At 32.0% G+C, this 67,459-nt stretch overlaps 15 protein-coding genes across 15 annotated transcripts in view; 5 read left to right on the top strand and 10 right to left on the bottom strand.

The window, feature by feature from the left end:
• Tsp_10255 (glycosyl hydrolase family 47) overlaps positions 1-3,646 on the bottom strand; it is a 4,138-nt gene extending 492 nt beyond the window's left edge. The window contains exons 1-12 of the mRNA XM_003372448.1: positions 3,536-3,646; positions 3,333-3,444; positions 2,994-3,001; positions 2,655-2,795; positions 2,483-2,563; positions 2,320-2,414; positions 2,143-2,266; positions 1,965-2,058; positions 1,766-1,893; positions 1,198-1,306; positions 455-562; positions 44-219 (exon numbers count right to left, since the gene is read on the bottom strand). Coding sequence (XP_003372496.1) covers positions 44-219; positions 455-562; positions 1,198-1,306; positions 1,766-1,893; positions 1,965-2,058; positions 2,143-2,266; positions 2,320-2,414; positions 2,483-2,563; positions 2,655-2,795; positions 2,994-3,001; positions 3,333-3,444; positions 3,536-3,646 — 1,287 coding nt within the window. The remainder of the gene's footprint in view (positions 1-43; positions 220-454; positions 563-1,197; positions 1,307-1,765; positions 1,894-1,964; positions 2,059-2,142; positions 2,267-2,319; positions 2,415-2,482; positions 2,564-2,654; positions 2,796-2,993; positions 3,002-3,332; positions 3,445-3,535) is intronic.
• Positions 3,647-7,565: 3,919 nt separating this feature from the next.
• On the top strand, positions 7,566-7,906 carry Tsp_10254 (conserved hypothetical protein). The gene is made up of 2 exons (XM_003372447.1): positions 7,566-7,725; positions 7,797-7,906. Exons 1-2 carry the CDS (start codon positions 7,566-7,568, stop codon positions 7,904-7,906), a joined length of 270 nt encoding a protein of 89 aa, XP_003372495.1.
• A 703-nt stretch (positions 7,907-8,609) lies between these two features.
• Positions 8,610-10,428, top strand: Tsp_10253 (putative tudor domain protein). Its single transcript, XM_003372446.1, has 5 exons — positions 8,610-8,668; positions 9,021-9,135; positions 9,429-9,865; positions 9,944-10,108; positions 10,227-10,428. Exons 1-5 carry the CDS (start codon positions 8,610-8,612, stop codon positions 10,426-10,428), a joined length of 978 nt encoding a protein of 325 aa, XP_003372494.1.
• A 1,793-nt stretch (positions 10,429-12,221) lies between these two features.
• On the top strand, positions 12,222-14,625 carry Tsp_10252 (putative histone deacetylase family protein). Its single transcript, XM_003372445.1, has 14 exons — positions 12,222-12,261; positions 12,431-12,543; positions 12,772-12,889; positions 12,944-13,018; positions 13,081-13,219; positions 13,276-13,417; positions 13,479-13,571; positions 13,639-13,756; positions 13,802-13,942; positions 14,021-14,129; positions 14,179-14,237; positions 14,299-14,385; positions 14,451-14,498; positions 14,582-14,625. The coding sequence occupies exons 1-14, from the start codon at positions 12,222-12,224 to the stop codon at positions 14,623-14,625; spliced, it is 1,326 nt and encodes a 441-aa protein (XP_003372493.1).
• Positions 14,626-14,905: 280 nt separating this feature from the next.
• On the bottom strand, positions 14,906-15,578 carry Tsp_10251 (hypothetical protein). The gene is made up of 2 exons (XM_003372444.1): positions 15,501-15,578; positions 14,906-15,139 (listed from the first exon to the last, which is right to left on the bottom strand). Exons 1-2 carry the CDS (start codon positions 15,576-15,578, stop codon positions 14,906-14,908), a joined length of 312 nt encoding a protein of 103 aa, XP_003372492.1.
• Positions 15,579-15,673: 95 nt separating this feature from the next.
• On the bottom strand, positions 15,674-24,359 carry Tsp_10250 (putative tetratricopeptide protein). The gene is made up of 16 exons (XM_003372443.1): positions 24,224-24,359; positions 23,908-24,092; positions 23,727-23,780; positions 23,047-23,268; positions 22,825-22,996; positions 22,670-22,739; positions 22,432-22,579; positions 20,587-20,779; positions 19,807-20,012; positions 19,154-19,345; positions 18,760-19,092; positions 17,006-17,160; positions 16,694-16,907; positions 16,377-16,630; positions 15,954-16,227; positions 15,674-15,880 (listed from the first exon to the last, which is right to left on the bottom strand). Exons 1-16 carry the CDS (start codon positions 24,357-24,359, stop codon positions 15,674-15,676), a joined length of 3,015 nt encoding a protein of 1,004 aa, XP_003372491.1.
• A 1,866-nt stretch (positions 24,360-26,225) lies between these two features.
• Tsp_10249 (putative serine/threonine-protein phosphatase 4 regulatory subunit 1) lies at positions 26,226-29,899 on the bottom strand. Its single transcript, XM_003372442.1, has 15 exons — positions 29,824-29,899; positions 29,444-29,754; positions 29,300-29,360; positions 29,146-29,234; positions 28,957-29,049; positions 28,646-28,885; positions 28,488-28,606; positions 28,365-28,425; positions 28,010-28,271; positions 27,611-27,750; positions 27,372-27,536; positions 27,201-27,301; positions 27,009-27,105; positions 26,774-26,904; positions 26,226-26,700 (listed from the first exon to the last, which is right to left on the bottom strand). The coding sequence occupies exons 1-15, from the start codon at positions 29,897-29,899 to the stop codon at positions 26,226-26,228; spliced, it is 2,421 nt and encodes an 806-aa protein (XP_003372490.1).
• An 809-nt stretch (positions 29,900-30,708) lies between these two features.
• Positions 30,709-32,860, bottom strand: Tsp_10248 (hypothetical protein). Its single transcript, XM_003372441.1, has 5 exons — positions 32,854-32,860; positions 32,060-32,110; positions 31,772-31,849; positions 31,245-31,337; positions 30,709-30,782 (listed from the first exon to the last, which is right to left on the bottom strand). The coding sequence occupies exons 1-5, from the start codon at positions 32,858-32,860 to the stop codon at positions 30,709-30,711; spliced, it is 303 nt and encodes a 100-aa protein (XP_003372489.1).
• A 4,573-nt stretch (positions 32,861-37,433) lies between these two features.
• Tsp_10247 (putative serine/arginine repetitive matrix protein 1) lies at positions 37,434-42,616 on the bottom strand. Its single transcript, XM_003372440.1, has 15 exons — positions 42,500-42,616; positions 40,770-40,934; positions 40,496-40,709; positions 40,250-40,342; positions 39,999-40,070; positions 39,356-39,409; positions 39,123-39,233; positions 38,856-38,927; positions 38,729-38,821; positions 38,588-38,644; positions 38,458-38,525; positions 38,332-38,376; positions 38,206-38,280; positions 38,013-38,125; positions 37,434-37,533 (listed from the first exon to the last, which is right to left on the bottom strand). The coding sequence occupies exons 1-15, from the start codon at positions 42,614-42,616 to the stop codon at positions 37,434-37,436; spliced, it is 1,449 nt and encodes a 482-aa protein (XP_003372488.1).
• A 2,886-nt stretch (positions 42,617-45,502) lies between these two features.
• Positions 45,503-46,223, bottom strand: Tsp_10246 (putative PX domain protein). The gene is made up of 4 exons (XM_003372439.1): positions 46,209-46,223; positions 46,054-46,149; positions 45,751-45,875; positions 45,503-45,608 (listed from the first exon to the last, which is right to left on the bottom strand). The coding sequence occupies exons 1-4, from the start codon at positions 46,221-46,223 to the stop codon at positions 45,503-45,505; spliced, it is 342 nt and encodes a 113-aa protein (XP_003372487.1).
• Positions 46,224-48,537: 2,314 nt separating this feature from the next.
• On the bottom strand, positions 48,538-49,244 carry Tsp_10245 (hypothetical protein). Its single transcript, XM_003372438.1, has 2 exons — positions 49,202-49,244; positions 48,538-48,962 (listed from the first exon to the last, which is right to left on the bottom strand). Exons 1-2 carry the CDS (start codon positions 49,242-49,244, stop codon positions 48,538-48,540), a joined length of 468 nt encoding a protein of 155 aa, XP_003372486.1.
• Positions 49,245-49,387: 143 nt separating this feature from the next.
• Tsp_10244 (hypothetical protein) lies at positions 49,388-49,798 on the bottom strand. The gene is made up of 3 exons (XM_003372437.1): positions 49,745-49,798; positions 49,556-49,715; positions 49,388-49,485 (listed from the first exon to the last, which is right to left on the bottom strand). The coding sequence occupies exons 1-3, from the start codon at positions 49,796-49,798 to the stop codon at positions 49,388-49,390; spliced, it is 312 nt and encodes a 103-aa protein (XP_003372485.1).
• Positions 49,799-50,083: 285 nt separating this feature from the next.
• Tsp_10243 (hypothetical protein) lies at positions 50,084-50,602 on the top strand. Its single transcript, XM_003372436.1, has 2 exons — positions 50,084-50,220; positions 50,329-50,602. The coding sequence occupies exons 1-2, from the start codon at positions 50,084-50,086 to the stop codon at positions 50,600-50,602; spliced, it is 411 nt and encodes a 136-aa protein (XP_003372484.1).
• Positions 50,603-51,345: 743 nt separating this feature from the next.
• Tsp_10242 (hypothetical protein) lies at positions 51,346-55,905 on the top strand. The gene is given in 15 exon segments (XM_003372435.1): positions 51,346-51,396; positions 52,256-52,378; positions 52,458-52,626; positions 53,022-53,116; positions 53,176-53,259; positions 53,279-53,292; positions 53,762-53,846; positions 53,898-54,107; positions 54,169-54,458; positions 54,650-54,749; positions 54,826-54,944; positions 55,032-55,239; positions 55,300-55,365; positions 55,533-55,643; positions 55,714-55,905. 15 exon segments carry the CDS (start codon positions 51,346-51,348, stop codon positions 55,903-55,905), a joined length of 1,917 nt encoding a protein of 638 aa, XP_003372483.1.
• Positions 55,906-60,544: 4,639 nt separating this feature from the next.
• On the bottom strand, positions 60,545-63,690 carry Tsp_10241 (hypothetical protein). The gene is made up of 7 exons (XM_003372434.1): positions 63,609-63,690; positions 62,370-62,465; positions 62,067-62,201; positions 61,723-61,856; positions 61,580-61,661; positions 60,914-61,314; positions 60,545-60,757 (listed from the first exon to the last, which is right to left on the bottom strand). The coding sequence occupies exons 1-7, from the start codon at positions 63,688-63,690 to the stop codon at positions 60,545-60,547; spliced, it is 1,143 nt and encodes a 380-aa protein (XP_003372482.1).
• Between the last annotated feature and the right edge of the window lie 3,769 nt (positions 63,691-67,459).

Raw genomic sequence — 67,459 nt, 5'->3', positions numbered from 1 at the left:
ACGTCATGCTTGATGAAAAATTTCAACAACATCCGAAACATACCACAGCAAAATCCCAAGCCCATTCTCGGTATATCGGTTCTTTCGTCGTCCTCCAGAGGTAGAAGTAAGACTCGACCACTTCGGGTCGTAAAATGTAAACAGATTCTGCTCCGACTAAAGCCACTGCTTCTTTATCGGGATTTTTAAAACTGAATCCTTCAGGACCCAAATGCGTACCTAAAATTACATTTTTTTAAATATACCACCTAAATATGCAAATAAACTGTACAGTCAGTTGCGTGCGTTTGTATCTCTTCTAAAGTGCAACTCGAATTCAATAAGCTATTTTTAAAATAAGCAGCATCCGTCGTTCAAAAAATTAAATACATGATCATACTTGAAAAATGGACATTCCGAAAAACAAATACAAAATTTCTCAGAAAACTAATTTCACTAAAAGAAAATCCCTTACTACTTCGGACGTAAGATTCGTGGCACGTCGTGGTTATCTGCTTCGCGAGTGGCATGTATTTATTATACGCCTCTTCCTCGTTAACACTGTGTAAAGCAAAAAGTCCTCCTGCAAAACATCTGATTAAAGCAAAATTACAAAAAAGTAAAACTTTAATTGATTAAAACTGCTCCACAATTAAAAAATTCCATAATAACACTTTCACTTAGAAAACAAACGGGAGTATGATGTAAAACTGACAAAAATAAGCACAGCAATAGCCTAAAAGTGCAGTGTCTTTGCACTCTCACTTCTTTTTTAATTCGACAAAAAAAACATTTCAACCGCCTTTCGTAAAACTTTGTTTCCATTAATATTTCAGTTAAAATTTTTAATGCTCAAAAATACTTTCCCAAAAATTTGAAAAAAAATAATAAAAGCCTTAGCATGAGCAATTCCTCCACGAATTTTCAAAAGTCGTGCGTGCAATTTTGCAAATCTGTGATGAAAAATAAAAATCATACGATTACTGATTTGAAATGCAATTTTATTTAAAAATTTCTAAAATAACTTGAAAAATACAACTATTTTATGAATAAAAAAGAAATCAATTTATTCCTGTAATACAACCGTAAAATGTAAAATTGAATATAGATTGGATGAAATAACAATTTAGAAATTTTCTTGAACATCATACTACAATTGCAAAGTACACCACCATGCATATAAAAATATACGAATATGTACAGACATACAGTACTTACCGATAAAACATGCTAAATGATCCATTTTGTGATTAATGTATGAAGACTTCAATTCACCAAAATAAGTCAGTCCACCTTTAGAGACAAACAGCATATGTTCAATGATTGCCTAAAACAAGCATTAATAATTGCAAAATCCATTCAACATCATCGCTTTTTATTGAAGAAAACTCATTAATTTGTTCTTCTTTACTTGAAATATAGAGTAAACAGAACGGATTTCTTTCAAAACCATTGGAAATCATGATGAAAGAATAAACTTGAAACTAAACTGATATCATTACTAATACGTACGTCACCTCCTGATCGTGTTTCATAAAAAGCTATGTAAAATAATCATTAAAATAAAAAATAAAAAACAACTGAATATGAATGAAAGCACTACAATTAAGAAATTCTCTAAAATTAAGAAAGAAAATTATTCTTCGAAGTGAATGGATATCAGGCATTTCACATCACTGTTAACAATAATAATAATAATAATAATAATCACTTTAGCTAATAAAATAACTATTCATCCCCATAATATACATTAAAATATATGGTTCGAAAAAAGCAAAATAATAACATGAACTCTCACCGCCATGGCCTCATCATACATTTGCTTGGCAACGAGATCAGCTTTATCCGAAATAAGCCACGCTTTGAGCAAATATTCATAGAAGCTGTCTCCCAGTGCACCGACAGAAACAAACCCTGCATATTGGATAAAATAACGACAAATTGAAATCCAGAAGAATAAATTTCAAAAGAAAAAAAAAGCTCACTTGAACCCCATTCTCCACTTTTTGGATTCAAATAATTGTAATATAATTTTGCCGGCTTGACAATCTGTTGAAGATAATCACGAATTCGACTAACCTGAAAAAGAACAAAAAATAATACGAAAAATATTAAAATAAGTTCCACCATTGGATATATTCATTTTTACATTTATATTTCTACCTTTTCCAAATAGATTGGCTTTCCAGTAACAATGGAAAGATATTCGAATTCAAGTTGAAGAGTTCCGAATTCTGAAAGAATAGATGCACCGTCTGGTGCCCAGGGCCAATTTTGACTAGTTCCTCTAAAAATACAGTTTTCATCATTTAAAGCGGAAAAAATTGAATAATGCCAAACCTGGAAATGTCTACCAGTGCCAATGGTATTCCAGTGGGAGTGTTAAATGCTGGGAGAAGAAAATCTGCCACTTCTGCAGCTTTGGTAACAAACATCTGCAAAGTTCTACGGTGAAAACTTCATCCGGACAATTGCAACTGACAAAACCAAGCATCAAATTTACCGTATCATTTGTCAATGCATAAACGGATAACAATCCGCCAATATAACGTATTGTGGTTTCAAATACTGACAATGTCCCATGCTGAAAAACAAAGAAACAAAAAGAAAAATAAAAGCCTTTGCAAAATATATTTCATTAAAAGATTTTATTAAAAATGCAAATGTTCAATTACCGCTTTGCTAAAATCCAGGCTGTCCTTCACCCACTGCTTGCCGACTTCAAATCTATCCATAAGACCCATAATGTACAACGTATCCAACGCATCCACAATGCTCAGTCCTATGAACAAAGAAACATCGATTTTGGCAAACGTCTAAAGAATTAACACAATATTTTTTCGGTTAATTCAAACATCACTTATCCTGATGTATATTGCAATTGCAAAAATGTATTATTTCAACAAATTTCCGCTCATTTACAAATTCCATTACAAACTTTACATTTTTTTCTTCATTTTACCATAAATAATTACAATGCATGTGTTTTTGAAAATTTTGAAATAACAAAATACCGCATGCGCTTAGATAAATAAAGTTAAATAAATAAAACTTTAAAAATTGAATGTACGAGTTCAGTGAACATCTTCATCATATTTATATATATTGAATAATATTATAATAGTTTTCAATAAAATTCATCCAATTTATGAAATGCAAATAAACCATCGTAGATTGGTTGGCAAACAATAATAATAATAATAATAATAATGACGAGTGAATTTTCAAATCAGGCATCAGTCAATGAAGCATCGTCGATGATAAGAAAAGAATAGATATACATGAATAAATAGATAAATGATATAATATGAATTGAACAAATGAACTTTGAATGAAAAATCCTAAACACTTACCCAGAGGTGATCTGCCAAACACAGAACCGAGATGAGACTTGTTGGTCAACGGTTTCAATTCATTGGCACCCCAAGAATAGTTGGCATATCCATCCCAAGCATGAATCATCATCTTAATCAAACAATCGATAGAGTTATTTTTGAAAAAAAAACTCGTTCATGAAACAGACTGAAAACAGAAAATCCTGAATTTGCGAAAATACCTGAACAATTTTTTGCCTTCGAAATTCATAACAATTGTGCTCTTCAAGCAGAACGCTTTTGTTGTAGTCTAAAGTGGTCTGGCCAGGACGATCACCGCCCTGAACAACCATGCATATGTCGACCGAACGTAACGGTTTGAACCTGAGGCGAGGGGCATTCTTTCGCACTTCATATTCAGTAAAATTTTCCCCTACAACAAACAAACAAACAAACAAACAAACATGAACTTTTCTATTGGTAAAATATACAAGAAGAATCATTTACAAAATGCCTGTTGAAAATTCAATTCAAAAGGCAAGTTCGTATCGTAAGGATTCATCACGATGAACATGCAAGTTATGATCGTAACGGCACAAATTACAAGTAATATTGGTTTCCACACGTTTCTGGCATGAAGCAGACGACGTCGGCCAATAAAACGGTCGCAGAAACGCATTTCAGTATTGAATATATTTAATAATTAAATTATAATCAAGGCAGTAATACCTGAAAGAAAACAACAACGGATTATTATTATTATTATTCAATTTTGCAACAACACAACAGAAGCTATGGATTAGTCAACAGAAGCTGACGTTGGCAGTTGAAATAATTTTTTGAAAATCACTACCCAACACAAATTATGTCAATTCTATTTTTATTATGATTCACATATTTGCCCACCATTCCAGTACACGTGATTCGAACGCGCGTAAAGAGAATTTCCAAAAAAAAATTACATCTGAAATCAGACTTTGCTTATTTCAATCGACAAACAAAAAGCTAACTTTCATCACACAATCAACTAAGTGGATGTTGATTTAAAAAGAAAAATATATATACATATACATATAATGGATTTATTAGTTTTATTATTATTTTCTAATGTTCGATGTGGAATTGAAAAATTACGTTCAACAAAAGCAACGCTGATGTGATTGTAAAATCATTTCGCCAAATACAAATGCAATACAACAATGATAAGTTGAACAATGTACAGCAGCAGAACGTCAGAATTGGAAAATCAGCTTATTCTGAAGTCGCTTTACAATTTCAACAATCGACCAACTTGCACAAGTGATGGGCATTGCAAATTTTTAAATAAATTTAAAAAAAAAAGAAAGAGAAATAAATAAATTCACAAAGTCATTTGCATCCCCAGACGAGCAAAAATTGTTATATGTCTTGTTATCTGATGATGACGCATATGAAAACAGAAAAAAATCAAACGCAATCAGTGGCGTAATCTGATCCGCATGTTCAACGCAAAATGGTCGAATCGAAAAAAACAAATTTTACAAAATGTGCGTCGAAAAAAAGTAAGCAATAAATAATAATAATAATAATAATTGCTACCATTTTTTGCTTCAGTTGAACATTTGTACAAACAACCAGTCGATCATAATTTCCAAATGACAATACTGTATGTAATATGACAATCAAAAATGAGAAACGTCGTCTTTTTTTGAAAAAATTTCTCCAAAAGTCGATCCACTCTGACACCAATATTCCCATCTCTCCATTCTCGACTTTCAATCGATAATTTCAAATAATTCTGCTTCCGTTTGGAAAAGGTGGAAAATATGATATTTGTTTTTCTTTTCATATTTCTTTCCTACAGCATCAGTTCGTCATCCACTCACTGCTTGAATTGAATGGAATCTACTGCTTATTTTTCATCAAAAAATTATCAATAATTCAATTTCACCAACTTAACCAAAAAAGAAAAACAATATCAAGTTGAATCAAACAGTAAATAACACGTATTCTTAACTAGACAAGGATTTTTCAAATATTTAACAGTTAATCTAAAACTAATTTTAAAAATTATATTCCCAAAAATGAAAAAAAATCTTCAACAATTTACAAATTTAAATGTGATTTGTCACTGCCAAATAAGTGACATCATATTATCCAATCTATTCACAGTGTATCGACTTATACCCACATCTGAATAAACACTGCTGCACGCTTGTTGAAAATAAAAGCATGAAAAACCGCATCATCTGTTTATTTAAATAGAAGTCCAAATGCATCATAATTACAACAAACTGTACAAATAACACCAACAGGCTAATGGAAAATTACATATGATGATTTAAACTAATTGAAATTTTCAAATCATTAGCACTGAAATCACTGTTAATTTTGATTTCTGATGTGTCTAATTGCTGATTATCAAACAATATTTCAGAAACATATTGCTTCAATTCATGCATTAGCATTCACCTTATACAATTACACATTGGTCAAGTACAACTAACTGAATTCCAAATTAAAACAAAATATTATTGAAATCCATGTAAAACCATCAGAAAAACTAATATTTATATTAAGTATTCAAACACAACTCTCAAATACATTTAATTGAAAAAAGTTAACTACAATTTGAAATGAGTTGTCCTATTAAATAATGTGAAAATGCTGATTAAATTTTTTTTTCCACATAACAAGAATATAACAAAAAAGAACTTTTCAAAAGAAGAAAGTGTTCATTTCTTACTTGACAGGCAGCATTTAGGGCTGTAGATGCATTATTGAGCACTAACGCTCACCTTGAATAAAACAAAACATGAAGTAAACCCGTCGACCTACAAAAAAATAACTTTAAACAGTGACGCAGATTAAAATATAAGTGTCATGGGCTGTCAAACATAAATCGTGTCAGAATCAACATTATACAACTTCATAACTAAATATGTACTTATGAGATTAAATTTTAACTGATACATATAGCGTTTCATGATGAAACCAAAGATAACAGCTGAAATTTACAAAGTATCATCTCAAAACTTATCACGAAAGTATCAAAATGAATAAGATAAAAATAAATCTATCAAATAACGTGAAATACGTAAAAACAAACTGTAAAAAGAAGTTTATAAAATAGACTCAAATTTACAAAAAAATAAACTAAAATTCGTGAAACATACAAAAATTCAGTTATAAAAATAATTTCCCAAAAAACAGCATTTTAAAGGAAATTTTCACCCCAAACTTTTTTCTACACATCCTTAAAATAGAACGAAAATGGATATACTATCATTAAAAAAATATTTTACTATAATTGTTATATAAAATAAACAGATCATAAATTTAGTCTCACCTTAATACAGCAAACTTTAACACTGCTTTCATACATAGCAAATGATGCAGCCATAAACGAGTCATCTTGAAGATACAGTAATCTTGACGACAATAAGGTATCTTATGTTTTGCATTTTCCCAAAATAATTGAGCATTCAAAAGGTAGTTATTCTTATTAAACTTATAATTTTGAGTTTTTTTCAATAGATACAATTATATTCATTGACAATAATTAATAGCAGAACACTTGCTTGTTAACTTACGCAGCATGCATAAGTTATTCAAATACAAATCAATAACTCATATCATTGTATCAATAAATAAAATGATTAAACTATCATCAATAATATGTTATTCAGTGTGAAGCAAAGAAATTTTTTGTTAAACAAAATAATTACAGCTGAATTAATAATTATTTAAAATTTTCATTACAATAACATTATTTTTGATACAAAAACTTACAAATATGTCATCATGCGTTAATTCAACTTGTTGTTCAAAATTTTAAAATTATAGAACATAAAATTGAAAAAAATAGTGCAAAATAATATCAGTTTTTTATTTGCAATATCTAATTAATACTTGCAATATATTTACCGTACTCTTGTGTAATATTGTTATTCTTTAAATGTAGTACTATTTTATTAAAACTTGTGTTATTTTTATATTATGTAAGCATTAATATATATTTTTTTAAGTAAATATTAGGGCGAAACTGATAATTTGACTTCTTCAATATTTAAATTTATAGTTTTTTAATAAATGATTAACATACAATGTAAACACAAAACTTCTTCATTACTTAAATTTATGCATAAATTTTAGAACAATTTTCATGCTAATATTTTTTTTCTATTTTAACGTATTGTTAACGAACTTTTTTTATAAAAAAAATAATCATAGCATTTTTTTTGATAAAAAATTTTTCTATAAACTTATACTTTTTAGATACTGAAATTGATGATGACTTCCCAAAATTCTGTTCAATCGAATCGTTCAATATTTGCAGTTTTTGATGACAAACGTATTGAATTTCTGTTCAGCGAATATTCAGATTCTTGCAGTTTGTGGATTGGCAAAGATGGTACAATGGGCGATTTAGCGTTGGCTATTCCTGCACCAGGTTATAATACTTGTTATTCAGCGAAATTAATAACTCGTACAACGTCTGCTGTAACGTTAACGTTGGCTCAGATTATGGCCTTGAAAATGCAAAAACAAGTATTCGTTTCAACTGCACTGGATACAAGCAATTCAAAATTAGTCCAATTTGTAATCAAATATGTGCTGGAAAATTTGGTTGATAGGAGAAACTCGTAAGTTGTTGTGGAATAAAAAAAATTCAATATTGGACTGAGAAGCATGAACAAACATTTTTTTCAAAAATACTTTCAGCAGTGTTATATTTTAGAAAATCTCAATTGTCACTTTTTGAACGGTTTTATTTTCAACGTTCAAACATTCGAATCATCATCAATCAGTACTAATCACTGTGAAGCACATTGATGATTTTGTCTGATTAAAGATGATTATTAGGACCGGTGATTAAAATTAAAATTTCATTCGTCATCTGCGTTGTATTGTTTGACTTTAAAAATTTTTTGTATTGAAATTGTTTATTTTTGTTATTGATAAAAAATTTACACAAACAATATACTGGCAGTAGAAGTAAATATGCCGTCAAATGTATGTTCGATATTTCACACTGCAATTAGATGAATTTGTTAATTTTTCATCCGTCATATAAATTAGTGCGTCATTTCAATGCATGATTGTCACTCTAAGATAGCCAAAGCATATTTGTTGAAAAAAAACAACGCTGACATTTCGTACATTTGTTCATGCTGTTTCGAAACATTAAAAACAATTATCATTGTAATAAAAACTTCAATTTTATCAACCGAGATATACACTCTCCGTCAGAACTGCTCGTGCATGCAAGCAGCGAATTTTTCTTGAATCATATTTAAATTGTACAATAAACTTTCTTCAATACACAAATTGAAAATGAAAGACATTTTTTCAGTTGATGTTTCGCAAAGAAAACCTACTGTAAATTATGATATGTACTTGCGTTTCATTTTTAATATTACAGAAATGAAATGTTGAAATTACATATTGGAATTGTTAGTCAAAATTTTAAAGTTTTGACATTTGAAGAATTGGTAGAAGTATGCTAATCGCATTAATGCTTTTCAATGGACAATAATATCGTTTTTTTGCATTAACCCTATCATCATCGCTGTCGTGAGCTATATATTTATATTATTGGAATAAATTTAAAATATTTTTCAATGAAAATGAAGCAATTCTGTTTTGAATTTCAGGTGTACTGTTTTACGCGAACAGAAAAGACGACAAATTTCAGAGAATTTTGGTAATATTATTAGCAAAAAAAATTTTTTTTTATCTTTCCAGAATGTCTTTCGAAACTGTGCAACAACAAGATGATGATGTGCAAAAATCCAACCATGGAACCGAATTAGAGAATACGAAGAATGGATCTTTCATTGATGTTGAGAATTTTGATGTTGTAAGTTGTGTGCAGCAATCAATTTCTCCATTGATTTATTTAAATTTCTACTGTTTAATAATTGTTTTCCAATTTTACTAATAAATTTTAATTACACAATTAAATGCACAATAAGCTTGTTTTTCTGTGTTACGAATCGCTTAACTTTGTTTCTGTACATTCAATGATAATTATGTATGCTTCATTATTATTCTTATTAATCATATTCTGAAACAGAAATTCAAAATTAGAATTTTCAATTTTGTTTTTTCTATTTTTCAACTAGATAGAACTTTAATTTTCTTTTTATTTAGTCTCGTGCTGCATGCGAATTCAGTCCTGACTTTACAGTTCCTAAATTAGATATTCACGATGAAATTGAATATGGCAAAACAACCGCTTTCGATGTTATATATGTGGAAACAATTGAACAATTTTACATTCAGCCGATAACTGCGAAAAATAAATACTTTATTGGGCTTCAGGAGCTTTTGCAAAAAATGTATTCATCAGCAGAAAACCTAATTCCGCTGCCAGTAGAAATTTCGGCATTTGAACAAACTGTTTATGGTGTGGTGAAATATTTCAACAGTGTTAACAATACTGGTACGTTCATGCGTTGCCAGGTGCTGAACATCGTTGATATGGAATTTGGTAGTACAATTGAACCGAAAACCGTGCGCGTCAAACTTATTGATTATGGAAAAAATTACGTTACCAGTGTTACAGAACTTTATCAAATTGAAAAGAGGTTTGCATGCACACACACACACACATATATATAGTGTAAATTACGTCCTGATCATTTTATTTATTTGTATATTTTTAGAATATCTGACATACCATGCTTTACTTATAAGTGTTATTTGGATGGAGTCGTTCGCGTTCAGAGAAAAGACCCGGAGGGCAAAAAATTTTTTGCAGAAAATTTGCAGTGGTTTCGCAGTTTGTGCACTTCTGCGGATGTTTTGAAGGGCTTTATAGACTATGATATGTAAATGAACATTCCCTTTCTGTTTTGTTGATTTATTTATGCACTTATATATTTTTAATTTATGTTGGAAGCGACAGTTTTCATCTAAAATAACTGTAAATCATGTTTATAATTTTAGCCGTTTTCAGTCATTAAAAGTTTTGATGTTCGCGAAAAAAGGCACTTGGCAATGTATCAATGAACTGTTACTGCAAAGGGGATATGGACGTCCGGTTGAAAATTCTGTTTTGTTATCTTGGAATATGCTGCTGAATAAAGAAGCTAAGGATGATCATCCACCCAATCGTAATACTTACTCTGAAGAAGGAATGTACACTTAACCGTGCCTGCTGCCACTAATCGTATATATTTATCTCAGTAATGTACAACAATTATTGAAATGCAGTACAGTGAAAGTTTTCAAGCAGTTATTTTGCAACTTTTTTTGAATACGTAGCATTTTTTATTTTTAATTTACTTTTTAGGGTTTTAGACATTTTACATTTTTATAAAATGTGCTTACTGATTGTTGTGGTATTATATGTGGTCATTTTATTATTGAAATAAACATTAAACCGATTATTATGTTGATGTATATCAGATGTAATTTGAATTTATTTATTTTTTTTGTTTTTAATAATAAATGTGACAACTTTTCATAATTGCAGCATTATTAGCATAGGAAGGGAATTTGTCCTAACCATCGAAGAAGCTATGAATAAGTTAGAAGCGCAATATTTGAGTGCTGGCTTTGATTTTAAGAATTTTGAAAATAACGTTAAAAATAATAAAAATTGAATCATTTTAAAATTAAATATTAAAAAAAGTTTTGCTACAGTTAACAAACAATTCAAGATTTGGCATGAAAGAAATGCACATTGCTAGCCTGTTGCAAATTATTTCATTTATTTTCTTCTGTATGATTAATAAGTAAAATAAATTTCTTTTTTTAAATTAATTAATAAAACACTTTTAAAAAAACATGAACACATAACAACAGTTAACACTGTGACGAATGGACAAAAGTGAAGTGTTTAATTAAAGCAAAGAATAACAGTATTAGTTAATAAAAATTTCGGTAATATTGAAGTGCATCACAAATCACTATTAATTATTAAGAACGATAAAGATGCTATGATGTGTGTAGAAAATTTTATAAATATTTTTACTGCACGACAAAAGTACAGAAGCTGTTGAAAATTCCGAGTTTTTTTGACACCTTGAAGTGTAGACGTGCTTGGATAACACCCTCAGATATATACAGATCGCATACACAGTGCGAAGCTCGATTCGGATAATCCGTCTGGTGACTGATGCAACAGGGCATCGCAGGACCGTGTGTGTGAAAACACAGCAAGTGATATCGGACCACTGTTTCTGTCCATCAAGACCCACAGTGGTAGAAGAACAGGCGCCTCGGAGACCGAGAGTTTGGGCCGTGTTGTGGTGATAGTCGCGCGTCAAATGGTTGGCACCAGAACAATGGCAGTGAAATTATTATGGTCAGAAAACTGAGCCGCTGACTGCCCCCTGGATCTGTTGTATAAGCGAGCCGAACTTGAGGAAGAGCAAGATCGAGGTAGATGGACCAATCTTGGACATTTGGCAATGGAACACACGGACCAGTGAAGAGAACGTTTTTTCGTTGAATTCCAATTGTTTGTTGGTCCCCGTTTTCGGGATTATACTTGTTGTTGTCGGTTGAATAAAATCTCAATTCATCTGTACTGTTTTGTTGTTGTGTTCGAGCAAACAAACATCAGTTGACCATGAAAGAGGCCGGCCACGTTGCTTAGAACTCCCACCGAAGTCTACACTGGGAGAGAAAACTTGAAAATCAAATAATGGATTTCAACTGCAGCCTTAAAAATTGACTGCTTAGCTGGAGAAAAACCACATTGTTGACAATACAATTTTTTGCGAATATTTTAATGTTTTATCGTATTTAAAAAATTTTATTATATTATAATTACCACTATTTTTTCGTTATTTTGCAGATTTAATATTTTTTTTATCTTTTGGTATACTGTACTATTACTGTACTATTCTATATGGTTTACAAGTATTAGTTTTACTGTAGTGTTCTATTCTGCTAAATCTAGCTTTGAAGTTGTTCGTTTTCATCGTACAACGAATGGACGGCAGTCGTAAACGTGTCGCTTACTATTACGATGGTAATGAATATGCTTTTGTTAATTCGGTTCACTTTTAATGCATAATTGATAAGAGTAACATAGTTAATCCTACTGGTGATTGTTATGTTATGTGGTTTTCAAAAATTCAAGTGCAGTTTTGAAATAAATTAATGTTCTGAACAATATTAATGAAATTTTCATTTTATAGCAGAAATTGGCTGTTATCATTATGGCCGTGGACATCCAATGAGGCCGTTCAGAATTACGTTGACCCATAACTTAATTTGCAGCTACGGTTTAAATGAGCGTATGAAAATATACGTGCGTATCTTAAATTTATTTCTTTATTGAACGGCGCGCATTTCATTTTTCATTGTCGGCCTTGTTATGCGTGTGTGGCATTTAGGTTTTCAGACGTTTTGTTTTGCATTTGATTAACATCGATATAAGTTGTCTTCAGTTTTTTTAGATTTGAAATTAGAACTGTTTTATTGCTTATTATTTTTTTGAAGAAGTATATGAATTTGAAAACGGAAAATAACTGTTTAGCGCCCTCTTCGAGCTACGGCTGATCAGATGAAGCAGTTCCATAGCGATGATTACATTGAATTTTTGAAGTCGAAGGATGGAATGGAGGAACTTATATTTACTAAATCCATGCATCGCTGTAAGCATGACATAATTTTTCAATAAAATTACAGTTTAATTGATGTGATTTTAGACAACGTCGGTGACGATTGCCCACTTTTCAACGGGATGTTCAGCTTTTGTCAAATATCTGCTGGCGGTTCATTGGGTATGATCGCATAAGTTATATTTTTCTTTCAAATAAAAACACTTTTCGATATCAACTTCTAGCATGTGCTCAGAAAATTACATCTGAAGAAGCTGACATTGTTATCAATTGGGGCGGTGGATTGCATCATGCTAGAAGTCGCGAAGCTTCCGGTTTTTGTTATGTCAACGACATTGTGCTTGCAATTCTTCATTTATTAGAGTAATAGCTTATTTTTACATTTTTTAGTTTAATTGTAAATTAATGGTATTTCTTAGATATTACCAGCGCGTGTTGTATATTGACATAGATTGTCATCATGGAGACGGAGTAGAGGAAGCGTTTTACGCCACTAATCGAGTGCTAACAATGTCATTTCATAAATTTGGAGAATTTTTTCCTGGAAGCGGCGATATTAATGTATGTTGAACGAGGCTATCTATTCTGATCAGTTCTGTTTCTGATTGTTTTTTTTATTTAGGATATCGGTGCAGATGAAGGGCGTTATTATGCGGTGAATGTTCCTCTTCGAGATGGTATTACTGATGAATATTATCAACAACTCTTTGAACCAGTATATTTTGGTTTTTTGAATTCTTATTTAATGGTTTATAATATCTTTTTTTGCTTAATTTATTAAGATTGTCCATATGGCTGTGCAGTACTTCCAACCGAATGTAATTGTCATGCAGTGCGGTTCAGATTCTTTGTCGGGTGATCGGCTAGGTGTTCTAAATTTAACTGCCAAAGGTATCGCAAGTTTTTCATTTTTCAATTTTAAAAATAAAATTTTTCTTATCGCAGGACATGGGAATTGTGTAGAATATGTCAGATCATTGAATATTCCACTGATGTTGGTTGGTGGCGGTGGTTATACAATTAAGAATGTGGCGCGTTGTTGGACTTATGAAACAGCTTTAGCGATTGGTGCTGAATTGGACAACAGTATGTGAATTTTTCAGAAAACAGTGCTTTTTTTCTGTTTAAACTTATTAATGTGTGTTACCTTGTTTAACAATTCAGATCTGCCAGTCCATGAATATATTGGGTTTTATGCACCGGATTTTTTGCTTCATTTTGCACCAACTAATATAGAAAATCGAAATACATCTACTTATCTTGAAGAAACACGGTAAGATGGTATTTAGAAAAGTGCAAACTTTTCATATCAGTTGTTGCAGAAACACTATACTGCGAAACTTGCGCTTGATGCCCGTTGCTCCATCCGTGCAAATGGAACGTCAGTTTTGTAGTTTTAAGATAGTTTTATTTTCTTTTTTTAATAAAACATATATTTTAAGCTTATCGACCACGACGTATTCCAAACCAAATCAATTATGCTGAGTTGCTCGATTTGGAAGTGGCTACAAGTGACGAACGAATGCCTCGTATGTTTTTCTTTACAGTTGTTCACTTGCCCAAAGCTGATATCATTTTAAACATATAATTTCAGTTCATGTCGCTGATTCGCAAGTTCGACATGCTGGAGAAATGGACGTCGGTGATTGAAATTGTACACCATTTGTGAATTAATGACAAAAATAAATAACAGCTTATTTTGTATGATTTCTTTTTTATCTTTAGGCTGTAAACGATGCGACGCGACATCAGCACAACTTTTACAATAGATGAATTATTATTATCTTTATCAATGGAAACATTTTAACTGTCATTTCTTCTTTTCAAACAATTTACACGATTCATTTTTTCAGTTTTATAGTAAAACGCACAAGCACTCTTTTCTGCATGATGTCTACTAGTGTCTTTAAGCGATCTGTCACGCCGTTGTCAATCGCTCGTGTGAATGCATGCATCATCATGTTCACGGAAATATAGAGGTGATCTGTGGCAAATTGCAGCAGTTATTGCTCAACGATGACGAAGAAAATACGTGCTTTGCGTTAAATTTTATTTTAACTTTAATTTTGTATGCGTCATGGAAGGATAATAAATTCTTCCAAGAATGATCTTGTCTTTGAAAACTTTAAACAACAATACGTAATTGGCAAACATCAGTAGTACCAACGTGAGGACGTGCTGCCACTCGGTTGAATGCACAAGCAACAAAAACTGGGATAAAATCAAAAATCCGCTAGCTAAGCATAGAATGTTGATCACGCGTAACGGATCACCGAACATTATCTAAAAAATTGCACACTTTTTTAAAAAATGATCATATTTTGTGAAAATTTTTAAAAGCAAATTACAAATTTTATAATAAATTAATTATACAGGCGCACAAGGCGAGAATTTTTATTTCACTATGACAATTATGATCGAAATTACAAAGCCGACTCTACATACAAACTGCTTGCTGAAACAACATTTAGAAATTTAAGATTCACAAAAATATGAAAATAATTGAAACATAAACTACTGTGACGAGAAAAAAATAGATTAGAAAATTGTCATTTCAAATATAGTATACAAATAAAGATAATCAAGACTGAAACATTACAGAAAAAAAAGTTTTCGTAAATTTGAAGAAATAAAAAAATCTCACATGATATCGACGATGGTCGTCATTGTCAGGCTGAGCAGCGATGGACAGGCCAACGCCACGATAAACATGTCGATTCATTCTCACCATCGATCCGTCAGGCCACAAAGACGTCTCTGACCAACTGATGAGAAGAAAGAATGTGCAAAGAATTAATTTTGTGTAAAAAACAACAATTAATATGGATTGAAGTACATTTTTTGGTTGGTTTGTGGAAATCGATAACTCTTTGTATACACCCATTTACCAAGATGCATCGCAGCTCGGTGAAGCTGATCGCACAGCTGAATGGGGAACAAGTATGTCAAATACAAAGTTCCGGATGTCAAGAATACAATAAATGACATCTCGGCTACCCAGACGTAGTCGATATATAAATATGCCTGAAAAAGCAGACAACTTTCATTTTAGAGTTAAAATAATACTGATATAATATTTTTAAAAAAAGAATAGAACCGGTGCAAAACCACAAGGAATGAACACCGCATAATATGCGGTTGTGAAGGCGGCGAATAGGCACTGTTTTAAACGATTGTAAACATCTGAAATGAAAACATCCACTTCTTCTCTTATTTGACTGGGTACAACTGAACACGCGTGGATCAAAGATTTGTAATCGGCATGTCCACTATCGCTCAAACAATTGAAAAGTCTCGCAAACAATGGTTGGTCATACTGTGAAAACATTTGTACAATTTCATTGTAAAACAGCAGAATATAAAAGACACACCTAAAAATTAACATAATTTGACATGCAATTCCACAATCGGATACATTCAATTATTGATTCGAAGAGAATAAGATAAAAATGAGAAGAACGAATCAAGAAATTTGCTTAATTATCAGTTTTATTTTAATGAAAATGTAAATTTTGCTTACGGATAGATGAGATGCGTGAGTGTAAGTCTTGAATAAAAAGCGAGTACGTGTATAAAACTGAAAGAGAATGAAGTCAAAACGGCTCCAGTAGCAGGAATTTTCAAGCTCCATTCAACAAGCAACAACCAAAATGCCGCCCGTTTATTACAGTCGGGAGTGATGAACGTGAGTCGTTTCAAAAAGCACCATATAACACGACGGCCGAGAATCAAGCCGACGCAAGACAAAACGTACAAATCGATCAAGTGAAATTTCTGTACCAAAATACTGTTGAAATAAATAAATGGGTAATTTCATAAAAAATTTTTTTCTCATACTAGAGCATGCTGGGTGTATGAGTTTGGCAACCACCAAAGAGATTTGTACAAATTCAGATACTGTAAAAACAATACAAGCACGGAATATAAAAATAAAGTGCATTCGAAAAACAACTCTCCCTGAACCATACTAATGTCCGGAAATACGGGATGTTGAGGCAATAATACATTCTCTTGCTCGTTTTCGAGTCCGTCTGAGGCGACAACAAAGTTTCTGAAAATGACGGCAATCAAAAGCCGAATCAATCAAAAGTTAACATCACAATTATGCAACAACAAGTTCAATTTTAATAAACGAACAGACCACTTTACTTCGCATTCAGACGATTCGCTTCGTCCGAAATATTCCTTGTCACTGTACGATTGGAATGCTTTCTTACATTTGAAATAACCACACGACGTCCTCCGCTCGAACGTGCTTGGTCAAATTCCGCATCCTTTGATAAATAGCTGCTTACATCGGAAGACTGAAAAATCCATTTGTCAATTTTATGTCTTTTATTTCAAAAATTATATCCTACTAATACTACTACTACTACTAATAATAATAAGAATAAACATAATAATAAGAAATCTTCTTAAATTGAATTTAAACAACAACATAACAAATTATGATAAAAAGCTTCCTTACAAAACGTTGAAACTGCATGACGTTGCAAGCTATTTAATGTTAACGCTGTCATACAATACAAAGTTTCTGAATAAAAATAAGTCACTTTTACCGTAAACGCTGTAACATCAGGAATTCCTGTTGACCCATTTTACCTATTTCATCTCATTATATATATGGTTGTTTATATTGCTTTGAATCAAAATTTATTTTTGTTGAAAATTATTAACGTAAAAAAATTACGTTTTTCTGACATGTGCCGGAATTCTTATGGTTGAAGATGCGAGATTTTACATTCGACAATTTCCCACTATTTCGATCATTCTGAGCAACATTTTCAATTCGCTTCCTCTTTCTCATATTCCAACAGACTAACAACTACTCGATGAAATCATGGCGTCTAATTAAACCTGCAAAACCACCACCAACTAATAGAGTGCAATAAAACATTTAGCCCATTACTCCTCAACACTCGCTACAGTAGTCGTAATTGTAACAATCAAGTGTAGTTCTAAAAATAAATTACAGTAACGTGTGGAAAATGTTTTCTTGTTTGGTAGTGGAAGGCAAAGTGGGAAAACGTACTTGTGGAACAGATCTTTGCAGTTTTTTTGGTCGTTTATAATTCATTTATAAATGTTACTGAGTATTCAGTTGAATGTTGCATTGCTGTAGATGCACTGCTTACAGTTGTTGAATGAATGAACATAATAATTGTGTGTGCTTGGCATTTTCGATCGAGTAAAATGTTAAATTTGAGAGCAGTTGAAAATTGTTCAGAAATATTATCAAGTCAGTCATTATCTTGTAGCCTCATTATTTCGATCATGTTCGACGCAATATTTGCATATTTAAAAGGATTGTAATTTGACTTGCATGAACATTTTGTGCGCAAGAATTTGATTTCATTGCTAGGTGTATAAATTGGAATGAAGGCGCCCGAATTGCAAATTAATTCTTTAATATCAAATGTAAAAATAAACACGTTCAAAGTGATTTTTTGTATTTTCAACAAAGAGAAAGTAGAGTGATGATGGAATATTTCCATTAATTACAAAATTGACATTGTATCGATCAAAAGCAGAATTTCAATATTGACCAGTTTTTTCGGTTAAGTGTGGGTCAACAGAATTTAGCATCGGTCACTGGCGTTTCGTCTCATTTTGGAAAACAGGTAGACGCTGATGAATAATTCAGCAGAAATGTGTCAACTTTTGCAAAAGTGTCATTGCGTGATGGTCAAGTTTGAAATTTTAATATGCAAATCCACTTATTACACACACACATATTGAGAATGTTCGCTTTATATTTTCTCTTATTGTCAATGATTGTTCATAAAGAAAACAATAACCAAATATTGTTGTTTGTTTTGCATAAAATTTATTCGTTTTTATTCTATTCGATATCAGAACAAAATTTGGCATATCAATGCAGCTAAAAATCAATTCAAAGTTACGTGATCAGTGAATGGATGATTTGATTCATCATTGTTGAACGATCGGTCGTCTTTTCGACCATGCCAATAAAACGCTGAAGAAGTAAAGAATTGCATTGGCCATCGCGAATGACTGAACAAAGTTGAATGAATAAAAATAATGAAGAATAAAATTTGCATAATTTCGGCAAAACCGCTTACCGCAGCCACGGCCCACGTGATGTGAAAATTGCCGCAGTTGGATTTGGACGAACAGCCGATTTCTTCGTAATTCCAGCTAACATGCGCGTACCAAATTTCAATACTGCCGGCGATGAAATAGCACAAAACAGCCAAAATGCATATGCATATATCCTGTACGATAGTTGTGCAATGTAAAAAAAAACACAAAGTTGGTCATTTGTCTTCTATTTACCATCACTCTCCATGGTATTGAATTCAGAATTGCTTTATGCAAATTGAGAAAGAATATAACCAAAAATGTAAATGTGACAGTGATGAACACGCTGGCGACGATCAGTACAAAATGTTGACCGCTCAGTGGTCGTATAATTGGACCTGGACCTAATCCCGAAGTGACACATCCGACGATGACAAAACCAAAAATCTAAAATATCATTGCAAATGGGATGAATGATTTTTGCATGCCAAATTTGAAAACTGATTAAAATAAATATATGGAAAATATTTGTTATTAATCAACGTACAAATTATTCAGATGAGTTGGCAATTCAAACAGCACTGATTAATGAAAAAGATTTTTTATAAATTTTCAACGTTATTAATTTCAAAGAAATTTATCATTGCCTGTAATATGTCACTTCAGATATGTCAAATAATAGAAATGTCCTTTAATTGTATCTGTTGCTCTGTATATAGCAGCAGATTCAAAACACACTGTGCCAATAGTTTTGGAGACATTTTTTGAATATTTGTTTATAAAATCAAAATAAATTTCAAATCCATCTGCAATTTATGCAAATATCCACCAGTGTAAATTATTCACAGTGGAATTGAAAGTGAATTAGATTTTTGATTAGATAAGAATAAAGTGGAATAAATACGTACGATTTCTAAAATTCGCAATAAAGCAATTGCAGAGCAACAATATTCACTGTTGAGTGACAAAGATCTGATCGGCTTCAGTTCATAATCGACAAGTTCAGTAACTACTGTGGTGCCGGATTTTTGAGTAGCCATTGTGTCCATGGTTTGGGGTAGTTGTAATTTGTTGACCATTTCAGAAAGAATTAAATCGTTTTGACTTCCACAATCTGAAAAAAATTAATCATAAATAAATAGATGGATTATTTATTTATTAGAAATGAAAAAGCAACAATAATGAAAATTAATTTAAGTAAATAATGATTTGCAACGTTATTAGCTTGTTGACGTATAATGCATTCGATGACCATGATGATGATGATGATGATGACATTGTTGCCTGTATCTTCTGATCACCCAACATATTCATTCTAAGAACCAGTAATCAATGAGTGATGCATTTCAATTATTTCTTGTCGATTAGCTCGTCTGTCAAATGACATGCAAACTTTTTGAATCATCACATACTTTTGACATTTTACAATTTCGTTCATTCAACCTGGTCTATAATAGACGCATGTGCATTTCACTTTTTCCACATAATTCCAAATAATCATATGAAAAATGCATGCACAAATTCTGTTAACAAAACTAAAATCATGTGTTATTACAAATAATAAATAAATAAATAAATAAATAAATATTTGTTTTAATTAAAGTTTTAAAATGGGGGGAAAAGAAGTCAACGTTGAAATGCTTTGAGCAAATAATTGCATTGATTTGCAACCAGTTATTACAACTTACCGATGTGAGAAAAAAATAAGCAACGTTCAATAGGTGGCTTGGTGTGGCAAAGTAATATTCTTAATGCATACAATGCATATGTTGAAAAAGCTCTTTTCAGGTCAACCAAGTACAAATCAAAATATGCACAGTGAAAAGAATGGCCGTTTGCACACTTGATCAACGTTGCAAAGTAACACGCGACCCTGGTCGACTAACCTTGACTTTGGTATATTTAAATGTGAACAACATTTTCATTTTTCTTATTCATAAAATTACACTTCATCAGAATAGAAAAATTAATACACCTACATAGAAATAATAATGCAAAATATTCTACTCGTCATTTTACAATCTCCAATTAATTAACATATTAAATAAGATATGTGAATTGAAAATCATCACAATTGCATTGCAGTGGTAACAAATTGTATTTGAAATAAATTTTCATTTGCAAAATTTATTCAAATTTTCAATTCTTCCCAGTCTCTCTGCATGCTAATAAGTGAGCAGACTATTAATTACTATGCTGAATATGCAATATGCAAAAACAAAAAATTACCAACTAGAATTGTACTTTATTTTTTTCATTTTTCCTCTCAAAATATGAAATTATGATGAATTGAGAAAAAAAAGCAAAATTAAAAAAAGCTGCTTTGTGAAACGAAGTGAATGGAAGAAGGTGAAATTGAAGAAACAAGTTTATTCAAAAATAGTTCCTACGGTCGTTTCGAAATACTCGAAAAGCTGAACAAGAGTACAAAATCAAATTTGCATCGAATTAAAAAAAATAAAAACAATAATGCTAAATTAAAAAAGCATTTTTCCACTTTTTACCAACAGCAGCAAATCTGACATGAGAATATGTTCGAAGGGGGAAAAGAAAACATTTTCAACTTTCAACACTATTCATCAAATAAATCACTTACTTTTATGCGATTTTCATATTTCAAAAAATGAATAAATAAATCAACTTACCTATGATAATTTTTCTCTTTTTTTGCGGCATTATTGTAATAGGTTGTGCAAAAAATTATTCTTCTTATTTATGCAATAAATAAATCTTTTATGATGATTTTATTTTTTCAAACAAATGCTAAAATACTTTAAATGTGTATTAAACATATTATGAAATTGAATGGAAAAAATAATTTCATCGATGAATTTTAAGAAGAAAAAAAAATAATAATTAAGCATCTAAAACGATCCTCTTGCAATTTTTTCAACTGAATAGCAATTCATTTCAATTATATAAATGAAAAATTAATAAATCTTTTCTTTTTCTGTTAATACATTGCATAATTTAAAAAGAAAGTACATGAGATGACAGTATTTAGAAAATAATTTCAAACACACAAACATGAAAATATTTACTATTATACAGCAGATTTGGAAAAATTGATTCGATAAAGAATTTATCTCTGTATTGGAAAAATAAAATGAAATAAAAAAATAAATCGTTGAAAAGAAAAACAAATGTAAAGTATACTTGAATAATTTTGTTCGGATGAACAAAACAAAATACTGTGAAGAGATAAGGCAGTGCAGATTGAGTGGATGTTGCTTTCAAGTTAATTGGACAAGAAGATATTTGAAAAATTGCAAAAAGATCAAGATGTGAAGCACAAGAAAATGCCGGAAATTGGTCTAGATTTGGACAGCTAGTATGGAATTTTATTCTTGCAAAGCTGCCAATTCTCTTTTCAATTTTTCAGCAGCTAATGCAACCTAAACAAACAAATCACAACTGCTTTCATTTTATCATCGTGCTCATTTAACATGCTTCAATAATATTATTTATTATACGTGATGAAAATATGCTGATAAATTAATTCTACTTGGACTTTTATTTGCAATATAATATACCTGATTTTCAAAAGTTGTTGTTTCTTTTTTACAATTCTTACGAGCTTCTAGTCGTGAAAAAAATACAGATGCCCATTGTGCTGCACCAGTAATGTCGTTTTGCCTGATCAAGAAAGTCGCATAATTGTACGGAACAAGCAATTCATCCCTGAAAATCATAAAGTTGTAAAAAAAAAGAGTTATACGTGGAAAATTATCGAACAATAAACAACAACATCCAACAACTTGTTAGTCGTACTGATCAAGCTTTACAGCTTTTTCGTATGCTTGTTTCGCTGTGCTGAAATCTTCAAGCTGTTCCAGAACAACTAAAATTTGCATTGTTGTCGTTATTTGTGGTGAAAAGTTTGTTCAATAGTAAAGAAAAAAACCAGTGAAAAACGATGCAAATACCTGCAATGATGACGTACAACAATGGAAATTTGTTGTTAAATTTCAAAGACGCATTCAAAAATAGAAACGCCGACGCCAACTGCTTCATTTCGAGCGAGACCAGGCCAAGATTGTACAGAATTTTCCATTCCAACGGTGCCAAATGATGAGCCCTTTTCAAGCAGCTAATTGCCTGTAAAATTTCAATTTCAAATCCACCAACATTTTGGATATTCAACTGACGGCTATGTATTTCTTCTTTCCATAAAGTGCCAAACCAACGTTGTTCCACATTTGGGCATTTTCGACGCAATATTTCAAGCAAATTCTATATTTGGACAATGCCACGTCATAATCTTCGTGATGATGCATCACTGCCCCGGCGGCGAACACAGCATTGGCGTGAAACGGATTGAAACTCAACGCTCTGCCCAGAGCGTCGAAAGCACAACGATAATTTTCAACCTGAAAAATCGGATATTAATTTAATTTATCCCAAATTGTCATTTACTTTCAAATATAAAATTCCAAGAGTTGACAACAGATCACAATTTTCTGGTGACAACCTACAATTGCACAAGCATCATCACAAATGATTTTAATAATAATAATTATTATTATTCTACTCGATTGATTTTTTGTAAAATTGTATAGCATCTTCAAAACTACTTTCTTCTTTTAAAATTTTTCCCAACAAAACCAACGAATCTTCGTGCTTTGCAAAAGACAGTACTTGTTTCAAATTTTCCTTCGCCTAAAAATTGTACAATTACTGCAGTGTAGGAAAGAGTTTAAACTTTTTTTTTCAAATTAAAAACAAAATTTAACAATAAATTTTAATTCATTTAAATTTAAATTTAAATTTTTGTGTGTGTGTTGGATGGTTTCACAAGTCAATTGTAAAAAAGAAAACAAAAGTTCACCTTCAAAAAATCTTTCAAATGATAATAGCAGAGTGCTTTCCAGTGGAACATGATCTGCAAAATTTAGATGGTAAAATATGAACAAATTAATAATAATAAAAATGCTATTCAACGTGATGTTTGCATTGTGTATCAATCGCAGAGTGGTTGGTATAAAATGCAAATAAAAATTGCAACAAACCCAATCGTCTGGTTGAAATTTCAGAGCTTCGTCAAACATGGAAACAGCTTTACCATGTTGACCGGCAAACAGCAACGAACATCCGACTTGTTTCATATAATCAACGTTGAAACGATCCTTCTTCATGCAACTGTCGAAAGCTTGATATGCTTCATTAAGTTTCCCTTGATGACGTAAAACGAGAGCTGAAAACAAAAATATGAAAATAAAAATGCAAAACAAGTGAAAAATTCATGTAAATAAAATAATTCAAAATCGAAATTAGCCAGCTAAATTTTAATTATCCCAATGAATGAATGAATGAATCAATGATCACCACCTTTGACATAGTGGACAAAGTCGTTCGATTCTTTTGCTTGTTGGACAATTTGTTTGGCCAACAGATCGCATCCGTTCCAATCTTTTTGGACAAATTTCAAATGGAGCAACCAATTGCAACGATCGGCGGTCATTTGAATTCAAAAATTAAAAAAATATCACCGTCTACAAAAGAGAACAAAAAAAAAATTTGAATGTGACAAATTTCAAATTTTAAAATATGAGCGAAAAAAAAAATATGCAAGTTCATCCCACGCTGACAAAGACGAAATTTTGAACACGAACGTTGTACTGGCGTCGGTAGTTGCCATGGCAACAGGTTTGTGTTTTGAATAAAAATCGATCGCGGTAAAACGGGAAACAAATTTACACATTACTGACGATACAGAAGAGGAGAAAAAATTTATTTTCTCTGAAAATTTTTCCTGTAACTTGCCATACGATAACAATTTACAACGACAACATTGGTGTAATATGTTGAAAAAAAATTTTTTTTGTTTTTATTCGCACAATCAACAAAATAATCAATCATTTTACTGATACGACAATATCGAAAAATGTACAGTATAAAACATCGATTAAAAATGCCATTATGCGGTAAAATTTGAAAAACCAGTTTTTTTTTCATTCAAAATCAAATCTTTCTCAATTGTTCGTTCGATTGAGTTCAGCCTTTGAATCGTAATTAAAATTTAAAAAAACAATTTTATACATGTAAAAAATTTATAAATATTAAATTTTTAATAGATTCGAAGGGTAATCGTACTGCAGTTGATTATTGACAATTAGATTCTGCAAATAACAATCTTCTTTTGCGTTAGATCAGAATTTTTTTTTTACAAAATTTCACAATCGTGAATATATTTTATTGAATATACAATCGAACAACAGGCAAATACGAGCAAACTGGTACAACGATTTCTCTAAAACCAAACTAAATAATTGACTATTATTCTCTGAATAATAACAATATCGATTGTTTATTTTTTGTCACAAAAACAACGGCAACTCTGGTAATAAATCAATTACAAACGTTGGCAGAATGATGATAGGTTAATGCACGCTTCTAAAAATATCATCATTCGAATCGTGGGATTGTATAAAAATTGTCAGATAATAATATTTCTTTAATAATAATTGTTGCAATTACAGTGAAGCATAAATAAATTTTTGTCTTTTTTTAAAAATATTTTCAAAAATCAAATTGAAGCTTGAAATTCACATGAAATTCATCAATTATTACTGTAAATAAATTATACAGTACCTAAAATGACGTCGACAAGTCTGTTCGGTGACAATTTATTCTGTATAATATTCAAAACAGTTCGCTGTGAACGAAATTACAAACGTACGAATAAAGAATGATCAATCTACTTTTTGTTTTTTTTCCAATGATGCTAATCATCTTCGATAAATGAGTAAAATTCAACGCTGAAATAATAATTGTGCGAGTAGAGAGAGATGGATGAAAAAAGAGTAGAAAAAATGTGAGCATGGGATATTTTTCGAAATAAAAGAAAGAAAACAGAGAAAACGGTGTTTGTTGAAGAGAACAAACAGATGGACAGTGGAGTGATCACTTGTTGAATGAACGAACGAGCTAGCAAGACCCGTCTATGCATTTATGAGGGAGCCTTTGCGAAAAACGGAGACGCTCGTCAACGACAAAAAAAAATATATACATATACGTGCGTATATTATACAGAGTGTGAGTAAAGGATATTTGTTTGTGAAAGAAGTAAAAGTTAAAAGTGAAGAAAACAAATAAATAAAAATAAACAACAACAAGCTGCGTGTGAAGGCAAAAAAGAGAAGAGGAATAATTGAGAAAAGAAAAAAAAGAAAGACAGAGTAGAGATGGGCGATAGATAATTAATGAATCAACGATAGATAGATAAATAGATAAGCGAGTAAAATAGATGATGAAGAGAAAGAGAGAAATGAATAAATTGTCCCTGGAGGGAAGAAGAAGAAACGTAGAATGGAATAATGGTGGTCATTTATTTCGCTTCATTCATTTCGACAACATTCAACACTTCTTCCAATAGTTGGTGGTCGCTTTGGTCGGCAATATCTTCGACCGCACCCTCCATTTCGGTACTGTGGCTTGTATCCGACGGTTCGCCGACCATCGAACCGGTTCCAACAGTACTGTCCGCTTCGGCGACACAATGGCGACGGTCGCCAGCGGCTCGTCGTTGTCGTATTTTGACCGAAGGGTTCAATTCCGCCACCGTAAGCCTAACTTCCAACACATCGTCGTCCGCCATGTTGTCCAAAAGACGCTGCTTCTCCTCTTCGGTCAACATCCCGGCAAAAATTGCAGCGTTGTTCGAATAAATTCGACTTCCACTTATGCGGACGTGCGGAATTTTGTCACTCAACAATTCCACGAACGTCGCCAAAAACAGTCTCTTGAAATCGTCCAAACTAATCGACGGTTCCGACAAAACGTAGCCAACAATTTTGCAATAGCTGAACAAGTCAAAAATACAAAAAATTTATACTGCACATGCATACAGAAAAATATGCTAATCATTTTTTTTACCTTTGCCGACGACGCCACTGCAATGATTTTCCAAAACTTTTCACCACATCCACTGCCAATTGATCGCCCAGAGTAATTTCGCCGTCGACTGCTTTTTCCTCCTTGTACAAATAGGACAACACACGAGCAATCTGATAAAAAATACGCAAAAAAAAACAAATTGTAAAACAATATACACATGATGTATGTATGTATGCATTTGTATAATTACAAGCTTGAAAGCACGCTCGCGCACTTCGGCCACCTTGTCGATTGCCAAAGTCAACGATATTGGACTCAAGTAGCGATTCACGTCGTCCAAAGTGCACAACGAACAAACCAGCGTCAACTGACTGAATAACGGGAAAACGCAAACAATTATGCAAATTTTAAAACACAACAAATGTGAATTTAATAATTGTTTTTTTTTTCTTTTTGAATTTTTTACTCGACAAATTGTTGACGGAAACGCCAATTGGTCGGCGAACTCGATTCCAAAAATGCACTTAAATTGGCTACAACTGGTCGACGGCCCGACAATTCCAATTGCTGAAAAGTAATATCAAATCAGATGTATATCATTTATTTACTGACACACACACACAAATCAAAAACATACCAGAATAAATTCGTACAGATGTTCCAAAGCACCCATACGAACCGAGTCCATATCATCACGCATCAAGCGTATAAAAATTGGTACCAAATCCACTTCACTTATTTCAGGGCCCAAAATCATAGCCAACACATGCATAGAACATGCAAGAGTACGTCGAATTCGTTGCTAAAAATAAAATAAAATAAAATTACACAAACATAAATATATTTATTTGTTAATGAAAAAAAAATTGTTTTTACATGACTGTTTTGAGAAAAATCGACAAATGTCCCTTTAAGCAAATACCAGTAGCTTCTTCCGAGTGCCAAAACGACACCAGGAAAACTGACCGATGCCAAATAAGCACCGTCGTCTTCGAAGCCGTTTCCTTCAACTTTACCTGCCATAATCAAATATTCGTGGAGCAAATCCGGTGGTACAATATTCTGGAAAAAAACAAATATTTTTTTAATTAATTAATGTACAACAACAACAACAATTAACTGCGAAAAGTAAAACATTTATCTGTCCTACCTGATCGGAAAGATCTTCAATAGAAATTACGTGCTTTTGTTCACGTCTTGCACTTTCTGAAAGCAAAACATCAACAAACAAACAAATAAACAAATAAACAAATAAACAAATAAACAACAACATACCTGCATTGTAATTGCCGTATGCCAACGAGACGTTGTTCATTTCAGCTCCGGTTGCCGCCGCCGCGACTGCTAATTCCACTGATCCAGCAGCTGCACAATTATCGCAACATGATTCGTCTTTTATGTCGGTATCAAAAGTCAATTTTAGCTCACTCAATTCAACCGCAGGAATCGCATCATTCGGGCACGAAACCGGCGGTGGTAAAATGCCCTGGCACATCGAGCTGCTGTTTCCAACCGTCGCACTGCTGTTGTCGATTTGCTGAAAAAATTCATAGTCATCATCGAAATCATCATCATCAATTTTTAATAATAATAATTTTTAAATTCATTTTTCATAAAGTAAAACACCTACTTTCGGTGGAGGATTGTTGGCAAAACGAGAAACTGTAAATTGGTCTCTACGATGGCTTGAACTGAATGGACAAAAAGTATAAGAAATAATTTGCAAATCGACAACGCTCTACACAGAACATACCTCCTGTCCAAAGCTTTGTTGTAAACTACTAAATCACCAATTTGTGACAGTCCAGTGATACAAGGATCAGCGAAAGATGAAATGAACGGTCCAATTGCATGCTCACATGCGCATTTCACCTTGAAAGATATTTATGCAAATTAAAAATCAAAAAATACCATTTCGTTTACCCAAGGTGAACTGTCGTCTTGGATCAAGCTTCGAAATGCGTGGGTCAAAATTCCACTACGACTTTCTGATGTACTGTAAGTTGAAAATGTGTAATAACAATCCAAACAAGATTTCCGAGTGCCCCAAAAAGTATCATGACACAAAGCGGTGAACATGGGCAACAATTTTTCTTCTGAATTTTTCGTGCCAATCACCCTGGCCATATCACCCATATACGCTGCACAAGCCTAAATAATAATAATAATAATAAACATCAACACAGTGGACTGTTCGTTGCAGAAATGAATAATTTATTTACTTTTCTTATGAAAGATGATGGACTCTGAGAAAGCGTTTCACATTTCGGAATCAAACCGTCCAACACTTTTTGTCGTGGCAAATACAAATACGACTGGAAAAATAGCTAAAAATTTGAATACGAAAATTAATATTCTTTTTTCAACACACGACAATAATGTAAAAAATAAAAAATAATTCTCATCATTACCATTGCCATTTCTCCGCGAACATCCTCGGCCATTTTGTCATCTTCTACTATGCTGAGCAACTTCGGAATCACTTGCTCTTCGATCATTTCTTAAAAATTAAAATCAACACGCTGCTGCTGCTGCTGCATTACTATTGGCCAAATGGAAACTCACCGAGTGACAGTAGCTTTTCTTGAACCATTTTATTGAATGACAACTGACCTGACTGACGTACCTGGAAATCGATAACACCATTCATCCGAATATCCAATTCATTATTGTAGCGTTGAACAAAAGAAAAAAAACAAATAAATTTACTTGAGAATTTGGCTCTGACGCTAATTTCACCACTGCAGGAATGCACCATTGTTCTACAAAACCGCTGCAATTTTCAGAGTTCAAAAACAACGAAGCAATTGCGGGCAGTTGATCAGCTAATTCGACACGCGCAGCCATCTCTGCATCAAATAAATAAAATTTCAAAAATATCACACAAATTACGTGAAATACACAAGCTAGAGATTGATAAACTGGTTTTTGTTTCTGTTCAATAATCATCATTACAACAATTATTGTATTTGAAGAAAAGAAAAAAAAAACAAACCTAACATTCTCAAATGAAGAAGATACTGTACAACAGTAATGAGGACAATTTGTGGATTTTAAATTCATGCGAAAAATGAACAACAATAACTCACCATGATGGGCTACAAATGTCACATCGGCAAATTGACAAAGCAACGTCAAACCATCAGGATTTTCTCTGCTAATCATCTGAAACCTGTTGAATAATTCACGAACTGTACCAATTCTTAAAAAAAACAAACAAACAAACAAAATTCATAAATTAAAAATAAAATATAATTTCATTCTTCATTCACCCTTCGAGCATTTGTCTATTCTGCTCATCCACTTTATCCGAACCAGAAAGTGGCAAATAAAATGCGCGGTGACCTGAAATTTCAATCCGCATAAAAGTAAAAAAAAATCTATTTTTAAATCCAAAAAAATGCTTTCAAACAAAATGTCAACATACACAAAAATAATACAAACAATTTAAAATCTTATCGATCACTTATTCATGCAAAAAAGTACGTAAATAAATTTGAAAAATAAATTAAAATTTTTACAATAAATGCCATTAAAACAAAACAATGCTTGAAATACGATACAAAACCGCTTTGTCGCTGAAAAGCATTCTATGAATTTAATCTTCTAAAACCAATAAAATAATATTAATCTATTGAAGCAAAAAATATACAGTCGAATTCGGTTAAGTGCATATTTCCCTCAAGTGCACAAAATTCTGGCCTAGCAAAATTCCCTGTAGTTAATCATACGGTAAAATAATGGACAAGTGCACAACTTCATTCTGCTGAGCTCCACGGGATTTGCTGTTCTCAATATATAGTCCTTAAGTGCACAATAGGCGCGTCCCCGGCCTCTTTACGTTCATCATCAGCCATAACAACTACTGATCATTGGCAAAGTTTATTGTTCGCTATATCGGAATAAGTACGCGTATCGCAGACAACGTGAACTAGCCGAAAGTCAAAACAACTACTGTTTTCTGAGGAAGTTATTCACAAATTAAGTCGTCGCATATCTGGCGACAATTCGGCCATACTTTCACGAAAACAACATAAATCAGACAAATCTAAACTGAACTGAAGATCAGTTTAGTAACGCTGGTACAACAAAATATAATTCAAACCTACATTTCTGACTATTTTACTTAAAATAAATGGACATTTTTTCGCATTAAACCTATTTGTAAATGTGCACTTATTGCTCCTTTCAATTACTCTGCATAATTCTCAACTTTGGATAAGTGCATGTTAGTTAATTCTTGCCAACTTTCATGTACACTTAACCAAGTTCGACTGTATGTTAAATTTATACATGAACATTGTTTTCACTACAGTACACTTGTACAGTAAACTTTATCACGTAGAAGGAAATGATTTTTTCATTAAAATAGACTAATTTACACATTGAATTTAATGCTATTACCACTCTACTCGTCTATTATTTATCATATTGACAAAAACACTTAAGAAATAATTAGACCTCTTATCGGGAAATCTTGATGCAAAAAAATTTATCAAAGAATAATTACCAAATTCAGCGACGTTTATACCAAGTTCATCCGATACTTCATATGTAGACAATACTGCGCCTTCAGTGTTATTCTTTTCAGAAACGGTCAACGCTAAAGAAAACACATACTTTCATTCATTAAAAGGCGTATTTAATACAAATTTCATATCTTTTTAATTTTCAAAATTAATTAAAATAAAAAAGAACATTCAAATAGAATTATATTTCAAAAAACGTCACCGCTAATCTTATTTAAAAAAAAAGAAACAAAACCTTTTTACAAGAAAGCCGCATTATTGGTCGTGTAAATTGATCTTCGACTGAAGAAGAAACTGAAGCTGCCTAATTAAGATCTACCCATTATATTGCGGTAGAAAAACAAATAAATGAGTAACCTTATCAACTGTGACAAGATTTCAATTAAAAACTTGTGATCACGACGAATGGCAGAAAGTAAATTAGTAAGTTTTACACTAGCGTAAAACGTAAATTTATTTCATGGTGAAAAAGTGTTTGTAAAAAATCATTACCAATCGCTGAACTTACTTTCATCACCATTACCATCAAAATCTGAAAAAATTGAAGGATACTCATCGGAAAAACTTCCGATATCTGCATCTTCATCTAAATAATGCAAAAGAGAAAGTTTAATAGAACTGCAGCGGTTTTCATTAAAAAATCAAATTCATTTCAATTATTAACTATACTTGTAACTTATGACAATGTATAAAATAACAAAAAAAGGTCATTTTATAATTTTAATCATATTTGTTTAAAGTAAAAATAATCTTTACAAAAGACAGACAGTAGCAATTATCAAAGTGTGACATTTACTCATTCGAGGTTTTGCATTTTCTAGCTTATACTTACAATTCTGGTCATCGTCTGAAATAGAGAAAAAAAAACACATTTAAATGCATTTTCAAAACAAACGAACAAACAAAAATTATTAAACTGCGCAATTTGAAAAATGTGCACACGTGACTTCGAGCTCTACGCCTGATGATGAATAATACATTCAAGACAACAATAAGGACGACAACTAAACTGCCATAACCTGAATGAGGTCAACTAACAGCTCATGCTAAATGAAATATGGAAAATGAATTAAAATTAAAAATAAAAAAAGAACACCACAAACATGAGTAAAAATATAAAGAACACATACTTCTACTCGAGAATGGAAACAATTTACACCAAAACAGGCCTTCCTACGCAAAAGGGGTGAAGAACGAAATTTTTTAAAATTAAAATGTGAAACATAATGTTGAAAGGAGCATAAATTCCGCTGAAAATTAAATCGATAACATTTAGAACATATAAAATATCAAAATTAATTATGAAAAACATCGTTTTACATCAGCGGTAGAAAAAACAGTAAAAACATCTGAAAACAATGCAAAAGTGAACAACTGTAATGCAGGCATGAATCAAAAAAAACGTAACTTTCCAAATCATATCCTGCAGGTAAAGCATGCTCGAGAAATTTAAACGAAAAAAAAAATAAAAGAAAATACAATCGAAAGCTGTCAAATGAATGCAAATTTCACGTGAGGAAATACAATAGAAAGTGAAAATGCACATTGAGAAACACAACAAATTGCTTCAAGCAGAATATTCAGACTTACCATCCATGTCTGATAGTTCTAAAAATGCAAGAAAGCAAAATTCACAGCCAACCAAACAGTCCTACCGCAAGCAAAAAGATCAAAAAACGTCACCAGTTACAGTAATGAAATAATTAAAGGTTTCATTGTAATCAAATGAATTCAAGTGATAAATTCAGAATGACTGGCAATAAAATATAAATAAATAATATCAATGTTTTATAATATTTTACAGTTTAAAATGTTTTACGCAAAAATGAATATAAAACTGTGCATACTGTTCTGTACGTGAACAAAATTCAAGTTTTACAAGTACATAGGATGAAATGTAATTTTTAAATGCACTATTTGAAAATAAAACAAAAGATTTTTCAATTTTATCACACCGCATATTTTACTTTTCTTATGTAATAATTTTATACAAACCTTCAGCAATGAATTAATTCAGTAATGTAATAAAAAGCAAGATAGTATTTCTAAAGAAAACGCAGTATCATCATAGCTTGCTGTTCACTTTTGAATGCTCCCCGCTAATAATATTTATAACGATTAATTTCTTTACTTTTTGGCATTTTATTTATCATCGATAAAGCATGAAAAAAATCTTTTAATAAATATTTTCAAATTATGTAATATATATTTCCATATTGAACATTTCCATTCTTATTGTAGTAGCCATTATTCAGTCGCAGTAGCAACAGAAACAATGCACTAGGAAAAATATATTCAAATATTCAGATACTAACGCTGAACGATCAATTAGATTGGGAAACCAAATCTAATACAGTAAAACACAACTCAAGTTCAAGTTAGCATATTAAATAGGCAGCTGCTCTAATATGTAATAATGAAATATGGAGTTACTGACATTTCCACAGAATTATTAATAAAAAGGAGTTGAATTTCTGAATTATATAATTAGAATACTAGAATGGCTGCTTATTACAATATTTTACAAATTGCAACGAAAGTCTTATGCATTTAAATAGCATTGCCATCAAGTTCAAAAACGATCGTTTAATTCTAAAGTAAATTGTACTTTGAAATCCAAAACTCCCCGAAGTATGTACATACCACGCTTACCAAGTATATGAATGCAGATACCCAATCAGATGTAGAAAGTGAATTGCTACAACACATTGTTTATTCATTCTTCATTCATTTATTCAGTCGCAATCATAAAAGAGCAAATGCGCATTTCATGTTAATCATCCTGCATATTATGATATATCTATTAAACCCTGTTGCACATTTAAATTATAGAATTCAGAAGGAATAGACAACCCAACGGAATAAATCGGAAATACACATTTCATACTAATCACCAAACGCGGTTTATAACACATGAAGAAAAACTTTCGCGATAAAAACTGGGGATATTTTACTATCCCCATCACAAAAAGTTCAAAATTTTTTGCGGAACATTATGCATATTACAAGATACCTTTCGAAGAAGAACATTATGTTCATCGTAGGGATTATCCGACATACTGATTTCTTTATAAAAACAACGTGTGTTATACTGATTTTTTTTATAAAACGTGCGTTTTAATAGAAAGTGTTCAATTTTTTCGGATCACCGGGAATTTCTTCCTTCATCACAGTCCTCTTTCATATTCGGGAATTGTGATGTGTGATCTCTTATTATTAGGGCTTCATCACAGTCCCCCTTTGACATTGGGGGTTTGTGATGTGTAATCCCTTATTATGGGGGTGAACAACCCCGAATTACCAGCTCCATCATTATTCTATCACATTCATACATTCAAAATGACATGTTGGGTTTTGATAACTTTTTTCATTCTAACACCATCATGCAGCTTCCATGCCCAGGAACTTTTGCTTGTCGTCTTCAATACTAGAATCTGTTGTCTAGTCTATTTTGTAATTCATTGCTATGCATAATTATACTTTTAATGCTAATTATTCAGTTTTCTTGGATTAATTTTTATTCATACTTTTATTTAAAATCCTTTTATTTTCATGAAGAAAATTAATAATTCAAAAACAAAGCATACAATGATATTTGAAATCATCATTATTCATATAATGCTATTCAAAAACATTACGATGCATATGCGACAGATTTAAAATCAATAAGTATCAGCAAACAGAATATGGTTTTCGATTTCTTCGGCATCAACAATATGCATATAATATCACACTGGTAAATCACGCGCGATGATGCCGAAGTACGTACTCTATATAATGGCATTGCTAAAATTGCGTGTATGATCATTATACTGATCATCATGTTGCTACACTATTCGTACAAAAATACAGTACTCATTAACACTGCGAGTATTCACAAAGGTAGTGATAAAGTCGTATTTTACATAAATCATCATGCCTATTTTGGTATACTTATTAAATCCTGCTACACATTTAAATTGAGAAGTTTAGAAAAGCTATACATTATCACATTAGTAGGACAGTTTAATGCTTTTTATACTAATTACATAGATTACTATATTTTAATTGCTTCCTCATCCCTAACCGCATTTTGACATATTTATGAAGCATCAATATCATTTAACCCCACCCAATTATTGTGTGTTTCTTCAGCAAACAAGTATTCCGCTGAGAAACGGCAACACATGTAAGTATTGCAATAAGACAACCAAAATCACAAACCATCTTTATAAAATGGTTCTGTGATACATCACTTGGTGGTGGTAAGACACCACGATACGGAAATGCCATCAACTTTCTATCAGGATCATTTCATCGTAACTACATGTTGGGTTTTGATAATTTTTTTCATTTTAACACAATTATGCAGCTTCATGCCCAGGAATTTCTGCTTGTCATCTTCAATACTAGAATCTGTTGTCTAGTCTATTTTGTAATTCAACTTTTACACTTTACGCTTTGTAAACACGCATTTACACGTCAAAGCTTAATAAGCTATGCCTAATCGCACGGGTCGATTAACGTAAACGCAACACATACTGCTTATGCGAGAAATATTACGATGGCTTAATTATTCTTTTCACAAGTTTCATAAAACAATAATAATTATTTCAAACAAAAACATAGGAAAAGGAACATGTTTTAGTTTTTACTACACCATATCCATGTCCCTTGATAATACAAAGAAAGTTTCTCGTACTCCGAGATGATACGGAGTACGAGTATGGTCCTTCTAAAACATAGAAAGCACCCACTACTCTTCAAAAACAGAATGTAGTGTAATACACTTTTTTAATCACAAACCACTTTAATAATATGGTTTTGTGATATTTACACCCTGGTGGTTGTCAAAAACCACGATTAATAGCCCCATCAACGTTTTATTACATTTCTTTCATCGTATCTAAATGTTGGGTTTTGATCTTTTTTTTTCATTCCAACACAATCTAGTTGTCTTTTGCTCGGGAATTTCTGCTTGCCTTCTTCATTACTAGAACCTGTTGTCTAGTCTATTTTGTAATTCACTGCCATGCATAATTATATTTTAAATGCCAATTATTCAGTTTTCTTGGGTTAATTTTTATCGATATGTTCATTACAATGCGTTTTAAATTTATGTATAAAAGATGTTTTTTGACAAACTATAAGAGGAAAAAAGGTTTGTATATAATTAATTGAACATGAAAATAAAAATGCATGCAATAAAATAAATGTTTATTTCACTTTTAGTTAGGGAATATTGTAAGGAAGAAGCGTGATGAACAGCTTTGTGAACATTGGTGACCTATCAACTTTGATCAATGCAACATGCACATCGTCTTTCGACAAATTGCGTTTAGAAATTACTCACAAATTTGCAAACAGCACTCGAAACAGTGTCTAAATTTTCATTTAAACAGCCAGTATTTCATTTCAACTGATATTACAAGTTATGAATTGTAAAATATGGAATTTTTAAACAATTTACTAGCAACCAATGGATTTAAAGGCGTATTTGTTATAGGTATTGTAAAATTTTATAAAATTTAAATTACTGCAACAAAGTGAAGAAAAATTAAATTGCCAAGTGGCATTTTTGAATTGTTAAATTAGTGCGTTACGATTATCAACAGCGGCACAGTGGTCAGGCGAATCTCTGCCAACACAACTTGCACAGTGTAAGTGAAAATTAAATTTGTAAAAAAATGAAATGGTTCATTTAATAGCTTCAATATCGCTTTACGTATTTGAACCGCAGTTCAACACTGCCATTTCACTGAGTTCAAATTTGTGACACTTTTGAATTTCGAAAACGTTCATTTTATAAATAGATGAATATATATATATATATATATATGTGTGTGTATAAACAAGCAAGTGCAAAAATAGATTTCCGTTTGCACCGCTTCAAAAATCAACTCAAATTTTTTTGGGGGAGAAGGGGCAAAAGATGATTTACATTCAAAGTAATGCACATACATAAACGCAATAGTGCGTGGGAAGAAAAATGTACAAGAAATGAATATGCCGACAGCTTACTTGATTAAAAGTTACATTTGAAATTATGGAAGTTATAAAATTTTATAAAAAGAAGAAATAATATAAATGCGCACGGTTGTTTCGGTAGTGTAACTTGTTGATCAGTATACGATGGATTGGAGCGTTGACAAAGAAGTATACGGAGAGTAATAGTTGAAAAAATTTCAATTTCAATAACTGCCGCTGAATGTGATGCAAATATGAATATTGCGGTGCCAGAAAACATCTTCGTTTGCCAGTCGTTCGTTGACTTTCATACCGAATGTTAACCTGGAAAACAGTGACGAAATTCATAATGACATTATAAATGAATGGATTGAATTTTTCAAATTATCACCACGGTCCGATGAGGTGGAATCACGAGAAGCTCGTGATCGTCGACTGGGTTTCTTGGATGACGATGATTCAGAATGGTGTCGGTGTTTTCTCTTCTTCTTCTTCTTCTTCTTGCTCTTCTTTTTCTTCTTCTTCTTGTCATCCTTCGACTGCCTGTCGCTGCTTTCTTCAACACTCGAAAAATGCTTATCCCTTTTTCTACGTTCCCTTAATCAACATATACGCCGATAAATAAAAATTTCAAATTCCATTGTTGAAATGAATTATTCCACTCACTTTTCCTTGTTCTTGCTCTTACTTTTGCCACGTGATTCCCCTTTGCCACGAGTATGCCCCCTTCTGAACAGACCAACCAATTTTTTGAATAAATAAATAAATAATATATAACAAAACTGCTCGCTTCGACTGATTACTTGGCTTTCTTCTTCTCGTCAGAATGTTCATCATCTAACAATGATTCTGACGATGACCGTTTCTTCTTTACCAGCTCCTTATCAAAGTCTGTTTCATCAAATTTGCATCCCAACTAAAAGCAAAACAAAATTCAATAAAGTAACTTGAAAAAAATATTGAAAAGTTGAAGAAAATGCTGAAATTTTCACTTACTGATTTTCGTTGTAAAGGTGGTGTCACTGCTTCAAGTGCTTTACGTTCATCTGAAGTGAAATTCTTGGGCAAAACCTATCAAACATACAAGCATGAATGTGAAATCAATTCAATTCAACAATCTACCTTATCGTCGTTTACGCTGAGTTTATTCCCATCTGGCGGCTGCAACTGAATTTGAAATTTTTTTATGCAAATAAAAACAAAATCTACATCCAAACAAACCAAAACAATAAATAATTCCCTCATTACCTGGTACAGTTTATTATTCTTCTGATTGTTTTCCGCTTCTTTTTCTTCTTCGGCAGACGTTCCATAATCTTCAAAATGGCATTGTTTCTTTTTTTCAAATGATAAATGATTAAAATAAAAAACCGCTTACTATCCGTATAGCTGTTCTTCAGTACTTTTGCAGGTGAAATATCACTATCGTCTTTCGCTGTAAAAATGTACATTACTCATAAATTTGTAGAAACATCAGAAAATACGTCAAAATTTCCAGCTTAAATTAAAATTTACATACTCTGAGTAATATTCTGAGAACTGCGCTTGCGTGTACGGCCTGTAGCTTCACTTTCTGATTCAGTACGCTGTTTATCTGGAGTATTCACGCGGTCTGAAAATAAAACATTCGCTTCTTTAATTCCCACTGTCTACACATTTAATTTTCTCATCTAAACCATGAGATGTGTCCGGAGATGATATTCTTCTCTCGAATGGAGCTGAAATCAAACGAAAAAAAAAGAGTTAGTGCATTGTGGAATAATTTTTTCCTCCTCTACTGAACAGCTTACACTGATCACTTTTGCTGCTATCTCCACTTGAATTCGAAGACGCCAACCGTTCTTATAAAATACAGACATTTGAAATAAATATACTGAATAATAATTTTAAAAAATTTTGTTCAAGTAATTTACTTCTTTTTTTCACCCTTTCACGCTTTAGTTGCGGTTTTCGCGACATGCGATCTCGATTAACATTATCTTCAACACTCGAATCCGATTCACCAATACTTCGGGAACGTTTCTCTACAAAATAAAAAATAAATACAATACAATGCATAAATCGTTTTCAATTTATGAAAAAATTTATCGAGAAACCTAAACAACTAATATTGTACATTGAAAATTATTCAAAAAATCAGACGTACTTTTATAAGATTTGTGATTCTTTTCATCAACTCTGTCCCGACGACGTCGATCATCTAAAATTAATAATAATACATTAGGCGAAGCAATGAAAAAACGGTTATTTTGCTTTTTTCAACATACCGCGTTCCTGCTTGGCCTGCCTGTGCTTTCTGTAATCGCGTTCATCTCTTTTAAAATGCGGTGAATCACTTCTACTTCGTCCTGCATAAATACAATTTGAAAAAATGGAAAATTACAAGTACAAGAATTTTATTTAACAAATAAATTGTAAAAAATGTAAGAACAACAACAATTATTTTTACGCTTTCTATTCTCTTCACGGCGACGATCCGCAAAATCCGCATCTCTTCTATAACGCATCCAACTTTCGCGCTTCCTTTCTTTACTACGACCTCTCCTGCTCCGGTATCTGTAATAATCTAAAACAAGAAAAAAAAGCTGCTTTATTTTCAAAAACATACAAACTCAACATACCTATGTAACGATCACGCATACGTCGCCTGCTCCTGCGCTCTTCTTCCGGTGTTGAAGAGCTTCTGTCGTCTGATGCTAATGTAAAAAAAACAAAAGAATTGAAACAATTTACATTGCACAGAATCTCAATTTATTAAATTTCAAATCAAAAACACTAATAAAACTTACAACTATAAGCATTTTCCCTTTTTCGACTAATACGCTTTTCGTTTGGTTCCTTGCTCAAACTTCGACTACGTTCTAAATGAAAATTACGCAATAAAATATCGAATCATTATATCAAATTAAAAAAAATGTGTATACTTCGTTCCAAGTGTTTTTCCAATGATCGCTGTTCATTAATCGATTTATCATATTTCGCTCGGCTTTAATAATTAATTATTCAGTTTATAATTGTAAAACAATAAATACAAACATACTTTGATTTATAAGAGCTAAAGTATCGAAAATGACGGTCTTTTTCATCGCGTCGATTTTCTTGCATTTTTCGTCTGCTTGAACGATACTTTTCACTAAATTTCACACATATATAATATTAAATGCAATAGTATGAAAAATTGAAATTAATAAAAAAAAAATATATATTCAAATTTACGGTTCCTCTTTGCGTCTTCTTTCGCCAGTTTTGCTTTCATGAGCAGTTGGTGTCGGTGGTTCGCGAACACTGCTTCGACGTGGAGAAGGAATTGGACGTCGACGGAACCGTGATTCCCTTTCCTTGTGGCGTGCATCTCGGCTTTTCGACGGCGAAACTTTGCTAGAAGAATCATAACCACGTACTGGACGTTCTTCGGATTCTTCACGTGCCGTTGGACTGTCATTTTTCAATTCAGGACTTGGTGGATCGTCCAAGCTGGCCAATCGTTCTTCTGCACTGCGCTGACAATGGAAAATAACAAAATCAAATAAAATCAATTTAAAAAATAAAATAAAACACACCGATCGTAGATATTCTGCCTTCGCATTGATCAATGTCTGCGGAATACCGCACTCTGAATTTTGTGCGTCGATTAACAAATCCCACAATTCGCCCATAAATTCGCGAGCTTTTTTAGCATTCAAAAATCCTGTCAAATTGATTTGCATATTTCTCGGATCCATATCCTGAAAACAAAATACAAACAGAACAACAAAATTGTTTTCAAATAAATAAATACTTTGGAGAAATAAAAATTGAAAAAATACATAAAACAAAATGCATATCTATAAGAAAGAACAGATTATCAAATAATATTACAACTGGAAAATTGTTTAATTTATAAGATAACATGTTTTCCAGTCGGCTGTGATCTCGTAAGAGATCACCCAGGACACAAGAACGTTACGATGAAGCAGTCGATCTGAAAATTTCAAACATCAAAAAAACAAAACAAAACAAAACAAAAAACGTGCACCATATCCATTACCTTGCACATCAATCACCATTTCTCTTCCCTGATACAATCGGCGTTCAAAGCATGAACGGCTAACATACAGCAGAAGCATTATATGTATGCAGTCAGGCAGTCTGCGAAATGCCAGTTTTAGAAAAGACAACATACGAACCCCGAATAACAACCGCAAAACAATAAAACAACATGGTGGATGATGAAATTATACGCACCCAGAACAACAACCGCGAAACAAACTCTTATCACACATAATTCTCTCGTTAAATTCAAAAGAAAAAAAAAAGAAAAGAACATACACAAAACGTTAGGGATACACGAAAATTTACCTTAAAAAATAAATAAAATCAATCTAACAAAAACACAATCACATAATAAACAATTTTTCCGCTTGAATAAATGCTTTTCAAATAACAGATCATTTTATAATTAACCCTCTGATAGATTGTTAGATTCTCAAGGTCAACGCTTCACAACGCTTGAATAATCATCTCAATTCGTTGCAAATTTTTTCAACATATAGTATTAAATTAGTCTTTACGTGTCAATACGAATTGAAAATACAACTTAATACTGGAACTGAAGAACTATTCAGGGGGATTATTCAAGCTTTTTTTACACGATTTTCTGCTGTGGGAGCAATTCGACCTCAGCAATTCAGAAATGTACGTTTTGATTTTGAAATGTTGTGGAGTATCAACGAAACGTTGCAAAACATTGAATTTAAAAAAAAAAAAACATGCCCTATTGCTTCAAAAGTGACGTCACCAAGCGTCAGGTCATAACGATAGAAAATGACGAAATAAAGCACATGTAAAGCACTAAGACTTGACCCCAAGAATCCATCACAGAGGGTTAATCATTTTCAACCCCTCGCCACAGACTGTTTCAAACAAGACTAATTATGCTACCATTATGGTGAGGGAATAATTACTGGAAATGGAATGCTAGAATTTTCTTAGCAAAAAAAAATCTCAACTTGAATGATCGCTTATAATAGATAAGATCAACGTTGACAAACTGTAAAAGATACGGACGTGCAATTTCAAACAACTACAAAAATTTAAAATGGCTTGTTTAACCACTGCTCTTAACTAATCTGCTCACAAATTGCCTATCAAACAAACAATCGACCGCTGATATCGTTAAATGTTCAAAAGTGATATTAATATACAAAGTTGCGTTCAAATGAATAAATGAAAAATATCTGAACTAATATTTGAAAAGAAAAAAAATGTTTTTCAAAGAAATATTCCCTTGAAAAAATAAACGCGTGCATACCTCCTCTTCCAATTGGTTGAGCACAAATTCGACAACAACATCATCTTCCATTCCCAAAATTTCGGATACACGCTTTGTAATCCACAGCCGCATGACATCCAAGTCGATTCGTTTCATATCAACCTTGAAAATATGAAATATTATCATTTTAAACAATTTTTTTTCTCTCTATTTGTATACCTTTGTATTCAAGGAATCTTCAAACTTAAGGGTCTTCAACAATTTCTTCTGCTTATTAGAAAAACGAAGATCTTGTTCCGAATTCGTGCCCTAAATTATAAATAATCAATATTTTTATCATAAAAGTGTATACAAAATTCAAGTTAAATTCTGTTAAATCAAAATAGTTAAATTTATAAAAGTACAATAGTAATCTATAATTACAAAAAAATCAATCTTCGCGAATCAATATCCTACTTGCAACATCATTTTGAAATGTCGAAAAAAAAACATCCGATTCATAACGTTCATTTAATACTTTTTTTATCATCAGAGAAATTATATCTTAATCATGCTCTGCATTCAAAAGGAAAAAAGTTAAATTTAACTAAACAAAAGATCAACCACTCCTCAAATACATTACAAAGATAACAATTTGTATGAAGTATCACATTTAGCGTAAATAAAAGTTAAACTTATCATGCTCAGCATTTTAAAACTTGAAACATCAGTACTAAAATTATACATGCAAAAGTAATGGAGAAAAGTTTCACAACAACAAATAAAACTATTAATACATAACAAAAATTCATTTTATGCCACCTTCTATAAGACAACGATTAACAGAAAACACATCAAAAGAGCAGTGAAAAATGAAATAATAAATGCAAAGGATAACTTACTCGAAAAAAACCCGCGTCCGCCATTGAACAAGAAGCTATTTCTTCAACAGAACAGCAATTTCAGTAAGCAAACTTCAGATGACACACAGCGGTTTCTACAAAATAATGACAAGTTGGTACAAATAAATATACAATATTTCAATATATGCCCTACAAAATATAGTTGATAAAATAAAATTTGTATAAATTACATATATATTAATGTAATTTAAAACAAATGATAACAAATTTTACTATATTACTAATTTATTTGAGCAAATTAAAAACTTTATGTGTTACAGTAATCCACACAAACTTGGTTGAAGATGTTTGTTGCTTTAGAGTAATAAGTAATTATTTTTAAATATGCATTTATTTATTAAGTGATAAGAATTGTAATAAAATTAATTTCACTGACAGTAATTACGGCTGCTATTAATGGAAAATTTTGTAATTTACAAATACAGTAAGTCACTTTGTCATTTAACTTTATTTATTAATTGGTATTCAATACAATTGATGACAGTTTCGTAATTGGGAGTTTTAAAATAAATAAAATTAAGACGTTATATATTTATTTATTTTATTTTCATTGTCATTTAAGTTTTCCACGTGTGTAAACTTACTGGCAGCTAGTGACAACAATGATAAGTGAGTGAAATGGAAAAATCGATTCAGCTTGATCATTTGGTCTGAGAAAGTGGGCGTGCAAGATCGACGTTGTTGAATTTCAATGTTCTCGATGTGGGTGTGGTTTGGGGGTGTATTGTTCTTTGAGAAGGGGATAGTAAAAAATTGTTCGACATGTTTTTTTTATTGTGCTTGCGTTAAAGCGGACTGTTGGTTGGTTTTCAAGTCATCGAATTTTACTTTCGGCAAAAAGCTCCAACGAAAACTGCAATTCATTTTTGATTGATGATGATCTTTTTTTGGAAAGAACCGTATTCACAAATTTGAGAGGCAGCTTTTCGTAATGATAACATTTGGCCTGGAGCTGTCATGTCATCAGCTAGTTTAAAAGCTGATAGCAGCTCATTTTTCTTTGGTCAGCTTGCATTTTTGCCTCTGGGTTGAGAGAAATTACTTTCATCAAGCGCCTTTGATTGACTGGGCTTTCCGGTCAAGCTAACAACAATTTTTTCCATGTTACCAAACAAATATTTCTCAACTGTTACACGAAAAATTATGCCATTTAAAATAGATATTTTTTTATCCACTGTCTGATTGTTCTACAGTAATTGAAGAAGGAAAAAAAGAACATTGAACTTAAATGTATGTAACCTTATTTTAGAATTTGTTTCAATTTTCATACCAAGGCCATTAGAATGGAAAAATCAAATGCAAAGCATTCTTTCAGTGATAGTAATAAAAATAAAAATGGCTTCAAATTTTGACCAAAAAAAAATTACAAACCATATCGAGCATCAGCATTTAACATTTACGAGTAGGTGAGATTGGAGTTGAAATTTTACTTTTACGAGAGAAAAATATTTGCGCAAAAAGTTCAACATTTGCTCAACACATGGCGTCAAGTGTCGACGGCAGAGATAAAATCATCCCCCCACTTTTCAGCCTGCTTAAATATTATCCGAAAGATTTGATGTGGAAATGATAAATTGCATCGTTTTGCAAGAAATACACACAAATTTGAGAAGTTGTGGATTTGAGAATAACTTTATTGAAAGAAAATAATGATTTTATTTTTGATTTAATACTGCCTGCATTAGTTGGTTGTAGGCATGTGGGAAAGTAGTTGCGCGTGCAAAGTTGAATCAAATTTTTCAAATAGTAATTTCAATTTGTCCATCATTACAGAATGAATGGAAATGTTGATGAAAGAAAATAGTTGTCGAATTGCAATAGCACCGTGTGGGTTTAAAATTTACTTTATTAAAAATAAAATTAATTAATTAAAATCAGTGTGCTCCAAAACACGCATACCAATCGATACTGCTTCAAAACAACACTCGTGAACATTTGCAAATACTATTGTAAGTCTGTGGTGACAACAATTTATAATGTAAAAATATATAAAAACAATGAATATCCCAATTGGATTTGAATGCCAATATCATTTTTGCAGCTCGGTAGCATGATGCACAGTAGTAGCAGTATTAATAGTAGTAGTAGTAGTAGTAGCAGCAGTAGCAGCAGCAGTCGTCAAATTGAATTTCATAAATATTTACGAATTGCGTATTTTTCCTGGAACATAATTTCGATCCACTAATGGTTCTTGCAAGAACATGTGCAGACATTTTTCATTCTGCGCTAAAGGATGGCCAGCAACCCTGGAACAAAATGTCGAATATTTCAACGGATGAAAAGTCAACTTTCCAAGGTGCAATGAATTATTATTATTGTTTCAATTTATTTTTAAAACATAAAATCAATATATTTGATTAATTTCTCATTTCACCAACAACAACTTACTTATTTATAAATTGCTCTAATCCTAATCTACGATCTTCAATGAATGAAACTTCAAATATTCCATCATCATTCCTAAAGGGTAACTGTCTTTTTAAGGCTTTCCCAGGAAGTGGAGGTACGACTATCTGAAATGAATGACGTCATGACGGAAAAAAATTATTAATGTTTATGGAAAACAAATTTTCCCGTGTGCTGTGAATGAAATTAGTAATATCCTCAAGGCTTAAAAATTATAAAATTTTTTGCCACATGTCAATGTTAAACAACGGTGCATTAGTATTCAGAAGCAGACCGGTAAATCACCTTGCTGTCGCGTTCCAATTCATTTCGTAACCATTCAAAATCACTGTACCTTCGGCGAACGCAAGATTCTTTCAATTTAAATATCGGCAAGTTTGTCTAAACAGAAAAAATTATACCAATTGAAGCGTACTGTATTTCTGTTCACATCAAATTACGTATGATAATTTCATTTCGTTTAATTTATTTGAGGAATGTTGTTATAAAGTTACGTCTATTATAATAATGCCAGTTAAAAGTGTACTACAAAAGTGAACAGTTTTTTAATTCTTGCTCTTCAAATGCGGTATACTGATATGATAACAGTTCGAGAGTGCATATGATGACAGTGATTACGATTAAACGATTATTACAATTTAAATTTCCTGAAATTCAGAAGGATCAAGTATACAGTGACATTATGAAAGTGATAAAAATCATTTTAAAAAGTTGCCGACTAGTTTGTATTTATAAAATAATTAATAATAATGTACTCTAATGTATAGTAACGCGATTAATTATTACAAATATGGCGCGACTGTGATTTATAAAATTATGCGCGTTTGAAATTAATTGAAGAAATAGGAAATAATAAATTAATAAAAAATTAAAATATAACAATGTAAAGTGTAATAATAAGGGAAACATGCTTTTTTGTGGAATTAAAAAAAATCTTCGAAATAAATAAACCTGCCTTCATTCGTATGTCATAGTCTGTATAACGATTCTTGCCAACACCGTGTGTTATAGGGTTGCATACTTCGATTTCTAAAAAATTAGCAGGTGGGGCATATGCTTCGTCTAAAGTTTGGCGTTTGGTCGGTAATCGTAAAGTGGAGGATATATTATTCATAGTTTTCTTTGAGTTTCCAATATTACAACTCGTGAATATTAGCATCTGACGCAGGTCATCACTGTAACTACAGTACGACATCAATATGTGCAAATGAAAAAAATGAAATAATTTCTTAATATTTTAATAATTTTGAGGAAAATCATATTTATAAAATAAATAATATATATTTTGTTCACCGGGAATTTTATTAATTATCACAATTAGAGAAGTGTTCACTCATTGCATTGCAATTAAATTATTATTATAAATTGCTTCAGTTTTCAAAGAAATTTCAGTTCTAAAAGAAATGTTGCATCGAATTGTTGAAGATTAACAGCAAATATTCACTCTGTTACAATAGAATCGAACTTAAACTGAAAAAATTTTTACAACACATTATTATTTCTTTCATTATTGTTATTATTTCAACTACTACAAAGTTATGCAAATAATGACAAACAGAATAAAATGTACATAAATTTAGCGGGAAAACTTTAGTAAAGTGGGTCACGTGAAAGGGATCAACAGGAATTGATAAATGTCAAGTGATAATTTGATTTGTTTGTCATAAGTCCGGTTAAGTTATTATTCACTACCTAACCTGGTCCGGTCAGGATAAGGTAAAACTGGAATTGATGATTATAAATTTACTCTTTTCAAAACACATGCCCAATGATGAAATGTATTATAATTTGTTATAAATAGTATCACACTTGAATTCTCTTTTTCAAAATATGTTTAAATAAATGAGTCAAAAAATGTAATAATAATCGTAATTATTGCATTCCACTGCCAAATGGAAAAAATTCTTCAACAAATAAAGTCAATAGTTTATTGAGAAAAAATCATCAGTTGTGCTTCATATTGAGTCAATATTGATGTTTGGTCAGGAAAAAAAATAAGCTGCTGCGAATATTGATTTTGAATATTAGACATCTTATTTGTTAAAATGGAAAAATAGGGAAAATATATTTGTTGAAATTTCCATTGTTGCAAAGTGAGAAATTATCTGTAATGAATTTAATTGTTGTAAGTGATAAATTGTTTTGAAATTTAAAAAGTTATTTTCAAAAATTCCAAAATCATTCGGCACTTTATAGGTTGGGATTAATTTATTTTAATTTAATTTCCATATTCTTCGGCAATGTTGTGATAAAAAAAGTTGAAAGAATCGATTGCAATTGCAATGTTTGCTTCATTTCGTCATCGCCTCTTATCATAGGCAATTAAATTCTATTTAAGTAATCCGATAATGTTTATATAAATTTTATTTGCATAAACTAGAAATGGTTTTGTTGAAGCAGTGAGAAAATCGCTAATCGATCGCTTTTCTGCTATTCAAATTCCAATTCTGTTAGAATAACTTTTGTGAATAAATTGTATTAATGGTAATGAAAAATTAATGTTCGTATAAACATAAACTGACTGTGCTCAAGTGGAACAAATGAAGAATTTGTTGATGTTAAAGAATTGAATTTGTCTAAAAAAATTTGTTGAACTCTTTTGTATTTTCAGAATTTATGCAAAATTATAATTATTAGAAAAATTCCATTCTAGTTCGTCATAGGTGGTATTGAAGAGTCTATATTCAAACAGTTGTGGAATTTGTTGTAGGTTATTTGAGAGAAGCAGTTATGAATAATTTCAACGGTGTTTTGTTGTTGGTCATTTTATCATTTGGAAATGTTATCTGCAGTGTTGAAAAGAGCAACATGCCTGTGATTGGTGAGTATCCGATCCGATCCGATCATATCAGTGTTGTTTGACAGCGTACCAAGTTGTGAAAATGAAAACTTTACACAGGCATACTGACAGTAGACACCAGCTACAGAGATCGTTTGTTCGGAAATTCGACCTTGCCATCGTCGTATGTTTACTTGCTGAAAGCGGCTGGCGCGAAAATTGTTCCACTGCTTTTGAGCTACGATGTGAACACCCACCGGAATCTGTTCAACCAAATCAACGGTCTGTTCGTTCCTGGCGGATCGGTGGCACCATTCGAAGCGGATGTGTACAAAATTTTGAAATTGTACACGCGCTGGGCGATCAGATCGAACGACAACGGCGATTATTTTCCCATTTGGGGTACTTGTCTCGGCTTTGAAATGCTTCTTCTCTATTTTTCAAATGGTACTGGCGTTCTTGAAAAGTGCGACGTGGAAAATGAATTATTAGAATTAATACCAACTAATCATTTCCAATACAGTAGACTTTTTCGAGATGTACCGTACGAGTTGTATTATAAAATGAAAACTGAACTATTGTCGCCCAACTTTCACCATTGGTGTTCGAATTTCGAAAGTTTGAAAAGGAGCGGTTTGGAGAACATTTTCATACCGACCACCGTATCCCAGTCGAAAATCGACCGAATCACATTCATATCATCGATTGAACACGTCCACTATCCATTTTACGGTGTAGCTTGGCATCCCGAGAAGAACATCTTCGAAGATTACAAAGCTTGGCATTTGAGCAAATCCGACGCCGCCGTAGAACTTGCTCATTATTTGGCTAGATTTTTTGTCAAAGAAGCGATGAAAAGCAAGCACCAATTTTCGCCTGAATCCTTCTTCCAATATTCAATAAGCAACTTTTGTCCGTTGTTTTCAAAAATGTACGGTCTGAAAGAGGAGGAAAAGTATTTTTTCCCCTGATTCATATTCATGAAGTGGAAATTTTCATTCAACAAACCACTGCTCATTGATAAACGACACGTGTACGGTGGTGGTGGTGGTGGAAAGGTTCGATCTGTGTTGTGATAATTTCTCTCAACAGGTCCAGTGTTTGAAAGCAAATATAATTTTACTCGAATAAATGCATGAATATACGTTGTTGTTTGAATTTCAACTTTCTTAATCAATTTTCAGTTTATTCAATGACAAGATAACAACCAGAACTACAAGTAGTAATAATGACGACATATTCGCAATTCATTTCATCCTACAGAGCAGATTTTTCTTTTACAAAAAAATACTTTCCATTGTGTAATTAGTATTATTTACATTATTTATTTAAAAAAACACATTTATCAACAGAAAAAAGTTATATAAGGTAAATGAACAAGCTCGCGATTTGGTGCAATTTTAAAATGTCATTTTACTAATAAAATCAATAATAATAATAATAATAATAATAATAGTAAGATCATAATGCATGTCAAAAAATCAACAACGTCATTGCAAATAACCCTTTTTACAATTAAAAAATAACAAAACAATAATGACAGCCTTGCATATGATAATGCAAACAATACGAAAGATGATTTTTGCAACATGCACGTGCCAGCTTAAACTGTGTAAAGTGCTTCTGCTTGGACATGCGGATTGTCGGCTGCTTCAAAAACCGAAAACGCACAAGTTCCATCAGGAATGAAACGAACCACGGCCGCTTTGTTCTTGCACGAATAGGTGTAATTTGGTGCCGACCATATGGTAAGCAATTTTTGATCCCAAAGATATTTGTAGCCTTCCAAGCAGAGCTGGTGCGAACGACAGATCAGTTGAAGCTGATTTTCTTCGAGAAACGTTTCCACAGCGGTACGACCGAACAAAACTCCCGCGCCTCTGGAAGAATTCAGCTGAAAACTGCCAATTTCCTCTTCCGGATCTGACCAAAGCAAATCCGCAAATGGACCCGTCAGTGGAATTTCACGAACTCGATTTATGGAGTGGATTTCGGAAATGGTGTGAATTTTGGGCGACAAGCCGCCATGAACGCACAGAACACGGTCATCTATGACGGCTGCAAGTGGGATCGAGTCGAACACTTCGCAGCAGAAATTCCAAATTCCCGAATGACCATATTTGGACAAGCATTCGTCGTAAAACCCATACGTCTGGGTTATTGTACGACACTCATGATTTCCCCTTAGTAAAAATATATGCTCTGGAAAGCGGACTTTCAACGAAAAAAGCCACAGCAAAACTTCTAAACTATTCCTTCCCCGATCGACGTAATCACCAAGGAACAAGTATCGATTTGTCGGTACTTCACCGTAACAGTTGAATAACGATTTCAAATCGAAAAATTGACCATGAATATCACCGCAAACTACAATCGGCGAACTTACACGCAATACATTCGGCTCGTTAATAAAAATTTCCCGAACACGATTAAACAATGTCCTGGAAAACACTAAACTGTACACAATATTTACACAAATTTTACACTTTTCAACCTAACGACCGCTTCTGCAAAGTATTTTCCACTTTTAGCAGCTTCGACCAATTCTTCTGGGTTATATTTATCACAAATCACCATCACTATTCAAATTCAATCGTACAAGTTAATTTAACACAAATACAGTAATAAAATTGCAATCGTTAGGCGCTAATTTTCCAGTTCCACAATACAGTATCACTTTTTCCACCTTCAACATTTATCTTACGTTTGAAAAAGTCCCCTTTGAAATGTATCAAATTTCAACTAATAATCCATTCAATCGACAATCACACATTATCCATATATTACCTTACAGATCAATGTTTTCCACGCTTGAATGGCATTTATTTGCATTTGAAACATTGGAATATGTTTTTGATATTTTTAAAAATAAAATATACCAAATCAATTCTATTTTTAAATAAAATATAAATAAATTAAATTTTTTTCCAAATTATTTCTTTATCTGAATAATTTTTTTAAGATTATTGAAACAAAGCTGATTCAGATAAAGTTTAAATCTAAATAAATATTTTTTGAAAATCAATTTAAATATGCTATTTGTTGCTTTTTCCCTTCATTTATCTTGGAGATTTACCATTACTGCGAATGTGTTCCCTGAACATCTTTTTACTGTAGCCCTTTTAAATTGCAAAAAAATCTTTGAATTAAGCATGTTAGCTTTGTTATTTATTTATCAAAAATGTAAAAGTTACTTCAGTGAGCAGTGCATGTTTAAGTAAACTATTATAATGTTTGTCGCCCTTGAACTTTTCATTCACAATTATCTTTTACTAGTGAAGTCGTTATTTTGTTTTTTTGCAGCTTAAAATACTATGTGATTGATGTAATTTTGGAAAAGAGATTTTTTTTTTAAATTTTATTAACCTTTATTTTTTTGAAATCAAAGATTTCATGTTAATATCAGTATTTTGGGAATATTCTTTTCCAGCAAAATTATTTTGATTTAACCTTGCACTAGTAGTCTAACATGTGACATTAGCAAACTGGTTTGCTGACCCTGCAGTTTGAAATCACATCAGCCGTGAGATGGTGTTTGAATGTGAAACAGTCACTCGCTAAGGTTGCTTTCAGATTCCATCATCCGACATTTTTGACCTAATTTTGTTCCAGCAAGCAAAATATTTGAAATTTATTTTGTTATTAATATTGTCCAAGTTATTATTAATTTATTTTTTAATATGATTTCGTATTGTTTTTCAGTTTTAGACAATGCCTAACACCGAGCCGTCTATGAACGACATGTTGCTCAATGCACTGTCCATTGCTAGACAATTTTGCGCTAACCCATTTGACCGGGATTTGTCGTATCCATTTGAAGCAGCTTTGAAGGTGAATACAATAATTTTCATATTATCCACATTTTTATTATTTTAATCCCTCAATTGATGTTGAACTTTTGCTTGTTTAGGATTTAACTCCGTCAGCTAATTTGTGGTCGCAATCCATCGTTAACGTGCATGATGTGGAAAATAATGGCGCAGTTGTTGAATTTTTTCAATACATTTCCAGCGTGATTCAATTGCCGAATATCCCGGCATCTTTATTGGCAAAGATATTCCATTTCATTTTTGAAATAGGTAAGTTAATATTGTACATTCTGTTTTCAAATCTGTCGTTCAATTGTCGTTTTAGCATGGTGTAATCCGATTTTGCGGGTTTATTTGGAAAAAAAGTGGAGAATCAATTATGCGTTGTCTACTTGTCTTGTTTACAACAAATCATTCAGTTTGAATGAGCAAAACTTATCTCTGGTAATTTTTCCATTGTGAATTTGGTACCGTTGTTTTTATGCTCATATTTTTTCTCCTTAGTGCCTGAATTTGTTACACTTGTTCACTTACGATATTCCCGTTCTGTGGTCTAATCTTATGTCGAGCGTGATGGATTATATTGTGCTCCGCATGTAAATTTGAGAGAAAATTTAAACGGTGATAGCTTTTGTAAGATTGTCAAATTGTTAGATTGGATTCAGACGCAGAGAATGGTTCTGTCATGCCGTCGTGCCTTGGAATTCTTTTAAATTTATGCCTAAATACACCTCAAGCACTTTGTTATTTAAATTCTCAAGTTTGTTTTTCAAAGAATCTTTTCTTTTTATCTGTAATAAATGCACTTCAATATTGCAGGGAAAACTTAATAGTCTACGCAGAAAATTTGTCTCGCTGCTAGCGGCTGACAGTATGCCTACTGTTATTTGTACTTTAGCTTTAGTATGTTATTGTTTTCAAGATATTCGAAACAAGGTAAGATGATATTTCTTTTTATTGATGCAGAAATTTTGATGATCATATTTAGAAGCTTTTTGTGGGAAAAAACTTATTGGAGATGTTCAAATGCATCGTAAACGTCATTGTTAAAAGTGACTCTCTTTTAGCACGATTTCATGCTGTTGATTTGCTTATTAGTTTGGTGAAATCTAGCTCAAATTTACTAGCGTGAGTATAAGCATTTTGCATCTTTAAAAGATTGATATTGTCTTCTTTAATCATTCACAAGATTATTTTTCAAAGAAGAATTTTTAACTTTATCAGAATTACTCAGGTTAATGTTTAGCACGAGCTGTTTTCACAGTTTTGGAATTTTGATGTGCAATAAATATTTTATTGTTGTTAAAGTGCCACTACGGTTAATGAGTGTCGCGATTATTGGTTTTTATTTCTTTCACTGTACTTGCAAGCTTCGACACCAAAAGCTATGATTTTTTTTATTCAGGAATGGAGTGTTTACCAATCAATCGCTTTCCCCAATATGCGAATTACTAGTTACGCGTAGCGGGCAGCCTGAAACGTTGTCTAAGGTTTGATATTGAGCATTTTCAAAATTTTCTTAATGAAGGCGCGTTTTGAAGATTTTAGAGCTACTTTTGCACTGTTGTAAAGCTGACGATGTCAGGGAATTTTTTTGCGATGCTCTTGTGAATGCTGGCCCTGCAGATTCGAAGCGTCTGACCACACCCATCATAGCTGTTGTTGAAATGGCAAGGCTGGCTCCGGATCTTTCGCCTTGTTGTCCAGACTTGCCTTGCAAATCTATCCGTGTTTTGCATTACGCCATAAGTGTATAACGATTTTTTCAGGGATAATTTTGTGAAGCTTATTTGAAACTGACAATTTTTGCAGCATCTTTTGGAGAATAAACTGCGAATTTCTGATTATCTTTCTTGCGAAGTGGTTGTCCAACTTGTCGAAGATTGTCTGAAAACAACATTGGATACTAGCCATCCTCTAATTTTTGAAAAAAGTGAACGTGTTTACGAAGGCATGCGCTTGGCAATTATGCTATCTTATGATAGTACTGTACGCACTGACGTGCTTGAAATTGTGCATCCGGCACTTTGTTCGCATATTTTTCAATTTCAACTTTCTTCCAACTGCTGCACTCTTACGTCCACATCAAACGCCAGTTGGAGGTAAGCATTCTTATTGTAATCGTTTTTAAATAAAACGTTTTAATTGTATTGTTTCAAATTAGTGTTACATGTATATTCTTCTAATAATATAAAAATGTTCAGCAGTTTGTATAGTTTATGCTCATTTAAACTTAGAATAATATGCATAATGGATTTCGAGATTTGTTTTCAAGTCGATTTATTCTGTTCAGTTTTGTTGGAGTGAAAATTGTTTTCGAAGTGCTAACGTTTTTGGACAATCAGAGTGCATTTTCCAAGCCTCACTCATTGCTGTACGACGATCTTTTGAAAGTAAAAACGTTGAAAATCGGTTTCAATTTGGCATATGATTGATAACTGGCAAAAATGTATGTATATATTTGTTCAGGATCAGAGGCTTTTGCCTTTTTTTGTCTGCGGTCTGATTTCCAACGACGAATGCTTGATTGCCAATGTTTTGCGTCTTATCACCTCTGCTCATGGGGCAATACCTTCACATATTGAACAGTGCGGAATTGATCACTTTACACATTATTATATTTTTTCTTAATGTCGATTTTATATGTTTTTTTTTTCATTTCTTTATTCTTGTAGTATCGCAAAATTGATGTCGCTTTGGATTCAGGAATTGAAGAGCGAAAAACTTCAAGAGAGCAATGAAGTCAAGCTAAATTATGACAAATTTTCTTCAGTGGCAGATTTATCTGCTGCAAGTGAGCGAAACAACATCAATATCAAAAACTCTGTCGATGAACAGCAAATCAAAGAGTTGGATGTTTTGTTAGAAAAATTGAAATGTTCAGTAATTTTGAAATGGTGTTTTCAAAATTGTCATTTTCGACAATGTTATTCTTTATTTTAGCAAACATTGGACGGACGATTTTCAGAAATTATGAATGTATACGAAATGAAAATTACTGCCATTGAAGTAATGATAATATATATCAGTTATCTCATAATATTAGAAATAGTTTCTTTGCTTGAATCTTGTAACATGCATTTATTTTTCCTCACTCAACATATATAGATAATTTGCAAAACAAATTTTAAAACAACAACTGAAGAATTATTAAAATTATGCAATTTGTTATTTAGTCAGAAAATAGACAACTTCAAACGGAATTGTACAGTCGAATATTCAACCAACAAAAGAATGACTGTTCATTTGCCCGTTTTATTAGCTTTGGTGAAGAAGCTAAAAAGGAGGTAACAGGATGTCACTTGGCAAATTATCTCTTTCATTTTCGTTCACAGTTTCTGGCTTCTTTTCATTCAGGCTGAAATGTTGAGGCAAGTGTTACGCAAGGCAGAACAAAAGAACGACGATCTCAGCGAAGAGCTCAAACAGAAACTGTCTGAAATCAGTGAACAACAATGTCGCATTGAACAGCTGAAGAAACGTTTAGATGAAAAATTGAATTTAGTGGAATCTCTTAGAAATACCGAAAATGCGTTGAGGAAACAGTAATAATAATTTTATTTTAATAATTTGATATTTTTATTGTAAATTCATGTTTATGCAAATAAGAGCGGAATGTCTCGAAGCAAGCTTGGAAGTGGCACAGAAAGAGGCAGAATCAGAAAAAATTATGCATGGCCAAATTCGCGAACACTATTCAAAAATGAAAGTGAACTTTGAGGCGTAAGTACCCTAATGAACAATAATAATGATCAACGTCTTAAATTCTTTTTTCTTAACAGAGTGTCTGCTCGTCTTATAGAAGCAAAAGAAGATATAAAACGCATGCGAAGTAATATTGAAAAGCTTAAAGTTGACGTAAGTTTCCTCTAAAATGTATATCATCTATATCAAAATTATACAATAATTTAGAATGCCAAACAAGAAGAGGTGAACGATCAATTGATGTCGAAAATTGCAAATTTGGAGGAGGAACTGCGCAAGCATTCTGAAATTCAAGAAATGATACATAAATTGACAGGAAGAAAGTAATTTCTACACGTCATTTCCTTATTGCATCATTTCGAAAATGTGGACAACTGAACATGCCACGTACAGTCTATGTAAAAAACATCAGTATGTCAATGCATTATTTATTCATTTATTAATAATTATATGAAATGAAACCAAGCGGATCATATACTTCTTTATTTCACACTGTATTCAATAAATTCAGCACCATAAAGTCAATAAAAAATAACAATCGTTAAAGGATAAAAAATTCACAGTTACCAAACACCACACATCTTTGAGATGGAGGATCTCATACTGTGGTTTTACTATTTACAATTAGTTCATCAGCATCATGTCTCTTCTCCACCAATGACTGAGCTTCTTGCTGGTACACATGGCAGTAATGGTGTATATCATACAGAGAATCGATACGCAAACAGCCTCTTATCATTATATGAAAAACTGGACCAAATCTATCAGAAGCGCAGGTGCTGTTATACCGGTATTCAGGTACGTCGCACAGAATATGGCGACCGCTTGTTGTAAAAATCAAAGAACGATCCTCAGAGATAGGAGGATATGATCTTCAAGCGGATAGAATAAAAATGTCCGATATGGGAGGCTATTCATCAGGCATTGGCAGATTCCGCACGCATTAAGCTATTTTGCATTTTGTAGATTTGTGAAGTTCAGGATGCGTCTCTGCTGCTTTTCTTCTGTGTAGCTGGAAAGATGAACAGGTACCGTGTATCTGCCTTGATAAGGCCATCTTATTGAAAGTGTACATATCCGAAGGGACATCTTCTACATCGTAGGGTTTATGCTAAGATTCACATCGAATTGGTTGCAACCTTCAACAGACTGAAGTGAACTATGTAGTGCAGTCCAGCAAATGCGACAAGAATGCAGCAGAAAACGTAATAAATCGAATGCCGCTATATTTGTGAAATACAATCGGCGTGATAGCAGAGGAATCAACCAGCGGTGAATATTCCCACGGTGAAATGAATTACTCGCAGCTGTGGACCGTGGTGAGAGAAGACGGCAAATTCATCACACGCAGGCAACTTTCAGTTCAACAATGAAAATGTTTAGCTTCAGCCTGCTTATTTTCACTTCTGTAACAGCTTCTAGGCAACCGTTCAGCACTGCTAACATTGTCTGCCTTTTTGTGTTGAAAACGCTAGCGACGAATACATTCTTCATTATGGTTCTGATGGTTTCATTGATTGTAGGAGCATCGATTACACAGGCCTGAAACCTGCTTATCACAGCATGAGCAGGTCAGATGATGACGTGTGAAATTTTCTGTTGAACAATTCAGCAGCATCACCATGTCCGCCGGGTCCTTTGATGCGTGGTGAAAACGTAATATAGCGTACAGCTTCATTTTCACATTCTAGCTTTAGATTTATCGCCGGCAAACGAGGTTTAAAAGCATTGGCCAGTTTGACAAGCACGTCGTCCAACTATGCGCACAGCGTGGCTTCACAATGGTCAACACCAGTGTATATATTGGTCCATTGTGTTAAACTGCCTCTATGGCGTTTCGTTTCCAAAACATCGTTCACCAATTGTCAACTTTTCCATCCCATTTATACGGAATATGCGTTCTCATGAAATTAACTGGTGATGCTTTTCTCACACTTTTCAGAATATTGCTGCACTGCTTCGTAAACTGCTTACAGCGCAAAAAGCAGAGCTTCCGCATATGATATATTTTAACGTAATTTTCATTATAATTCAGAAGATTTGATTTGTGGTAAATATTCATGTAGTAATCATCCAGGGGTAGCCATACGCTGCTCCAGAAAAAGGATGAATGTCTGTGCGTTGAATGTACTGTTTGACCTGCCTGGTGCCTTTAGACATAAGCAATCTCTCTTTGAATAGTTATTCCTGAACATGCTTCATATTATAACTTGTTCGACCTGATGATATCACATTCTTCAATTTTCTAATAGTTCTTCATTGGCACGGCAGCGACGCTTCCAATCTTTTGTTAAAGTTTCCACGACCGTTTGCCGTGCAAACTTTATTAATCTTTACTATACGTATCATAGAATAAAATGCATTATCAAAAAAACACTAATCAGCGCAACAACTGCACACACAAACTGTCAAGTGCATTCACCTCATGTCACCGTCTGCTATTAGTGATCTTCAAGTTTAATTACTAAAAAATATTAAAATCATGATCTTTCTCCTTTTTCAACCCATGCTGAGCATCTTTGCTGTTAAATAGAAACTATAATTTTAATAATTTCGAATAGTCTTTTTGACGTTTAAGAAAATTCTTTGGTACAAATTTTAAGTCGATGATGAATTGTTACAAATAGCAGAACGTATGAATACATTTTCTCTAATACTTCACATTGAATTTATCATGTGATTATTAATGTTTTTATATGCGTTTTGCTTTACTGGTGACGAAATGCTGCATGTGTTTGCTCACTTCACGAAGTCTGATTTATCCTTTTTGCACTTTTTATTTTTGTGGGATGACGTCATTCAATTCTTACTGTATGTTGTTTACGTTCTTTAAAATTTGAAACTGTTGAGGCCTGCATTTCTTTCTTTTTTGTTGCGTTAAAAGTTTAAAACAAATAAAGTCAAATCTGAATAGGGCATGGTTTTTAGTCGTTTGTTTAAACTTTTCGAATAACGAACAATACAATTTATAAATCGTGATTAATCGAATAATTCTGAATTCATTTAGCTAAATGAGTTACTTTTTTTATTTTAGCTTTGCATAAAATATGAAAGTAGTAAACAAAGCGTATCAATCGTTTCGTCTTTCAAAGACGATCATAATTTTGGTTCAACCGCATGTCCAACACACAATCAACACCAAGGCAAATTTACCACGCAATGCTCTGAAGGCTGCATGAACACTCGGTATGACCCCTAAACAGCTCAGAGAGGATGTGCAATCCCCATCTTCAGTGGGAAGAAAGTGTGGTAGATACAGCATCTGTCTTTAAGGACATGACAAGAAAACTGATTTCTAATTCTGCATCTGCCGAAAATGGTTTTGCAGACAGCATGCAATCATCTAAATATTATATTAATATGAAGTTTTCAGAAATGATGCCTGAACTAATTTGTTTTTCTGACAATTATAATCATTTATGTACAGTAAATGAACGAAAATCGTTTGTTTTTCAAAAATAGCTATGCAATTGCAAAAATTGTGTGGGGTACATCCAATACAATGATTTTGATGGCACCCAATAAATGATTCAGTTTTATAATTGCATTCATAAAGTAAAACGAATGAAATTAAATAAAACTGAAATAATGACAACAGTGCAAAACTATACCATATTAAACTGCTGCATTAAATACATGTTTTTTAATATTTGAAGGTGACGAGATGCAACAGTGGGTAAAAGCAAGATAATAAATAGATAAGCGCACATATTCACTATTTTATTTATAAGGGAATTAAGCAATAATTTTGCACATAAAATAATGCGCATATAATGATGGACATTGCAGGAATACATTTTTGAGTGAAGAAGATTTTGTGGACAAAATGCTGATTAAAACTGAACACTGTACTGCGAAATACAAGACATATATTAAAGATGAGGGGACGTTGTTTAGATGTGTTTAACCCACGCATTTTGCTTATTCATGTTAAGTCCCTTGTACTTGTTTCATTATTTTCATATTGAATAAAAAAATATGGTTTTGCTCTCAGAGGGTCTCAATTATACTTCTTTGAGTATTTATCATTTTTTCACTAATTTATATATCTGTTACTAATAAAACAGTAATAATAATTTTTAAAATGATTTTCAAAATAAAAATTTTTAATCGTGATCAGAAATTTAATAACAATAAATCAGTCAGCGAATTGAGCTGCTAAGTTATGATTTTAACAGAGTTAATAAAAATTGTAAAGTTTATAATTGTGGTCTATAATCAAAGAATAGCTTCAAAGTCATTTAATTCATGATTTTATTGCATGAACGCAGAGCAAAAAGTGATCATGAAAAGCATCTATCACTGCTATATAAAGTTCCTTTTACTTTTATGCAAAAAAATCAGCTGCTAAATTAAACTGAAACATATTCTTCTTCTATTTGAATTGAATTATAATAATTTGAATTAAGCAGCATGTATTTAGAAAAGGCTGAGCATAGTATTGAACATACAATAATTTTGAAGAATAATTTTTGCAAATACATCATACTGATGGATCTGCTTTAAACAAAGAAGTTCTGATTACATTGGATATATCTTGAAATATATTAGAATAACACAAAAATTCTATAGCTGTAAATGCAGACAGCTCCAGGGCATCACGCTGGGTTCTCTGCACAGCTTCAGCAATCAATATGAAACCATTCCTCTCCACTTTATAGCGGCCAATATGCACTTCTAAATCACCTTTCGAAACCTGAAAATATCATCAGGTTTTTAAATATACAATATACGCAGAACATTTACAAGATATTAGTAGTTTCTTTTTCATGATCAGAAGAATGTAGTTAAAAATTAAGTAACGTTTATAATAGGTAATATGTTTAAACAATAACAATAAGAGTGTAATTACCGTCTTAGTAAAGTTGACTTCGTGCATTTTCAAAATGTTTTCCAAACTATACACATTTTTATTCTTTTTGTAGATCAATTTACAAATACCTTTCTTTTGGGCGCCATTATAATTTTTGCTAAATTGATTTAGCAACCTTGTTTTACGTCTCCTGTTGGGTAATCGGCATTTGTACCACCGTAAATTTGGCAACCATTGTTTTAAATTATGAAGTGCCGCTGTACCGCAACTACTCCTACAATGCTGATAGGCTACACTTTTGCATTCTGCTGAAAAGTTATTCCCAATGCACAGCTTTCCAAAATATATACCATCCTTTGCTGATGTACTAATATCATAGCCGAAGCAAAGGGAAAACTGTTTCGTGATATATTCCGTAATGTCGAAATTTGAATCAAAATCTTAAATGAAAGTTTCATTTAGATTCAACCTGCAAGCAACGTATAAGCACAAAGTTTTGAATTCAATCTTGGCTTCAATTAATATTTACAAACCCTATTTCAAACAAAAGCAAAATAAAAATAAGATGCATTTTAATTTATGAAAGTTCAATGAGAATGAAGTTCATAACGCATACTGGATTATCTTTCATTTCATTAATAAAGGGATCATTGCTTCATTCATGTGTCAAATTTATTACTTAACCCAGAAAGAAACAACACTTACTGAAATCAACATCAAGAGCTGTATAATCTTCAGATTCATTTACTGATTCAGTGCCACCTTCAATGTTATGAAATGGTGTAATCTGAAAAGCACTTTTGTGTACGTTAAACAGAATTCTTTATAGAACAATGATGATAAAATACCTCTTTTTCTGATGTGACATACAATAATGGTTCTAAATAAGTTTTCTCTCTCAAATAAAATCCATTTTTGACAAACGTCGGCATCTTTGCAACTATAAAAAGTAACAAATTATGGAAATTATTCGACATGACGTCTGTTAGAATAGAATTAACTGCTCATAAATATAACTGCATTGTAATATTAATGTTATTTTAGCATTCACTGCTAAAGACCTGCTCTTAAAAAATACATTTAGAGATACAGTATTGATTTCTGCATGCATTATCACTTTAAAAGCAAATTCATGAACAGGAATGTATACATATTTATATAAACAAATCGCATTTGTTAATACACAACTCACGGGATTCCTGAAGGAGCAAATTCAAATTCTCGCATATTGTTTCTGAATTCCTGTTTTGGATGTCAGCATTCTCTAATGCTTTTTGTTTTGCAAAATAAGGGGCGTTCATAAGATCAACAATTTTTTCTTTACGCCCTAAAAAACGATATAATTAATATTCAACCATACAGTTTTTAATTTTCAAATACCGTCCATACGACTGAAAGTCACGTTTGAGAGGCGTTGATTAACTGATAAAACAAGCTCCACGGGGACTGTTAAAAGTGAAATGTCAAAAATATTAGCTTGTGAACCAATACTTACGCTTCACATTGATGTTAATCACGTTTATCTTTACATCTTTACGTTCTTCATGCCGCAGTCTGAAACAGACTGTGTTTTTTCGTGGATCTTTTTGAGCTGAAATGCACAATAACTTGTATGCTGTAAATTATCAGTTTCTCTAATATTGCAGAGTGAAAAGCATATTTAATGAAAGATTTGTTTTAAATGAGTTACTTATCATTCAGTTCACATTATTAGTATTTATTAAATATTAATATCCTAAGATGTATGGACATCATCCACTAATATAATAATGCACACCAAGGTAACATGGAAGAAATAATATGAAAGCTAAGAATGTGAAATCAGATGTAATGAAAACTAGCTAAATAATCATGAGAGTGCTCATATCCTGTAGCATATGTGAAGAGTTGAAACTGGAAAATCATGTTGAATGTACATAAATATGTTGTAAATTCAGGTAAACTTCATTGCAGTGATGAGTTCTCATACAACAGTATAACGTTTTCTGCTATTTATTGACCAGCAACTTAAACAACAGTGAATATGACAAAACTACCAATACACGCACACAAATCAAAAATAATATCACTACAATAGGAATATAAGGATGGTTAAGAATAATGCTTTTATCAAGTCAATCAGCAATGTGTCCCAACAATGTAGATCAATGCAAAACATTAAAAAAAGCCAGCAGCAAGAACGACACATTATGCCATAAGTACAAACACCGCAAGAAATTGATGTGCTTAAAATAGTGACGGCAGCTACGTTACAATGAGTACTAATGTGAGATTCATTTCACAAGCTGAAATGCAAAAAGAAGCAACCATGGATATATCTACCAAGGAGTGATAACTACTCCCAAACGTTTAACGATCTATTGTTTATGGATAAAGAAACAGCAGGAAAAAATTAAGTTGCCTTATCAAACAACAAGCAAAAATTTGAATCAACATTGAGCATAATTATTAATTTTGGTTGTATATAATGAGGGAGATAATAAAAAGTAAAGAATGAAAATTTTTTATTGTTTTCCTCAACTAAAAAATGAAATTCTTAAAATCATATATGATACAATTATGTTTATTAACTTTACATTCTGCTATGATATTCTGGAAGTCTCAGAAGCAAAGCATTCATCAACGATATTGATTATGTAATAAAAAGGTTTAAACATAAAGCATTTTCAAGCATCTTGTGAATATAAATGTAAAATATATTGTGTGGCTGTAAAAAATTTTCATAAAACCATACCTCTAGAATTTGATGTCTTGCTGAATGCAAGGTAAAAACATTCATTGTCTTCTAAAGTAAATGCAACTTGTTTTGAATCCATTTTCTATAAAAGAAAGAAGAACAGTGATGGATGTGACAATTATATGCAACTTTTAGACCACTAAATAATCAAATCAGCGTTAAGTTTCTTAAGTACAGTAAATGCACTACTGATGATTACCAATAATTAGCTAAATACATGTTAATGCTTACTGTAACGCACACTGTAATCATTTAAATGTTTTAAGGTATTCTTATTATAAAAAATCATTCTTCATATTATTTATGGTTTTCTAATATTAAATCTGATTATAGTAAATTTGAATTAGATATAAGAATGCATGAAATAAAAAAATTGCTCATTTCACTCTCATGTTTCACTATGTGCGTTTAAGGCTTTGCATGCCTGCTTGTTAGAATTTACAGTAAGTATTGCATTTTGGCTCTGCGCCAATTTTTCTGATTGGCTAGTTTTCATGGTCTGTTATTTAGCAGGCAATCTTATAACTTGACTATTTTAGGTGTAAAACAAGACAAATGTTTAGTAATGTATTTGATGATCAACTGTTCAGCATTAGATGCCATGAATTTCTACTTTTCTTTATTTTGCAAATGATAATCAGTAAACATTTAGTTTATGCTTTTGCAAATTACTGCTAAAAGATACCTTAATAAACATTTTAATTATTTAAATTACAGGAGTTATTTAAAATTAAACATTTGAAAAATAACTAGCTTATACAATAAAAAACTATTTCACTTTTCAAAAATTTATCTTTCTGAAGCGCTATTTGATAAGAATGATTTCTTAAGTATTAAAATTAGGCAATGCAACAACATCGAAAAGTTTTTATTCATTTATAATATTTTACCACTGCTTCGAATTATGAAGAATAAATAAGTTCTCATATGTTAAAGTAAATTAATTAAAAAAATGATTTCATCAGTGAAAACTTAAATGTACAAGAAATTACAACCAAAACTAATTTCGTGCAATAATACGTTATAATTTGTACTTGAAAATCCTCATAATTACTCACATTACTTTCATATTCATGACTCATTGGTCAACGCACAGATCAGTGGTACAGCATCTGAGAAATTAATAATGAAACGAAATTTCTGTTGTCTTCAGATAAAATAAAAGATGCATTTCTTTTCTTATAATGTATTCTTATGATTACTGTGATGAAATTGAAATAGAATAGTGAACTCTTATATTACACATTGTGCCTCATTTATAACTGTACTGAGAAAGATGAGCTCTTGCCTCCTTTTGTTGTACTACTGCAGAAGATTCATTGTTCCACTGGTGCAAAATGCCTGAACGCATGAGCTATTTTTGCTATTTCTGATCACTTTCATTTTTTGTAAATGATTATTCAGAGGAATGAGCAATTAGAAGTGTATAAATTAACTATAGCTGATTTCTTTTACTTTCTAATGAAAGTTTAATCTCATCTTATTTCTTTTATTCCAAACTTTTATTAACTTATGGAAGCAGTGTTCAACCTGGCCTGGCAGATGAGTGTGGGGCAGCCTGCCCATTTAACTTCTTGCATTTTAGAATTTTACGCTTTAATTAGTTGGACATGGTAACGTTATCCGTTTCTGAGAACTCCATATATTAATTTGCACGCCTCAGCATGACGTGGAAAGCGTGAATAGAGTGGGAAAACACTTTATTAGCTAGTCGAATTATTACGTACCGTGCACGAAGATGATTTTCCTTTCTGGTGTGGAATGCAAGAACTTATCATCTATTTTTGGTATATCTGATTGTATACATTTTTTCTAAGTTAATGGTTTTGGAAATCAGTAATAAAAAATAATTAAATTGATAAAATAAAGTTTATTTTGATGTATGAAAAGTTTGTTGATTCTGGTATACCATATCTATATTATCTTTCAAGAAAAGTGGCATGGTGGTTGAATCCTGAGAGATCAGGTTGTTTAACGCTATTCCTGTGTGCGTTAGACGCGACATGCACATGCAAACTGCTTAATAGTGCAATGCCTGACATGTAAATTGCAACCAAATCTATATAACCTGGTTGTAAAGAAGAATGAAAATCAATCTGTAATTGTCTTCAAGTAGTTTCTGAGCGATTCTAGTCATTTTGTAGGGAAAACGTTTCTTTTGAAAATTCAGAAATGTCGTGGTCTACATCCTTTGTTATTTATGGGAATGAAGAGCTTTTTACATTTTTCAGAAAGTTATATATTTTTTAATATTTATCGTTTCCCATTAATAAATTAAATTGCTTTGCAGAGTCATATGAAAAACAACACTATACTTGTGGAATATGGGGCCATTAAAATAAAGAAAAGATGAATGTTACACAGGAAATTTTTTATTTTACACTTTTTGTCACTTAGCCATTTTAGCCATTGTAATTACACAGTATATTATCCACTGGCAGTATCTATTTAGCAAAACCTACTTTAATTTTGGTTTATATTTCACATCATCACTTTTTTGGTTATTGGTTGTTCTCTTGCCATACTGAATGCTGTATCTGAAAGAAAATACCTCATGAAAGATCATGCCATTTAGCATCGTTTATTGGGAATTTTACTTTTTTAGGCTTCCTCCATTTTGAGGAATTTAATACTAAATATCATCAATTTACCCTGAAATAATAATATATATTCTAATTCCCAAGAAGAGGGGAACTCTTAATGAATGCAAGATCGATCGTTCAATTTTACGTAATGAGAGTTAGCTGATAATATAATACATTTGCTTTTCAATTTGAGAATTAAAGATGCTGAAACTTTCATTTTGTTTTTGCCGCTTCATATTTAGAATTAATAAATTTGTTTCCTTATTCTGCTATGACGTACACTAAAAGTATTGAATATTGCCTGCGATTGTTTGTGACAAGATTCACACAAATTTTTTGCTAAAATGTAAACATTTCATGGAATGCGTTGCCCATCACCATCTTTTTCATTTACTAAACTTCTCATTCATAGCAAATGTGTGGCTATTTGAATTCACTTTCGCTAAATAACAATGATGTAATGGTGATTTGCATGATCAGTACAATATACAGTTCCCCAGGGTGAAAATTTATTGCAAATGCTATGTAATTATATAAATTCACAATTCATGTCAAAATATTGGGCTAATGCATGGTATTTGTTCGAATCCTTAGAGACATCAAACAGTTTGTATGGTGAAACTTGTTCCATGCTTCTCAGAAACTACGGCATATTGCAAAATAATTTTATAAATATTGCAAGCAATTGTGTGCCATTTATAGATATGTAAATTTTCAATAACCCGAAATAGATAATTTTTTGATAAATTTGATAAATTTGCAGGTTTCAGCATTTTAAATTGATAGAATAAAAATACTGGAATATTGCACGAAAATAGCTATCTAATGCGATAATTTTGGATAATTCTTATCTCTGGATTGTAGGATGTCAAGAATATTCAGTGAACAAAAGTTTACAATTTTGCAAGTTATGTTGTTTAAATGAAAATCAGGAACAATTCTTATTTTTTGGGCAGAAGCTTTGATAGTTTTGTTGTAAAAATTAATCACAAATTTATTTAACTTTTATTTTTAATTCCTTTTTATTTCGACTTCGTTAAAATACTATTTTAATTTTTACTGTTTTTGGTATATCTCCAGAAGTACGCAATCAACATCTTTGCGAATGAATTCACAGTAGTTAGAGAATAATTCTTCATCGAAATAAATCAAGTGTTACAATTTTTGGAGAAAAATATGTTTCTTCAAAATTGCAAACTTTCATGGGCTATAAACTTGGTTCTGAAAAAGTTCTTTTTTTTTAAATTTTTGTGAAAGTCGGTG

The sequence above is a fragment of the Trichinella spiralis genome (genome assembly GCF_000181795.1).
Source record: "Trichinella spiralis strain ISS 195 chromosome Unknown Scfld9, whole genome shotgun sequence".
NCBI lineage: Eukaryota > Metazoa > Nematoda > Enoplea > Trichinellida > Trichinellidae > Trichinella > Trichinella spiralis.
This window is presented reverse-complemented; position numbering and strand designations above follow the sequence as displayed.

Coding starts and splice junctions, on each gene's coding strand:
- Tsp_10254 (XM_003372447.1), top strand. CDS start 7,566: ATGACTTCCCAAAATTCTGTTCAATCGAATCGTTCAATATTTGCAGTT. Junction 7,726..7,796: donor GTTGGCTATTCCTGCACCAG/GTTATAATACTT, acceptor ACGTTGGCTCAG/ATTATGGCCTTGAAAATGCA.
- Tsp_10253 (XM_003372446.1), top strand. CDS start 8,610: ATGAAAGACATTTTTTCAGTTGATGTTTCGCAAAGAAAACCTACTGTA. Junction 9,136..9,428: donor ATGTTGAGAATTTTGATGTT/GTAAGTTGTGTG, acceptor CTTTTTATTTAG/TCTCGTGCTGCATGCGAATT. Junction 10,109..10,226: donor GGCTTTATAGACTATGATAT/GTAAATGAACAT, acceptor TTATAATTTTAG/CCGTTTTCAGTCATTAAAAG.
- Tsp_10252 (XM_003372445.1), top strand. CDS start 12,222: ATGGACGGCAGTCGTAAACGTGTCGCTTACTATTACGATG. Junction 12,890..12,943: donor TACTAAATCCATGCATCGCT/GTAAGCATGACA, acceptor ATGTGATTTTAG/ACAACGTCGGTGACGATTGC. Junction 14,130..14,178: donor ACTTATCTTGAAGAAACACG/GTAAGATGGTAT, acceptor CAGTTGTTGCAG/AAACACTATACTGCGAAACT.
- Tsp_10251 (XM_003372444.1), bottom strand. CDS start 15,578: ATGAATCGACATGTTTATCGTGGCGTTGGCCTGTCCATCGCTGCTCAG. Junction 15,140..15,500: donor ACGACCATCGTCGATATCAT/GTGAGATTTTTT, acceptor GCAATTTTTTAG/ATAATGTTCGGTGATCCGTT.
- Tsp_10250 (XM_003372443.1), bottom strand. CDS start 24,359: ATGACCGCCGATCGTTGCAATTGGTTGCTCCATTTGAAATTTGTCCAA. Junction 24,093..24,223: donor TGTCCACTATGTCAAAGGTG/GTGATCATTGAT, acceptor TTTTGTTTTCAG/CTCTCGTTTTACGTCATCAA. Junction 20,780..22,431: donor CAACAACTTTTGAAAATCAG/GTATATTATATT, acceptor AGTCAAGGTTAG/TCGACCAGGGTCGCGTGTTA.
- Tsp_10249 (XM_003372442.1), bottom strand. CDS start 29,899: ATGATTAGCAGAGAAAATCCTGATGGTTTGACGTTGCTTTGTCAATTT. Junction 29,050..29,145: donor TTCGCGGAGAAATGGCAATG/GTAATGATGAGA, acceptor CTATTTTTCCAG/TCGTATTTGTATTTGCCACG. Junction 28,426..28,487: donor AACAAAGCTTTGGACAGGAG/GTATGTTCTGTG, acceptor TTGTCCATTCAG/TTCAAGCCATCGTAGAGACC.
- Tsp_10248 (XM_003372441.1), bottom strand. Junction 31,850..32,059: donor AAATGCAAAACCTCGAATGA/GTAAATGTCACA, acceptor TGCATTATTTAG/ATGAAGATGCAGATATCGGA. Junction 30,783..31,244: donor TATAAACGTCGCTGAATTTG/GTAATTATTCTT, acceptor AGTTCAGTTTAG/ATTTGTCTGATTTATGTTGT.
- Tsp_10247 (XM_003372440.1), bottom strand. CDS start 42,616: ATGAAACGAATCGACTTGGATGTCATGCGGCTGTGGATTACAAAGCGT. Junction 38,928..39,122: donor TGAAAGGGTGAAAAAAAGAA/GTAAATTACTTG, acceptor GTTTGATTTCAG/CTCCATTCGAGAGAAGAATA. Junction 38,645..38,728: donor TTCTCAGAATATTACTCAGA/GTATGTAAATTT, acceptor ACATTTTTACAG/CGAAAGACGATAGTGATATT.
- Tsp_10246 (XM_003372439.1), bottom strand. Junction 45,876..46,053: donor AATTGGAACGCGACAGCAAG/GTGATTTACCGG, acceptor CATTCATTTCAG/ATAGTCGTACCTCCACTTCC. Junction 45,609..45,750: donor TTAGAGCAATTTATAAATAA/GTAAGTTGTTGT, acceptor ATTTTGTTCCAG/GGTTGCTGGCCATCCTTTAG.
- Tsp_10245 (XM_003372438.1), bottom strand. CDS start 49,244: ATGAATGTGATTCGGTCGATTTTCGACTGGGATACGGTGGTCG. Junction 48,963..49,201: donor CGACTGGGATACGGTGGTCG/GTATGAAAATGT, acceptor AGCATTTCAAAG/CCGAGACAAGTACCCCAAAT.
- Tsp_10244 (XM_003372437.1), bottom strand. CDS start 49,798: ATGAATTGCGAATATGTCGTCATTATTACTACTTGTAGTTCTGGTTGT. Junction 49,716..49,744: donor GTAGTTCTGGTTGTTATCTT/GTCATTGAATAA, acceptor AAATTGATTAAG/AAAGTTGAAATTCAAACAAC. Junction 49,486..49,555: donor TCGTTTATCAATGAGCAGTG/GTTTGTTGAATG, acceptor CTCCTCTTTCAG/ACCGTACATTTTTGAAAACA.
- Tsp_10243 (XM_003372436.1), top strand. CDS start 50,084: ATGACAGCCTTGCATATGATAATGCAAACAATACGAAAGATGATTTTT. Junction 50,221..50,328: donor CAAAAACCGAAAACGCACAA/GTTCCATCAGGA, acceptor AGATATTTGTAG/CCTTCCAAGCAGAGCTGGTG.
- Tsp_10242 (XM_003372435.1), top strand. CDS start 51,346: ATGTTTTCCACGCTTGAATGGCATTTATTTGCATTTGAAACATTGGAA. Junction 53,117..53,175: donor TTTGTTATTTAAATTCTCAA/GTTTGTTTTTCA, acceptor TCAATATTGCAG/GGAAAACTTAATAGTCTACG. Junction 55,644..55,713: donor GTGAAGAAGCTAAAAAGGAG/GTAACAGGATGT, acceptor CTTTTCATTCAG/GCTGAAATGTTGAGGCAAGT.
- Tsp_10241 (XM_003372434.1), bottom strand. CDS start 63,690: ATGGATTCAAAACAAGTTGCATTTACTTTAGAAGACAATGAATGTTTT. Junction 62,466..63,608: donor CAAGACATCAAATTCTAGAG/GTATGGTTTTAT, acceptor TGTGCATTTCAG/CTCAAAAAGATCCACGAAAA. Junction 61,857..62,066: donor TTTGCTCCTTCAGGAATCCC/GTGAGTTGTGTA, acceptor CTATTCTAACAG/ACGTCATGTCGAATAATTTC.